This window comes from Echiichthys vipera (genome assembly GCF_963691815.1).
Source record: "Echiichthys vipera genome assembly, chromosome: 9".
Lineage (NCBI taxonomy): Eukaryota > Metazoa > Chordata > Actinopteri > Perciformes > Trachinidae > Echiichthys > Echiichthys vipera.
In genome coordinates, this window is record NC_139834.1 from 19,649,878 (window position 1) to 19,721,966 (window position 72,089).

General features: G+C 41.9%; 1 protein-coding gene across 2 annotated transcripts; it reads right to left on the minus strand.

Annotated features, from left to right (window-relative positions):
* Positions 1-38,175: 38,175 nt before the first annotated feature.
* Positions 38,176-40,074, minus strand: her9 (hairy-related 9). Of its 2 annotated transcripts, none has more exons than XM_083919487.1 (4): positions 39,758-40,074; positions 39,539-39,634; positions 39,345-39,432; positions 38,176-39,229 (listed from the first exon to the last, which is right to left on the minus strand). In XM_083919487.1, exons 1-4 carry the CDS (start codon positions 39,863-39,865, stop codon positions 38,649-38,651), a joined length of 873 nt encoding a protein of 290 aa, XP_083775613.1. In that variant the 5' UTR covers positions 39,866-40,074; the 3' UTR covers positions 38,176-38,648. The 2 variants fall into 2 exon arrangements, with proteins under 2 accessions (XP_083775613.1, XP_083775612.1); XM_083919486.1 differs by having other exon boundaries at positions 38,176-39,232.
* Positions 40,075-72,089: the final 32,015 nt, after the last annotated feature.

The following is a 72,089-nucleotide window of genomic DNA, read 5'->3' on the forward strand; positions in this document are numbered from 1 at the left end:
TGACCTATGAATGTAGTTGTACTGTATGTCTCATAGTCATATTTAATAATATCAAAGTGTCAAATAATGAAGTACTTGCAATAAGCCCTGCCGACTGTCTGGTTTGGCTGTGCTCAGCTCTGAACACTAGGCTCTCGACCGCTGTTAGAGATTTCTCCAAATTTCAGGGATTTGTCTACCTAGAAGAATCCTGACTTCCCTATTGATCATGCTGCTACACACAGGCTCAAACTGTAATCTGTGAGTTGGGCCACTTTATTTTGGAAGTTAACCTGTTAAAGCTAACGTTAGCATGTTGCGCAGCTAATGTGGCTAGCTTCCATATAGACAGTGTTTACTGCTGCTGATGTAACTGATTCTGTATATTGTAAGCGGCATTACATTTCCCGGTACGCAGCATAGAAAGTTGACCAATCACAGCAGAGCAGACCAGCCAACCAATCAGGGGGAGGATGGGGGGGCATACGCTCACACAGAGCCTGCCACACAGAGATGCTGTGTGGGTGCTGCAGCAATCGACAATATGAGAAATATAATGTGTTTTTTAAAGATCGAAGCATGTAGACCTATTGTTGTTGACCCGAAAAATACAAATATGACCCTGAAAACTAGCATAATAAGGCCTCTTTAATGAAGTGAGGGGATTTAACTGAAACTCGCTTCAAGCTATTTTAGAGTTTGGATTTGCTTTTATGGTTGAGATCAGATTTAGACGAGAGTAGGATTTATGAGATATCGGTGTATGTAAGGGAATGTCTGAAGGTCTTCATAATTATAGCATGTGCAGCTGATTTTGAAAGATTACCCATGTTGTGGATTTGGATTCACAAAAAAAACAAAGCCACTGCGGATTTTAGTTCAGGCAATAAAAAGATACAGAAAAGACGGGAAGGCATTAGTCACCTGGAAACTCGAGCCACGTTTCTCATCACACAAAAAAATGACATCATGAGAAAGCACCTGCTTGTAGGACACAAAACACACTCGTGCCCAGGAAACAGCTGTCCATCTATTGTTGTCTGGTGTTTTGGTTTATGGACAACATGAACCTCTCAACAAAGCCAAGTCCCCGTTGATGACAATGGTCTAAGTAGGAGAAAGAGTGAAGGGCATGCAGTGTTAAATGAAGTGCAATGTCAGCCTTTTACTTGTTTTTATTGGGCGGTCAAGTAGACGGTGCAGCTTTGTTGGGGGCTGCAGTAAACAAGGAGAGAGAATTCTTTCACACTTAGGTGTCTATCCTGCAATCAGACCCATTCATAATGATGGAAGTAACAGCTTCTGTGCACACACTTGTACACACACAGACACACGCACACACACACACACACACACACACACACGCACACGCACACGCACACACACACACACACACACACACACACACACACACACACACACACACACACACACACACACACACACACACACACACACACACACACACACACAAACTGGTATTCTCGGAGTGGGGGTTGAGCCGTGGGTGGGTTGGTGATAGAGGAGTCTGTTGGATATTCTGATAAAGGTCAAGTGCGGAAATCACCCCCCCCCCCTTTTAAGTGCTTATGCCAGCCATTTTTATATACCACTTACTTGTAAATGTTTTGAACAACACATAATGCCCACCATCCACTACCGCCCTATGAATTCCATGTAGTATTTAAATGTAATTTAAATAGTAGATTAGCATTACACAGTTGGCTGAAAAAAGAAAAGAAACCGAGCAGATACAAACATTTTCACACACATAAACTATATATTCAGAATTCAAACAGAGCTGTAAACATACATGACTTCAACCTTACAATGACATAATTTTAAACTGCATTAGAATTGACCGAAGTAAAGCATAAAGAGAAACTTCAACACACAAAGATGAGGTTGTGGTGGTCTCTGGATGCTCATGTCTTGGATGTTTCTGGTCAGCTGATAGTCAGTCTCAGAAACCATTAGCTATCGCTCTGGGGACGATTTAGCCTGTGGGTGTAACCACCAATATTTGGGGATTTCCGCAGTAGCCAACGGATACTGGCTGATCAGGTTGATCAGGCCATGCACAAATAAGCTACTGAAGCATGAATGAAACAGCTGATAGACGATCGGCTGATGCAAGATAGACTGCAGCTTCGTAGCCGCTCAGTGATAAGCACTTTTGCCTAATTTAGAATGAGATAGAATGCACTACCACTCACTTTAATCTGCTCAGAGCATATTGGTGAAATACATATTGTTTATTTAACATGTTTGATATGATGGGTGCAGCTGATGTCTTTCAGATGACTGTAAAACATAATGAATCTTTATTGTTGGGATAGACCAGTAAGGCTATGATCAGCCCGGTAATCCTTTATGTGTCCCAGCCTAACCTGTGCAAGCAGAGAAATAGCCTGTACTCGCCTCTACCTGCTATTTAACTACTTAACTTAATCCTACAGGAGGAACATTTATTTACATTCAGCTGACTCAAACTTGACAATAAAACAATGACTTCAGCTCTAGTGAATGATGTATGTTGTGTTTGATGCTAAATAAATCACATGGAATAACACATGTTCCTCTGAACCCCAGAGTTATAAATAAACAAAAGATGCACAGGCCAAAAGCAGATGTTATTTCATTAAGGCATTACTCGTGTCTGTACTGAGGGAGGCACTGTTGGATTTGTTGGCTCGTCAAGAGACAAAATGGTTATGTGGCTCAGAGAAAAATATCAGCCTTCTAAATACAGCTGTCAGCCATACATCATCTTGTAATTTTGTTTGACAATAAAAAACATAGGAAATAACAACTGTAGATGCAGTAGAAAGACTTGAATCAGCAGTTCTTTCCTTTATGACTTGATGTATTGAAGCAGTTTATTAAAATTGAAGACAAGGACACAGTTAGCATTTACAACTATTCAGCACAGGATTAAATGTGTTTTCAGTCAGAAACCTGGAATTAAAAATAACTCACAGTGCTTATTTTTGCCCACAAAGAAGAAGCTGATCCACTAATCCGGTGCCACAGGTGCACAAATACCTGTGTAAGCAGAGTTAATACTGATAAAAGCTCTTGGAAGAAGAAAAAAGGAACAAGGAAAAGTTCCCACACTTTGACTGTTTTGTTTCTCTCTCTCTGTCCTTTCTCTTTTTTTGGTCCTGCCAAAATATAAAGCAGTGTGCCGGCCATGAATGAAAATAAATGACAGGGGAGGGGGAAATAATAGACTACAGAAAAACCAACATTGACTCGTGTAACTCACCTGTTGGTGCGAGTTTTTGTTTGGTGTTCATTCAGTCAGCGGGGCGGCTGGGGGCCCCTCCCTGAGGCAGCGCTGGTTCCCAGGTAGAGAGAGGAGAGATGGGAGGAGAGTTCCCACCACGCTCACTAACCGTTCTCACCGCCGCTCATTGGTCGAACGTTGCCTCATCGCTGAAACGTGACACTCCTCCAGCAGCGCAGGCAGGTGTATGAGGCTGCAGGGCCTGAGCTGGTAAGTGTGTCTGCCAGACACGAGGACAAAGAGATGTGCGAGGAGGAGGGTGACGTGCAAGTTTCACTCACGCTTTGTCATGCCTTCAGACTCTCAAAGTATCATACATGTGAGAGTTGAGCACCTTGTGTTTGGGGGCATTCAGCTCACCTTTGTGTTCAGCAGCTGCTCCACTAAACCAAGGACAGGTGTACACAAACAGTGAATATTTTGCCAATACATAGGCAAATTAGCCTCTTCAATCAAATGAGAATGGTTCCCACGCGACTATCACAATCACTGTTGTCTTAGGAGGGAGTTTGTGAAGAAAATTGTGTCAGTTTTCTTTATTACTGCTGTCTTATTCTCACTAAGCTGGCATTGCGACTTGGGTTTGACTTAGGGCAAAGTCAACTCTCAGATCTGCTCACTGTCAGGAAATCCATTCTTGACTCTCCCATTGTCATTAATTCCTTTGTATTTGTTCTGTAAACATCATAAAACAAAACAGTTTAAAACAGTTTAAAAAAAACAGCCACATATATATGCCATTCCTGTACTCAGTTTTCCCCATTTTTCTTAATCTTCTCCCATTTTTCTTAAACATTTCAATGTAGACAGTCGATATGTACAAATCATTTGAAAATGCCTGCATGTTTGGAAACTTTTGTCACATAAATAGGTCTTTGTTTAAAAAAAAAAATTCATCCTCAAGAATATGGGATGGGGAAACTATTCAATTTATCAGTTTTAGTATTGAGCAGAATGTAAAGAGGCTGGCTCATAGAGCTGAGCCCTTTCACTCTGTGTATGGAACATGATTGTGGCCTTGATGAAAATTTAAGTCATATTTGTTTAGAAAACTGTGTGTGGCAAGGTGCAAGGTACAACAGATCAGCCATGATTATATCAGCTGAGGCTGGTGTTTCTTTCTGAATGAAGAACAGGTATATCAAGAAATGAGTGAACTGACTCTGCACCTGGGAACGTCACATACTGCTTCCTGAAGTCAGCTCTTATCACAGGATATCACTTCAGCAGCCCACGGTGACAACTGACTTCCTGGTGTGGTTTTTCGACAAGGCATGGTTCTCATGCTTGGCACCAACAGGTCCCCACCTGGAGACATGTTTACTGTTACCTCGTTCTGACTGACAGGGAGCAATAACAGATGGAATAACCATTCACTGTGTCTGCTTCGCTCATTCAAGTTAAATACAGGTTTAAAATAAAAGTTTTTGCAACTATTGTGTTTTGTTTATAGGTGCAACTAGGGCTCACCTGGTAACAGTAAAAATCTAATTTTCATGGTAATCCTTTCTGGTTGAAACCTGCCTGGAGTTTGTCTCAGATGTGCACAAAGAACAATCACTCTGCTGTACTGCTCTATGAGTCAGGTGTTACAGAAGTGCAATTAAATCAAATGTGTTGGGAGGCACAACTGCATATGTGAAAAGATTTGTATAAAGCCTTTTGTGGCTCCGGAGGCAGGCCGAAATCTGATAAATTGCCTTCACTGATGTCACTTGAGTCAGTTGGACTACAAATTTAAAAACGGTGTGTGTTTCAAGACTTCAGTAGCCCCCATCTCATCTCTGCTTGAGGCTAATGGCTCAATTAGCTGCTACTGGCATAACACACCCAAGTCTTTGACAGAACTGTTGGCAGTTGAGTTGCATTGTGGGTAATCTCTAACAGATATCTGCATGAATCCAGAATCTGATTTTGATTTTGCTCACAGCTTGATTTCTTCTTTCTCTTCCTATTTTTCTTTCAATTGTTTAGGCAAACCACAAAACTATGCATCACAGCCATCAGCAGCCCAGAACACCTGCTCTGTCACTACCGTACTTATTTTCGAGGATCAGTAAACATCTTGTTTAATTATAGCTGAACATAGTTGTTCTCCATGACATATGTTTCTCTAACTCATCCCTCAGACTCCCTTGATTAAGCGTATACAAACAAGAGGGGTTTGATGTCTAAAGTTGACACCATTTAGTTTATTTATAACATTACGTGAAAAGAAAGCTAAAGCTAAAGTGGTGTGGTGGTATAAAATACATTTTCTGAATACAAAAGCTACCTTGTTAAATGTTAAACTGTTTATTTGTCACAAGATTTAAAGAATCAAGTGAACGTACCTGTGTGTGGGTGTGTGAATGAACAAGTAAATGTATGCGTGGGAGGGCGGGTGCCTCTGGCTTCTGCCTCTGTCTGTTAGTGTGTGTCAGTCTGCAAGCGAGGCAATGAGCCCGGCTGTGTGCCTGCTAGAAGTGCATGCGCGTGTGTGTGTGTGAGACTGCTGACGGGACCTGTCACTATCAGGCCCACACATCTCTGGCACTGTCTGTGTTGACACTCTGCCCGAAGGGGAACGAGTCTGCAGAGGTTGAGGAGAGCAGCGGTTTCCCACGGCTGCTGCTCTCAGCCTCGGCCCTGCCTCCGCATTCCACGGCTGCCAGCACTCTGTAAATGTTTGGACAGCCTTGAACAAATAACACACCTTGAACGGCACAAGCACAGGCCCTCTCTCCCTCTCTGCACACCCCTTCTCTTCATCCGCCCCCTTAAGCCCACATCGCTAACACCCCCAACCCACCCAAACCACATATCTACCTCCCTCGCAGCCACCGGCCCGGCTACTGCCACTCTCAAGCTTTCCCAGCTTTACTTTCATGCACAAATAAACACCAACCTGTACTGTGTTACTGTTGTTCACTTGCATATACTGTATAAACATGCTGACACACACCTGTGTATATGTAAATACATTCATATGCCAATTTTTTTGCGACAGCAGGGCTGTAGCTGTTTTAACTTTGGAGGATTTTCTTCACGCACACAAACAAAGCTATAGGAGAACTACATTTTTGTAATGAAAACTACATTTTTTTGCAGATGCCACATCACATGCATATAATGGACCCCAGATGCATTTTGAGCTACCATAAACGTGTACAGTAGTTTTTGGTTTACAGCCCCAGCATTCATGCCATTATGGCATCTTTCAAATTATGGAAAATTAACTTCAGTCCCAGGAAGCAGCTTCCAGTCTGGCTGGACACATTTGGCAGAGTCCATGAGTGGGAAGCCAGTGAAGGATTCATTCTAGTTTCCTAGGAATTACGTCCTATTCCACACACACACACACACACACACACACACACACACACACACACACACACACACACACACACACACACACACACACACACACACACACACACACACACACACACACACACATACCACAATTTACATTAAATGCCAACATTCTCTGCCAATGCAGGACGTAGTGTGCCCTTTATGCAGCAAAGCAGACAGTAAGGGTGTGGAGCTTGGGGTGAAGGATTTGCAAGTAAAAAAGTCTGACTTTTATGCAGTAGACGAGGGTTTGTGTCCTGTCACAGACCTGCAATTAATGTTCGTCTTCAAATAAACAGTAACCATGACCTTTCCAAGTGGCCCGCCATTGTTCCAGTGGCCCATTATACTGATCCTAATAGTCCAGTTGGACTGAAAGCCCATTTGTCCGACCGCCTTTTATGTTGAAAACAAACGGTCATTGCTCCGACGGCCTGTTTCTCTCAAAATACACACCTATCCCCATAACCCTAACAAACAGGAGCACATGGCTAATTATTATACAAAATGACTATTTCAGACTTTGATTTTGATGGTGTGAAACATTAGGAGGCAGGAGAAACTCATTGCAGGCCATGAATCTTTATAACTGCAGGGGGAGGACTGTCGGACGAACAGGCTTTCAGCCAATGAGACGGAAGGTCTGTGACAGAAGGTTACAGAGGCCTTCCTAAATATTTCCAATTAGACACATTTTTTGAAACTTGGGATACATAATTGTACATTGGAAGGTATGACATGGATGCAAAACTTTGTAACATAAGCTGATATATATGGTCATTTTTTAGAAGATTTTGAGAGATTGTGCTCTACAAGTCACCTTATAAAACCTGGATAATTTTAACATTGAACTTGTCTGAAACAAATCTGTAGTATGTAGTAATGACAATTTGGGGAATGTTTAAACCTAAAACACTCAGTTATTGCAACCACCAATATTTTAAATAACATTGATGCTCCTATAGAGGACACAGGCAACTTTGAAAAAAAAAAACAACAACAGAGTTTTTGATCTTGATCTGATAATGGAGAAAAGTTTGAAATGCAGCAGATGTTTTGATACACAAATCCACCCTCAACAATCCCTCAGCACAACCACACACAGTGTTTACATGGCCTCCAAACCACACAAAAACGTCCTGCCATAGAGGGACTCTGAACACCATGACAGTTCTTAGACTCAGTTTAATTACCTCCCAATCATAAATCATAAATCTTTGATAATACAAGAAATAATTGATCATAGTACTGTATACACTGTTGATTAAGACATTCCAGCTATGAATCAAAACATTCATGTCATTAGGATAAATGTCTGCATATTGTAGCCACTTGTCAGCCAGACCCTACCTTATACATTATGTGAACAGCACATTCATTGGGCATCAGCTTGATGAGCAATAACATGGCACGATAAAAGCGAGGCTGACCCATTGTGAATTCCCACACAACCAACCACACGTGCACCCTGATGTCTGCCAGCAGCTGTGGAATCTGGAGTTTCTTCCTCATAGTAAATCTCACGAAACATAGCGCAGGACAACTTCCACTGCAATGCTCGGGCAGCAGCCACTCAAACGCGGCTCTGTTTTCATTGTCAGGAGGCCTCAGGGTACATATTTCTGTAATTTGGCTTTTATGCTCAGCAGTTTTGCAGCTGTGATGACATTTGGGTGTCGCCCCCCTGTTTCTCACGGTCTTGTTGCCAACGCTGCTCCGGCCGCTGGTCGTCAGCCAATACTGAGGTCCATGTGTCAGCCCCCACTTCTTGTGTACACATGAACACTGAAAGAAGGTGCTTTTGAAAAAAAAATATTCCTGGCAATTGAGTTCAACCGCAGTGGGCTTCTTTTTCCCCTCTGGGTCAGCTTTCCCAACTGTAGCTCAGTGGTTTCAGGCGGAGGAAGGGTGTCAGAATAACAACGCATTGAAGTGGCTCATAAAACTGACAATGATTATGTTTTTATCTTTGACATTTCAGCTACTGTCAGCTTTTAACTTGTTGAAATATGCAACCTGTTGTGGATCTTTACTTTCGCCTTTCATGTACACATTAAAAAACAAATACTTTTCTTTTATATGTTATTTCTGCAATATTCTGTTATCATCTTCTTAAAAAAAGAAAACAGTTTCATCATATTTAAGAGGGGACAAATTGTAGATCACTTCATGAACAAATTGAGTACAAAGCAATCGTGCTTCACAAGTTGAATACAACAGTTAGATGAATACTAGTTCATATCAAGATATAAAACATAATTGCATGTTGCAATGCAATTATTTATTAATGCTATATTTGAAGGATAGATAGATGGATAGATAGATAGATAACTTTATCTAGATAGATAAGATATGATAGTGCTTAATGATGAATGAAATGGATATCTGTCTTGGGCCAAATATAAACCAAATGAGACGGAAGAATTCTTAATGTATAATTTTGGCTTAATGCTGTAATGGCCATGATGGGCTGACTTATACTCGCCCCAAAAAAGAACGTATGTGCTCACCGTATGCTTGATGTGATGGGCTGAACACCGAGTGCAAGTCAGTAAAATTCAACCGCAGGAAGGCAGAGCTAAGATTTCTCCAAGAATACAGACTGTGAACTGAGTGCCAAATATAAGCTGTTTGACTCTAAATAATCACCTTTCTGTCTTGTCTTTCTCTATAAACCGGCAATCTGATATTATTTCCTGGTCAGGAGGGAGCAGTGAGCAGTTTTCAGTCTCAGGGAGGGATCATGACGGAGGGTGTTCCCCACGGCCGCCCTTGCTTGTTCTCAGCTGTCCTCCCGGAAACCTCGGTCCAGCTGCTGCCCATTACACGAGGAATGTATCCTTGGGTCAGATGCCAGGAGTGTGGTGGCACATTAATAACAGAGTGACCACTGGCCCGGGACACTTGTGAGTTATTAACATGGCACACTCAAATCCTTCCCATGCCCCCTTGGCTCCCCCTCCCTTAACTGCCCGCTCTGACAGCAGCTGCCGGATTCTCGGTTTCCCAGAGTCAGGAAGCAGGGAGTGTGTCAGCATTTGTGTGTGGGTGTGTGTCTCTCAGGGTGGGGACTTTATGGGGTCATGGTATCTGATTAATTGGTCAGATATGCATACCAACGGTTCCTGTTTTGTCAGACTGATTTGTCTAATCGCTTGACACAGCTGGGACATTATGTCTGAGCAAAATGCTGGAAACATTATCAGTTACCAACAGTCTGGGGCACAGAGTGTCTGCAAAAAGTAGATCAATTGATCAGTGAACTGATTATTTTAGACATGAAGTCTATATAGGATAAAGATAAAATAAAAAATGTATGAATTACTGAATTTTCATAAAGGACACACAATAGAAAAAATGTGGGCAGCTCAAAGCTGTGGTAGAGAAGAAAGAACTCTGTGATTGGCTGGATGGGGTTGTGAATGAAACTAGACATTTATAGCCAATGCATGTGATTCACTTCCTGGCTCTGCACTATCAAAGGTAACGGAAGCTCTGAAGTGCCTTTGAAATGTCCAAGGAACAAAAAAAATTACTCTCATTTTTCAAGGCCATCTTTTTGAGAATGCACTCTGGATGGAGCCTCGGGCTGAATGTACCTCACAGATGTTGGAAGTCCATTTCTTTTCTCTGATCACCCGCATGTGAAACATTTGTGTCATTGTTTCAACCGGCTTGATTGACAGAATTTAAGGACTCCACTCATGTTGCTGTGTATGAGTTGGAGAGTGTGTTACAAGGCCCAAAAGCTTGCGGTCAGCAGTTTTTCTTTACATTGTCTCTCAACATATTCAGCCAGTGAGCACCTGGGCGGATCATTTTGGCCCTAATGATATGGCCAGACAACAAAACAACCCAAAAGGTACTTGAGGAAGTTTTTTTTGGTTCCTGGGCCTAATTACAACACGGGACAAAAAAATCTAACCGCCCTGCACTTAATTGGCTCCTTTTCTTTCATGGTCCTATGGCCATTCAATCATGAGATGGAAGCAAACAAAACCCTTACTCTCTCCTTGACCCAAAACACTAATTGCCACTGCATGGTCAGCTACAGCTGTAGGTGGACTATCTTATAGTAGAGCACCCAGAGATACATCATGGGGGAGAATATAGTTATTTCTATACTTTAGAAGTACAGGCCAATTACCTGAATTTGCTACAACATTGTATCGAGGAACACCACCTAAATTAATAATTCCAATATGTAATTTCCATGGCTGAGGAAAGTTCAATCAAACATGAGCTGCTGTTTCTCAAAGCCAGAAACCAGAGCAGTACAGTAAGTCTCCAACTTGTGAAAAGTATAAAGTCTGAAGCTGCTTCATAAACAATAAATGGAAAACTGATTGTGTTTGTTTTCCCCTATATATATATATATATATATATATATATATATATATATATATCGAAATGAGCTTTATTGTATTTTAGTGTTGTCGGTTCTGAAACAGAAAATGCACCCATATATTCAGAACATTTCCTTTGGGGCTCTCTGTGTCATCTGTAACATCTTTCACAATTAATTTCCTACAGAACTGCTCCACACTTTTTACTTTTGAGTTTAGCCCTCTAGGTTTTGGAATTGGGAGAAAGTTGTTTATGTTAGTTTTTGGACAGCCTCAGACCATAGGAACAACATGTATGAATTTAGAAAATGGGTGTAGTTCCCCTTTAAGTGTCACATAAAGGTGCCAAGGTGCAACAAGAGTCAGATGACAGGAAGGTGGTTTGTATGCTTTCATTAAAGCTTTTCATTTCATACTGCCAGTAGGTAATTTTTCCATGTATTGTTTTGCGTGACCATGCCCTCTGAACTTCACAACAACAAATTCAACACAACGCTCTATTGAAGAAATTCACAAGTATCCCAGCCCACAGCATGTCATGGTCGCGTCCTTATCTGTCCTCCAGTTTCTCTCTGTTCTTGTAGTCAAAACGTGTGGTTTCTCTGCACTCCTTGGTTGACTGTTTCTCTGGCTTTATGCGTCTGCTGTTGAGGTCATGACCCAGCACATTCATACATGTGGCATCTGCACGGCGCCCACATGCCAGAGCACTGCTCCGCCAGCAAGACGACCGGCAGTAAATGTGCAGACAGACACAGGGCGATGAAACAGCATGATGTCCATGTATCAGGTGACCGACGTTTGGAGTCTCCCAGGGGAGACTGGTAGCTATTAGTAAATGAATCATGACAGTTTTCAGCAATTATGGTCATGAGGGAGCTGGATGGAAGATGTAAAAAAGAAGAAGACGAAAAATACAACAGTGTTGTGATACTTCTGTGAATCTCTATGAGAGGACATGCAGTACTCAATCACTCATTCAGCTATGAAGAACACCATTCACAGACAGACAAGTGGAAGAGCTGTTAGTGGTTCTGAATATGTGTCTGAGCCACACTGAGGCCACCATGGTGGGACCCTCTTTTCTCTCTCTTCCCCTCGCACGGCTGCTTCTAATCTCTGACCCCCATCAATAAGATGCATTCAGAGTCCATCAAACAGACGAGCTGCTGCACAAGCAGCCGAGCACCGCTGGGGGGAGAACCATGGGAAACACTCTTAATTGTCCCCCCAAACCTTTTTAAAGAATATTAAGCTGCATTAGCTGACCATGAGCCTTTCTTCTAGAGAGGGCTACAGCAACCCACTCAGCCAACAGGCCATTAAACGTGACAGGTCTTTGTGAAGAACAGAGAGACAAACTCCCAGGAAGGTACAGCTAGCAAACCCCTGCCTAAGTAAGGGGAGGCTAACAGGTTAGCTAGCCTTGTGTCTGGTTTGTATCAAGCTTTCTGGGCTGCCTGACTCACTCCAACATCCTCAGATCTATTAGGGGCTATTAAGCATTCCAGTGGAGTGGCTCTATACTGCTAGCCATAACTCTGGCAGCGCAGATCCAAACAGACACAATAGCAGGATCATTAAAGGTAAGATTTTCCAGCTTCAGTGATGTCATTGCTGCACTTCTATGCATCCTCCCATTGGCCGTGCAACATATCTTATTTGGTGGAAAAAGTTATATTCCAATAGTCTCCTTCTACATATAAAATGGCAATTACACCCAATCTATAGGAAAAAATAATATATAATAATTATTATTATCAATAATAATATTTTCTTACTTACCTTTGGTGTAAGCCATACAAACCCACTTGGTGGTGAATAGAATTATACTTGTGTGAAATTATCGAACATTAAAAGAAAACAACCTCTCAGAGCCAGATATCTCAAATAATGCACAATTTTAAATAAAATAATATGCATATCTAAATCCCAATGGTGGTATACTACTGTCTCCTAGACAATTATGTTACAACAAAACTGCATTGTCAATTACGCTTCCAGGGAAAGTATTTTCCAGCGATATGCACACTGTGAAACAGTTTGCTGTTTTAAACATGTGATTCATTTTGTGAATAGAAACCAAACTACTTGGTTGGGTTTAGAAAAAAGATGGTTAGGGTTAAAATAAGTATGTTTGTGACGTATGATATGTGAAAGACAAATGTAATTCGGGACAAAATACATTTCCCTCAAAATGTAATTGAGAATGCAATAACATTATATGGGATTGAAATTTTTAGGAGATATGGCTGAGTGGAGTGAGTGACTTGTATTTTTCCCTCATAATATGGTTGAACTGACCCTAAAAGTAAGAACACAATATTTTTGTATACAGTGTTGTAATGTTGAGTTTTGGTGACAGTTTTGAATACAGCTCGAGATTGACATTAATTGCATTTCAAGTATGTTTCCCATCACATGCCTACACATTAATATTGTCTCCTTACATGATATTTCCATTGGTTTATTAATTTAATTCATTACGACCACTGTAACACGTGGGTCATACTTCAATTCGGTAATTTTCAGTCTGCAGTTAAAATTATAGTCTGCAGATCTTTCCAAAACATATTTCTTTGTTTTGTTAGAAGTGGGTTGTATTATTCGAGGTCCCTGACCAAGTGATCCTCTAGGGCATGGCTAGATTGACCATCACATTAGCCACATTAAGGCTTTGTGAGCTTGGGTGGAGTGAGCCATGTGTTAAGGTTGATGTTAAGCTGCTGCGTCCTCGTTGTGCTCAGGGCCTGAACTCGCCTCATTGCTCTGAGTGACCCCAGAGGATTTAAAGGGAATAGCTGAGCATTCAGGAAGGCTTCACTCCTATTAAAGGGGCCAAGACATCTCTGAGGCAAAGGATTTATTTTTAGCAGGTGAGTACAATAACAGACCAAGGGCCATATACATAAAACTCTATGCAGATTCAAGACTTAAACTCTTGGAAAGCAAATGACTTAATGAGAATTTTGTCTTTTTTTAAATTTTGCCTGAGAGTAGAAGATAAAACTTGTCTGATCGAACTTGTTTGCCCAGTAAAATTGATTTATTTTAGCTTGTTCTCATCTTTTCACCTTAAACACATAACCAGTGACTTAAACACACTTTCTTCCCACCAGATGTTGGATTTACTGCTCTTTTACAAATGAAAAAGCTAATTTTCTTACTTCATTTCACTCATTCTGCATCTTAACAACTCACTGTGACCTTATGACATCATTACTCAGCCAATTTGGTCTCTCTTTTTGGGTCCTAAAAATGGCATATGTTACATAGAATAGGCCCTCCATTAATCAAAAGCAGTTAGGCACTAAATAGGCAGATCCTGGATGAGGAGCCAGGATGACAGAGCCCCTTGCCCCCCACAGTTGATATCAGCCCACTGAAAGAGGATTCATCACTTTGTCATCCCTAAATAATAAAACCTATGAGGCTGAATGTCAGTGTAGGCTGATGGGATTGGGATGAATGTATGTGTTTGTGTGTGTGTCTATGATGCAGAGGGAGTGTGAGCGCCGATGGTCAGGAATGGGCAGGCCTTCTTGTTGGCGACACAAAGCCGTTGCTGTGCAATCAGCTCGGTGTAAAATCGCTGCTCTGTGGCCCTCACAAAGGCTCACAAAGGCAGGGGGCTGGTGGCTGGGGCGGGAGTGCGGCGACACAGCTGTGAGCAGAGCCTACACATCCCTGCTCAATATGGGCCCTCCTCATATCTGTAGCAACTTGGCCCCTGCTTCCGCCAGGCCCCGGGACAATGGAGGCCATAGGCAGACCCCTTTGTTGCAAACTTTTTCAGAGTTCCTTTTTAGTCTAAATCTTAAATATTTCATTAGGCCTCCCTTTCTTTCACTACCATTTTGAAGAGCATCGCCAGGACCTCTACTCCTCCTTACCCCCTTTCACTTTAGTAACGCCCCAAAGACAACAAAGGGTTTCTTCCCAAACTGTTTTTGGAACCTGCTGTTGCTCAAAAACAATCTGTGTTTAAAATTAAACAGAGGAAAGACACGTGTTAAGTTATATGTTATACGTTAAGAAAAAATATTTTTTTAAATGACAATCTCAAAAATATAGAGCTTTCTAACTTTCTCCTTAAATATGACTTGACAGCCCCCCCAGCAATCAGCAAACTCTTTGGTAACGTGACAAAAACACACACTTTTTATTGCTAATTTGTATCTATGTGTATATGTTTATCTTTTCTTTATTGTCTATGTCTTTATTCTTTTCGCTCAGTGCGTAATTTATTCACATATTTTATTGCATTCATGCTTTATGGTTTTATCTGGATGCTTTTATGTTTAGTGTGACATTTTGTCAGTTTTACATACTGCGCCTGAAGAAACTAAACTGTATATATGCATGAAGGTTGATCATTTATTCTGATGGGCTATAGCTTATAGATGGTATTGTGATTTACATTGAAATACACGTCAATAAATTTATACTTTAATACTATAATATACAGGTATATTTGAATAAAATAATGAATGATGGTGGCAATCCCCTAAATTGGGATTTTATATGCAGTTTACTTGTTAAATCAGGTTTAAGTGCAGAAGAAAGTTGCCACTGAAGTGAATTAAAATTTTAAAAGAGTGTTTGAATACATTGAACCTGATAATAAAAGCTGAATAAGAGAACTTTATTCAAATTCAAATATATTCATGACATATGGTCACACGCAACATTGAGTGTCATTATTAAGTGTTAAAGTCAAAAGCTGCTGCTCGCTTAGGAGGGCCACACATAAATACCATGTATAGAAGAGGTGACCAAACACTCCCATCCAAATATTAAACACTAGTTAATAACTTTTCCGGCCCTGCAGCAGAACTTCTGTCACGATGGATAAAAAGGTCTGAAAGGGACTTGTCTTTATGCTAAGCCTTAAACTGGCGTGATTGGACAGAGTGACAAAGAGGAGCTTTTGTTAAAAAAAGTAGAGAGGGGGGGTTGATTTATCCAACACTTTAAGGGACCCCAATGAATAATTCAGTGTTATCATTCAACTTGATGCTTGATTATGTTTTTCTTCTCTCTTCACACGTGAGGGACCCCGGCAGATAGGGGGTATCATGCAGGGGCACATAGGGGGAAGTAATGCGCACACAAGGACAAAACAAGAAGGCTGCAGTGCAGTCACTCCGCTGTCAGTTTGATAAATATAATGTGTCACCAATTAAAAACTCATTGCCATTCTTTAATTCAGGCCGAGGCCTTGTTAACCGCTGCCTGGCAGGGAGGCTTCCACGGTAGCCACGGCCTCTGCAACCAGCACCACTATAATAGAGGTCCTTGCTTTACCATCCTTTTAAAACCATGGCCCTTTCCTTTGGCATGTAAATAAGACATTCATTCGGCAGCACTTTTCCGATAGAAAAAATGGCCATCGATGTCTTTGATTTTCATCTTTTTTTCCCTGGGAAAACAAAGAATTCTATAGTTTCAGATTTTTATTCAAAAAACCCTTTTTGGGCCTTTCTTTGGGAGCATTGTCATGGTAATCATGTTGACTCAACTTTGTGCAATGTGGCTATACAACGCATATGAACCCTAGCAGGAGTCCATTACAGAAATACCATTTAGCAAGCTGTTTCTGTGAGAAAGTCAAACGTTTAAGGGGCTTTTTTTGTGCCTGCCAGGGACAAGGGTCCCAGAGCAGCAGCAGGAGTCCTTTGGAAACTTCAGTGAAACTAAAGGCTTCTCAGGTCTGAGATACTTCCCAGCTGAAGTCAAAAGTGTTGAAAATGCAGAAAAGCAGGTTTTCTTAAACAATGTCTAACTCCCTGTCAACCATGACTGCTGCGCTATTTAGCAACTTTCTTCTCGGACTCTGGGTAAGTGGGTGTCAGTAACGCTTACAAACGTATGTCTAACCAGACATACAAAGGATTTTCATTTTTAAATGTATCCATAAAAGATGAGACAAATATTCTTCGTGTACAGTAAAATACAACTGCAGAAAACAGCCCACACTAGTCCTCCAAATGAAACAACAAAATACAGTCTGTTATTGCCCTCTAGAATGAAACTTTCTGAACTGACGTCCCTATCAAAGGACAATATCATTTGTCTCTACCTTTCACAAGCATTACAAACACTCTATGGCTGTCCTACAGCCGCTATGAAGCTTTGTTACTTGAACATAAACATTTGTTGTATTTAGGAATTGGCTCAAAGGACTAATGCTGTCATTCTTGGGAGGACAGTCTCGCAGCAAAACATAACTGAAGGTGAAAATTTACCGATTTTCTCTAAATGCACTTAATTAAGGTCACAACATTCACAGCAAAGTTCAGGGATGGCAAATCACACAAGTGTATTAGCTAGACTTCAGAGATCACAAAGACAGCGTCTGCTTCTCTCTCCAGGTGTTTGTTGAGTCACTCGAATCAGATTTTCTTCTCCCACACACCTTTTGTGTGACAAGCTGTCCCCAGCAGTGGGAAAGGATCCAGATTTGGAAACATTTCTAAGTGCTGAATTGTAGGAATTTAGAGGTCACGCTACTTATAATTCCCAAACTCTCAGTGTCCCTCATCAAGCCCATTTGGACTCGAACGTTGGAATGCAAAATATTCCATTCAACACCAAATGAGCCGGGTCATCCTGGACACATTAAAGCCCAGAGAAGAAAATAAAAAGAATGAAGTATGAACGTTTGAATGAGCGCAAGTCTCCCTTTTCAGCCCCCTACAACCCACCCTCCTCCTCCTCCTCCTCCTCTCTGCCCGCTCATTATCCCTGTCACACGGGACCAGGGCCCACTTGGCACAGCCTTGTGGACTTAATTGAATTAGACATACCCGCTTGTTTAGGCATTGTGTGGTGGCATGAGAATCTCTCGGCCATCTCCATGAAGGCAGAAGAAATGAGAGACATCGGCAACACTTCATCGGAAAGATCTGAGAGTTGGAGATTCTCAGGGATGGAAGGGTCACCGTGAAACGAAGGACCACCAGTTTCCCATTGTGCCATGGCTCAGTGCCAAGCACAGAGTAGGACTCATCGAGGGGATGTCACTTCATTTAAGCTTGAGGTGCGGCATCTAAAAAACTCTGAAACCCCCTTGGAAAAGGTACTGGTGATATACAGGTATCAATAACAATGGGCAATGCATAGTTTAGGGAGAATATTTATCCTGACATGGTGCACAGTTGCTAGTTTATATTTAGATATGTTTTCAACCTAAGGTTTTTTTTTCTTCTCTCCTTTAAGATTGGAAAAAATGTGAAGATAATATTTGGTCTCATATAAGTGACAGATGCTACTCCATAATGAGACCCAGCCTCAGGGTCTGGTTCACTTTTTGTGAACTGTGAAACTCATGCATAAAGGACTACACGATAAAAACAAATAGGGTAGATTAAAGAGGACTGGAATTAAGGGGTCTAAAGATATAAAATGTTTAGATTTATTGATTTGGAGTCCATATTCATGTTTGCCAAAAACGAATCCCTCACCCACATTTTCTGAAACTTTCAGGTCATTAAAACATTTGTCGTATGTTAAAGTTTCAGCCATCTGTTGTGGTGCTTGTAGGCTTCTTCTGAAAGCTCTTAACACCAGCAACAGCACTCACTGTGCCAGCTTAACCCTCTGACTCCCAGGCACAGTCTTGGAGCTGACTTTAAAGTCAAGAGTCAGTCACTTTGTGATTAGAGTTTTTTCTCTCTCTTTCTCTGTTTTTGCTTTAAAATGGAAAGAAACCTCTTCTAATGTGATTGCCCTTTTCCATTTATCCAGACGGGGTCTAAATGGAAGTGCTACAAGGGGATGCCTAAGCGCTGTCACTACATAACGTCACCTCCCTAACCCCGGGGGTCAGGGCCAGATTGACACCATAACCCATCGCCCTGATCCTCCTTCAGCCTCTTTAGAGGTCCACCCGGCCGGCAGTAATACGGCCCGCACTTTATTCATTTGGAGATCAGCCGAGCTGAAAAGATAAGCTCTGAATAATTGGAGCCCACAGACCACGGAGAATCTGATGGGATCTTGGAGTCTTTAACTTTTTCTCCCTCTCTCTATACCCTCTTATAACTGGAGGACACCCCTTGTTAGATCCAGGCAGCCAGATGGGCGAGAGAGGAGTGGGATGATCTGTGGTGCTTTAGAGAGAGGGATGACACTGGCTGTAGGGACCTGTCACTCACGTGCAGGGGGAGTGAATGTGGAGCTTAATGAATCCTCCACAGCCACCAGTGGACAAGACGCAGCTCTGTGTGGACACCAGACAGCCAGACAGCACACCATCCTGCCTCCTTGTCAGTCGCTCTCTTTGCCTCTCTCAGGGCCTCATGGCCTCTTCCATTCGGGCAAAGTGCGAGGAACAATATTTTTTGTAAGCAGTTCATTTGATTCCCATGTTATATGACTGTAATTCCTTCACTTGATAGCTTTTATTTTGAAAGGAATACATTTCAAACTAAATTTCAAGGAAAACATCTTGAATTTAAAAGATGTACATTTAACAAACAAACAAACAAATATTTTTACATAAGGTGGTCCTGGGTGGTCCAGGAGTCTATGATAAACTGTCAAACTGCTGTGCCACAGGAATACCCCCTCGAGATATGAGATAACTTGTTAATAGAGCAGTCAAATCTCTCTGGGAGGTGGTACACTGGAAACACTAACACATGAAAATTAGGCGGTTTGCTTCTGTGCCTGCTGTAATCATCCCTCTGTCAAATTAGCATTCCCCCTGCCCAGCATAGAAGACACCACAGCAGATAGACAGAGCATCGTTAGCCACACTGTGCAACAAAGAGCTAGCAACGGGGAGGCTGCAACTATACTGGTAATGTCAGGTCTCAGGTCATCTTTGTCCAGAGCCAGTGGAAGCCCATGCTGCGCTCTGCCTGTCCGGTGTTGTCATAACAGAGCAGTTTTACTGTATGAGGCCAGAGGGAAGACAAGACCGACTGCAGTCTCCTGGAGACAGACAGAACAACAGGACCACACACTCGTTTCTCATTAACGTCAGCAACAGTTGTGGTTTAGGTCGTTTTTCTTCCCTTTCACATGTTCTGACATAGACCTACTAGGTGAAGCAACAAGGAGATTATAGTGGAGTTTAAAAGACTACTAGAAGGGCTTGGGTAGATAGTTCCCAAAAGTACTCGGTTGTAGATTATGTATCACTGGCTTGTTTCAGTTTCATGAATTTTGATAATCAATCATCACATTAATTGTCATAACTTGATATAGGTAATCCAAGTAAATCAAAGTAATCCCATGTCATTAGTTTCTCTGTAACACTGAAACTCCTCAACTTGTTATTCTACAACACTGTGAAAAAATTGGCAGTTCAGTATTGCACATAATTACTGTTGTCTGCTGATATGATTCATAGTTCTCTTTTTGTTCTTGCCATATGTCTTGCGGCTATATGTGTTTAATGGATAATTACAGCATACAGGAATCTGCCCCTCCTAATGATCGTTAATATGACAATAAAAAGTAAGTAAGTGAAGTAGCCTGAATGTGTGTGTTGACAAGCTGTGCAGCAATCAGTAGCAGCGTTCATTCTGGACACTTATCCTGTAGCCTGTACTTTGACAGAAGCCAGGCATTGTGAAACATAATCATCCTGATTATTACAATAACATCAAACACCGCACAAGACCTCAAACCTAAATTCAATGGCATGACAGGCTTCGGACAAATCTCCAGCCATCAAGTCAAGCAAAATATTTTCTCTGCCCAATCACAAGGGCACATTGCTTCCTGTCCTGGAGACGGTGTCACCCAATGGCTCCTTGTTTTCCATAAACCATGTTTCCTGTGTTACATTTTTATGGAGGAAAAAAAAAGAATCCATTCTCACATGAAGCCCACTCACTCGTGCCATGTTTACAGTACTTAAAACAGCTGACCAAGCAGAGAACATTAGTGTAACTGTATGGACAGGAAATTGGATTATTGGAAATTTTAGGAACAGCTTTCTAACAATCTGATAGGTCATCTGTGGTGCGGGCAGAGACATATTGATAAAAAGAGGACCAGGATTTACTACATATTAATCAAGTACTATGTACACTAACTAGCATGTCATAAATATACTGTTGAGGTTGAACTGGGGTGTACTCCTAAATTTATAGAGTGCAGAGCAAAGACAACATTTAAATACAATTAATTAAACAATACTGTTACACAACAGTATTGTTTTACTTGATTATCTTGTGTTAACATTTTAATAATATAACTGTCATAGATCAAATTACTTTCTTATTTGCTCAACATTTCTTACGCTTTTAAAGTGTTCTTTATCTTCTTTAACCATCTGACTCAGAGTCAGTCATGAATAGACGTGCAGACAGCTGAAGTGGTCCTGTATTATAAATCAATGACGGTTTGTAATTCTCTTCATTTAAACAAAGGGCAAACGAATAAAAACCCATTAAGATGACATGTGAATTGGCAAACAAACTGTTTAATTTGTGTCTGCTCTGTGAAGGGGGCTTTCCGTCCGTGGGCCTGGGGGCAGCCCAAATTTACATCTGATTGGAGTTTAATGGCCCATGGCTGCTTTTACTGCACAGTCACTATGGCGACCAAGCTTTTCTCAAGATTTTCAACAGACTAAAATGTCCTTTTTTTGTCCATTTGAAATGTGTCATGCGAGCCAAATGGGGCTGGGGCTTGTATGTATCAATTTGTTTCTGTTGCAGGGCCCACACTAGCCCCGCAATGAATATATGGGCCATTGAATCCCGGCACACAATGGCCACAGCTGATGCGGTTGCCACAGAGACACGCCCACACAAAGGGTCGGAATGATGACATATGGTCCAAACCTGCCCAGTCGGTGGACCCCCAATAGGCGGACTGCATTGATGGACAAAACCCCACGTTAGCCATTTATCCGTGCTTACTCATTTCATGGTAAGATAAACTTTTTATAAAGTTTCCACAGCCCATGCACAAGAAGTAAACGGCTGGTGAAAAAGCCACCATGTAAAGTGGGGGGAATTCATCATTAAGTGATTAACAAAGGCTTCTTTACCACCTGCTTCTACATTAATACGGACATTAAAGGCCCCTCTTTTTGTTTAAGGTGAAAGAGAAGAGACGGAGGGAAAAAGCATTAACTTAAAGACATAAAAAAAAGAAACATATGTCAATACTTTCAACATCTTCTGAGCCAAACTCTTTATATGCATATGCATTTTTATTTCTGTTGCTGCTGTATTTATGTACTTTCACTTACTATTACTTCTGCTCAAGCATGTTTTTTCTTTTTTAAAGTTCATTGTTCAAAGTGTTTGTACTGTAGTTGTCAGAATTTAGAACACTTTCACAACTATAAATAAGTTGTTAATTTACTATTTCAACATATTCCTGTTTAAACCAGATTTCAAGAAGTTGGTGAACTGTCCACCTTGAAAACAAGTACTTTGTGTTGTAAACAGCATAGTTTATATTATTTGCATACAGTATGTTTAAACTGCACAGTGTTTGTGGTCTCTTTCTTGCAAGTGTATTACATGCTCTGGGAGTACTTCTGCAGTTGGCAGGGGGTATTTGTTAAAACTGTGGAGCTAATTTTGAAAAATAGAAATTAGGATTTGATTAGAAATATATATCCAGGAGGAATCACAGCTTAAAGGATCACAGCTTTGTTGTGGATGAGAATGTATCAAAACTAGTCATCAAGCTAAACGTAATGGATAAATGGTTGAAACAGCCAGCTCTTACCACTCCAAGGTGTACTGTGACTACATACTTGATCTAACCAATGAAAAAAAGAAAGACCATTCCCGAACATCAACAATTCCAAGAAGACTAACTCTGTGTAATTAATATTGTTGAGTAAAATTCAGTTTAAAATAATTTCAAATAGTGGTACCATGTACATGAAAGTGGCCAAAAGAAGGTGAGACAAAAGGCACAAACATGTTCTAAGTATACTATATGACATTTTACAACTTAGATCATTTATGTTTTTCTATATGGATTTCTGATTTTTGGCGAAGTAGTGAGATGTCAGTTATGATCTAATGGAAGAAGATTACCGCTGTGACATCAACACCGAGCTGCCAACTGTTTGAGGGGAAACCCCTCAGAGAACAGGCGTGTGGGTAGAAGAGGCCTGATTCCATTAGGAAAGATAAGCAGTGTGTGAACAAGACATTTAAGAGTTGACCTGTTTCATTAGTCACCACTGAAATATGTGATGATGTCATTACAGGCTTTGTATGGTGGGAGGGCTCTATAGGGGTCAACCATTCACTTAAGGCCGTGCAGATGCTCTACTTCCAACTGGCACTACATGGAAGTGACTCCTATCTTTTGAGACAATGAGGTAATTACATATGAGACGTTAAGGCAAAAAAAAAAAAAGATCTTATTAAAGACGTAACAAGCAAGCAACTGAGAGCGCAATGTTAACAGTATTAGTGTGAAATGATGAGTTGATTAGCCTACTTGGTTACATTATCAACAAAAATAATGTTTTTATAACTGTTTATCAATCATTTAAGAAATCCATAAAGCAATATCTGGGGCTGCCTCTCGAAAGTCATCAGTTGGAGAACCCGAGCAGTCGTTTTTGTTTTTCTTGTTTTCAGTGTACTTTTGGAGATATCTTGGTCCCCAGAAGTAGCTGCAGAATGAGCGCTCCTCACTTTCAGGAGCCATCCATACGAACGTGGTAAGAAAACCGCAATTTCTTGTCGACATTGTTTGACGTCACACTGTGCAGCGGGAAACAATAAGTTGTATCCATGGATACTTGTGTAGCCCTCTAGACGTGACCAGCTGACGGAGGCAGATTGTGCGGTTTCATGAGATATTGAGATATACACAAGATATTTTTCCTCACACACCGGTGGTGTTGGCGGGATTTTTTTTAACCAGGGACCATAAAGGTTCGGTTTCAAAAATACCAGTCTTTGTGTGGACTAGACCTCACACTGCTGGGTAGGGAGCGTTCAAAACAGGGTGAGTGAGACAGAGGAAGAGAGGCTTTACCCAGGCCCCCAGGAAGTGCACCAGGCTTTGAAGCCATTTTGACATAGCGGCCAAATGGTGAAATTGCAACTCACGTCCGTCACAAGATTCCATTCAGTCCAAAAATAAGTTTTCTCACTTATATGGCGAAAGAGTCGTCTGTAATTGGATACATTTTTTCCAGCATCACAATCCCTGCATAATGACTCATTTCGTTATTAGAATTTGATCCATTTGGAAAGTAGTCCATCCGTACCGTGCCCCGTGCTTTAGGGTACTTGTCCCCCCCCACGGGCCAGGCCCGTTTGTACTGACACGGCCTGGGCCTCTGTGGAATGCTTCTTGCATGCCTATACGTCATCACGTCGTAACACGTCACACGCATTGATTGACGTCATCGCAATGCGTCGCTTTGTTTACAAATCTTTCCACAGACCTCAGAGTTTTTGTGCGTCTTGTCCGACTGTTTTTGAATATTTTCATCCGACCAAATCTGCAGTAAACACTCCACCTCCGCATCACACCAATGTGAACCTTTCGCCGCCATTGTTTTAAATGTCCACGCATGGTCCGTCCTTTTTTCTATGTCCAAACAGGCGACCATAAAATGATGTCAGAACTGCCGTAGGCCTCGCGCTCGTGCGCGTACACACGCTCGTGCTTGTACATGTGCAAACGTGCTTTACAAAAGCCCACCTCTCCCATGTGGTCCATGGCCGGCAAGCGTACCGCGCCTAGTATTGCTCAAACAAACTAGACTTAAGCCATGTTTGGCATGGTACGGATGGACAGTGTGAATGCGCCCTGAAAGAGCCACACGATTAAATCATTAAATCCCCATTCAAGTCAAACATTCTTTGGCTTCAGCTTCTCAAAGCATGTTGAAATGCTGTGAGCATAAGCGTGTTGACTTTAGCAATTAGCTCAAAGCATCGCTGTGTGCGAGTACAGCCTCACAGAGCTTCTAGCCTATAACATGTAGACTCTTCGTCTTGTTATACTGGTTTCAGTCAGTTAGCAGGAAATGTATTTATAGATGGTCCTCCTGATGAAAAAAATAGAGCATGTGTGGTTTACTGTGGAGGATGACACAAAACTAACCACACACACACACACACACACACACACAAACACACACACATACGGTACATACATATACAAGATAGGTCAAGCCAAAGTGTCACTTGGTGTCAGCTAAGGTGATGAGTTGTGAGTGAAACCCGGAAGGAGATCTTCTTTGGTTTGAGTCGGAGGTGACGGGTCCTTCTGGATATGACCTGTCTATTCCCTGATTTCACCCCAGTCATCCGCCTGGCTGTCCCCTGCATGGACGCCTCCATTGACCGCTGTCAAAGAGAGGGACCTGGAGGAGAACATTACCCTGGGAGGTCAAAGACCCCCAGGTGACCTGTTGAAGCCCCTTGGAAACACTTCAGCGGACAAGAAGTGTCCAGGCCAGACCTGTTTTCAACTGACACTCTGCAGGCCAATCTGGAGCTGTCGAACCGGAGACAGAGGGTAAACACACCATGAAATTTCAAATGAAACACAGGCTGAGCATCCGTCTCAATCAGTGAGGCTTTGAGTACGATGCTCCAATCCTGATGATCCTGATCCTAGTTTTCCATGACATAGATATGATTCTGCACAATACACACGAACACACACATCCTCTCTGCAATCACATGAGCAGGCACACTGATTCCCACACATGTATGCGGGTGTACAGACCCCACCCTTAGACCCCACACTGATGCACAACATTATGCAGAGCTCCCTTGAATTCACACAGAGATCTAAAAATACCCATGAGGGAGGAAATCCCCACATTCCGCCGCAATGGCCCTACACTACAAAGACATCCAAACAATAAGCCTCTCCCGACTCGGAATCATCCCAGACAATATAGGAAGACTGAGGCATCAGAGAGTTGTTTTTCCCGGATAGACTGTTGTGTCTAGGAGTGGAAACCTCTGACCACCGCCACTGACTCATGGCAACTGGCCATATGTGAAAGAATGGGCTGCACAATGACATGAACGCATATGTTGAAGCCAACATGTGTCCACAATGGCACAGAAGCATCCATAGACAGGCAAAAGATGGTGAAGCATGAAAGTCAGAGGTTTCTTGGAGCTTCAGGTCACACCTGTTACCGAACTTTAGTTAAATAAACGGAAACCAGCTCATGATGAGTGAAAGCCAATGATGGTCAGGTGGTTCATGAGTCAGCTTCTTCGTCTTCATTTTGTGGCATCAAACAATGGCCATGGTCACAAGCTCATGAAGCTGAGTTTATGTTAACATAGGCCGATAACATGTTATTAAAGCGTTGTTTAGATGAGTTTGTGAATACATATCTTTTGCAGGAGGTTGATGTCACATGTGTTTGTCATCAAAACAAAAGTTTGCTTCTGCTTGAAATTACTGTAGGATTATTTGTATAGAAGAAAAACCTGCATCTGTTTAAATGACTGACTCCTCTGTGACTTTTTAAAAAGTTACCAATGGAGGCATATAAACAGGTTAATCAGACAAACTCATCTATGCACTGTGAGGCTGAGCAGATCAGATTTCTCTTTGTGGCCCACTTCATCAGGACTCAGGTCACATTCTCGGGAACAGAGATCCCTCATTTAGACAATGGGGTTTAATGACTCACAAGACTTTTATTTCCTGACAGCTTGACGGGTGTCTGGCATTGTCAGAACCAAAAGATGAGGGTAATAATATGAGCTATGAATTTGCAGTTAGCTTTGTTAAGGACATTTTGGTTCTTGTCGGCTAGTGCACGCAGGATATAGGCTTTTAAAAACATATGTAAAAACATTCATAAAAACAGTATCAGTTACAGCTGATTAATTAAATGCATGTAATTTGTATAATTTAAGACATGTGTACTGTAAATGGCATATATTTTCCAGCTTGTGCATGTGTGTATCAAGTTTTTATTCCTTTGAACTATTAACCGTTACTCATGTTCTTTAACAAAACAAGTCCAATTTTTCCACACATTTTATAAAATATACTATCAGTATTAATCAGGATTGCTATTTAGTATTGATTGTACTCCTGGCAATTGAAGTATTAAACTCTGGACTGAACGAGGATCAAATAAGGCAATACCTTCAGCGTGATTGACAGCTTAACAAAGGCAATGGTGCAGAGTGATTTGTCACTGGGTAAAAATCCACACAAAGAGCTATTGATTGGCAGGAGAGAAAGGGGAAGAGGACAATGAGTGTGGCTGTGGGATCTCAGTGAAGTGATCAATACTGGAGTTCTGCATGAGGGAGCCATCCCACTCTGTGTTTATACAGTCAGACATAGAGCAAAGATCAGCTATTGTACAGCCGCACTGGTGCTGTCAGTCAACTCAGGGCAACACTGCAGGGGGTGGCCGGGCATCTCACACACACACACACACACACACACACACACACACACACACACACACACACACACACACACACACACACACACACATACACACACACAAACACACACACACACACACACACATACACACACACACACACACACACATACACACACACAAACACACACACACACACACACACATACACACACACACACACACACACACACACACACACATACAGACGTTAACACTCATTAGGTTCAGACTGCTCCCAGACCATTCAGTGTGTTAGACCTAGAGTTAGAAACACACACCCACGTGTGTCTTTTTTATCACCCGAAAAATGATTCAACATATCTTCTGAGCAACTACATGGTTGAATCAATCTATTCAAGCATTAGTTTAGAGGGTCAGTTAAAAAATAAAACATATGTTTTTACTTGGATCCATGCAGAAAGTTTTATTTGCATTTGTCCAGATTCTTTGAGACTCGTGTCTCAGAAAAGGCTGTCCTCATTCATTGTCCGTACATATACCTACAAAAAGTAACAGACTGTAAATTATATGAAATGCATTTATTTATTACTGGAAAAAATGATGTCCGAAGCAAAGAAGGGAATCAGGTGACGTAGTATAAGAACTCCAAAATCCATAAGGGTCGCCAAACATGGGACTTTCACCCGGGGGACGGGTGTTGGTGTTCCGGAAGTACTAAACCAAACCATGACCTTTTTTCTAATCTTAAGGGCCCCCTCCACTCAAAAATGGGGTTTTCTTATGTTTTTATCCCCTAAAATGTCCGACATTGACTGTAGTGACTTGTAGGTGGAGATGTTTGTGCATTTCCCTGAAATCTGAGATTCAAATCAGATGCCAGGTACCAACTTAATGCCGGGTTTAGTCGGGACATCACAAAATTGTAAACTGATTGCTGTCTACAAAAGTCAGCAAAGAAACAGAGCAGACTGTCAACACAGAGAGTGAAAACATTGTTGCTGAGTTATCCCCTGGCAGTAATAAGCTTAAAAACAACATGACAAATAAAAGACGCTAACTACACTTAATTATTATTAATACGTCTGCTAGTTTCCTTATCTGAGTCTCCGGGTTTTACAGGACGCCAAATATCTAGGTTTTTTTTCAGTGTTGCTCTGCATGAACAGAAAATGCTATGAATAGAAATCAGGGATTATTTCCTTGGTAAAGCAAAGAGGTGAGCACAACTTGGCTTCTCTTAATAAGACGCTCCCCTGAAAACATGATTTGTGACAGTTTTGGGATACTTTTGCCATTCTATTTTCTGTATCTCAGTAAAATCAGACTATTATGAGAGTGTGATTCATGCACGAGGGTGATTCTTCACTAATTTACTTTACTGAAGATACCTGCATGCTTGCTATATTCTTGCCACCACCATCGAGGCGTGGCGTCACAATATCAAAAACTTCACTCACTCTGCAGAGTATACTGTTCCCTGCTTTAGTAGGCCATATTGTAGTCCTATAATACTGTGATGTCTGGTTTTGATTCCCAAGTAGAGGTTTGATGTGGTCATTACCTGATTGTGATATTTCAGATGTGCTGGCATAAAGCAAGTAGGCCTTTTTGCTCAAAGCTATAAATGTTTCTTTGCAACAAGAGTCTCTTCAGTCCTCTCTCTGAGGCATTTGTATTTGACACGTCGGCTCCTAAATATCCAAAATAAAGCATGAGACATGAAGAGTGATGGTTAGATACACACAGCAAGACACTCAGAGGGAGGGACTCCCTCATGAATGGGCTGGGACTGAGAATAACATGCCAGAGAGTGCCCTATGTGTGTGTTTGACCCTGTGCTAATCTTATCAAGTATCCATATATTCATCATGAGGCCCTCTTACTTCAGGTCTCGAGAGCAGAACATGGCTGAAATGGAGTGCTGGACTGGTGATCCATCCCGGAGCGATCACCACCAGCAGACAGAAAGACACATGTAGAGCCACAAGGCGGCTGCAGAGCCACTGTTTACCTTCTGTCAGTCCATCGCTAAGCACCACTAAAAAGCTGTTTGTTATATAGATAAGAGTAGTTACGGGTGTATGCAGGGGAGTTTAAAAGTGGGGATAGATTAGGTGTTTTAACATTTCCTGTTATGACAGTTGTAATATTCAAACTAACACATGATTTTGATCCAGTCATTTTCTTTTCTTTTAAAATGATAGTGAATAGTTACATAACTAGATCTGTCTACTGCTAATATCAAATTACTGGTAGGTCAATCAGAAATAAATCCCAAATTTACAATGAATAGTTGCGAGGAAGGTAGAGCTCCTTTGTTTTTGTCAAATTAGTCAAAGCGAATAACTCTATCCACTATAAATAACAAACATAAAAGTATGCTTAGACTTTATTAAAGGTTCTCTGTGTAACTTTCATAAAACCCTTGTTATTAGCCCCGCTGGTGGCCATTAGTGAACTGCAATCAGCACCTTGTTGCTTATACTCCATGTGCGCTGTAAAATTAATTACAATCATATTTACTTTACTTCACTTTATACCTGATGTCATCACAAATTTGAGTTTTAGTGATCTCCTTTTGGGATTTGGAAGAGAATTGTTCATGTGTACTAATATATTTGGACCGTCTTAGACCATAAGAATAACGTGTATATATTTTGAAAATGGGTGTAATTCCCCTTTAAATCAAAAGATAATGTGTATTGTTTGTAATGTTCTGTTTCCTGTCTGCAAGTCTAGTTTGTGAGAAATATAGTCTGTGAGGTATATGTGCAGCTTAAACAAACATGAATTCTGATGTTAGTTTCCAGTAGATGTAAATGCTTCATCTAGGTAGACATTTTACTAAAGCGTTATGTCCCAAAGGGATTAAAAAGATGGAAATAATAGCTTCTTGATTAGTTCAGTTACTATATCTTGTTTGAATGATGTTTGACTAATGCATTCAGGGAGCTGGGCATTATAAAACCATTTGTTTTTTTTGTGTGTGTGTGTGTGTGTGTGTGTGTGTGTGTGTGTGTGTGTGTGTGTGTGTGCGTGCGTGCGTGCGTGCGTGCGTGCGTGCGTGCGTGCGTGCGTGCGTGCGTGCGTGCGTGCGTGCGTGCGTGCGTGCGTGCGTGTGTGTGTGTGTGTGTGTGTGTGTGTGTGTGCGTGCGTGTGTGTGTGTGTGTGTGTGTGTGTGTGTGCTTGTGTGTACCCAGCTGCATTCTTGGCTCTCTTTGCCCATTCTCTGGGTGAATTTGTTTGGCGTGAGCCCATCCACTTATTGACACTTGTCTCCACTGCCTCTTGCATGACAATCCAGGCAATAAAATCACAAGTGGGGCACACACTGTTCAACAGTTACCATAAGAAAAACAAAAGCAAAGAAGATGAGTGTTTACCTTCCCAGGGCATGAAAAGAAGCGGAGTAAGAAGAAGAAAGAAAAAAAAGAAAGGGCTCATCTCATAACTCCCAACCAAACGCAGTGCAAAAACACAATGACATACATATTCTCATGCCTACGGTGTGATTTTCAGTGTCTGCTTGGCATTTTCCATCAAAGTCCATATGTAGGAAAGGTTCATGATAAAGAAAGGAAAAAAACAAGCTGATGTACTGACTGGTAAGGGAAGGAAGAGCCTGACTTTTTATAAGGGTGATGGCCCCTTTTTCAAATCCTGGTCACATCTGCTTTAAGGATTTGCCCCGATGTCCACAGACAGAGACAAACACAAAGGATAGCCCATATGAGATGGTACCAGACAACAGGACATCCTGTTTAGGGGACAATGCCCCCCTCTCTACTGTGCTAAAGTGATAATGCTTTTGCAACAGTGCGGCTGTCACCACCTTGCTTAGCCAAGGTCCAGCGAGGACCACAGGTCTCAACACTGTGGAATAGATGGTCAGGAAATACAGCTTTTCAACACTTCCCAGAGTAGAATATCCTTCTGCCAAATATGCTTGTATTTTTTTTTCTCTTTTGCTAAATATAAGACGGGGACTGAGAGTTTTCTTGATCTACCGATAATAATCGGAGAGGAAAATGTGAATGCTAACTGTGCATCTTTTTGTAACGGAAAGAGAGAGTGACTCAAAGGAATAAAGTGAACCTCTCAAAATGTCATTAAAAATCTATTTATATTTGTTATATTGCAAATGATTACAAATCCAGCCCTGGAACTAAACCTTGTAGACAGGGATGATTAAGCCAGACATACCTGTAACACGAGCAAGACAGGGAGGGCTGAGTGTTAGAAACATCTTTCAGAGATTATAACTAAGCAGTCTGGAAGATGACATTACAAGACGATACGGTAGGATATCACGGAACAGGAAGAAACCAACAGTTATTATAACGTATAATAAGCACTGGGGAAAAATCTTCCTGGGGGCCTTTAGCTTTTTGAAAGCTAACAAATGAATATCTGTTTTTCTTAGTGACGTACATATTCCAACATGTACTTACAGTTCTCTTATACAGAGCTTGTTTTACTGGGAGGCATCTTCTTATTTGCTCTATGGCAGTTGGATTCAGACATACAGCCAGGGCATGGCAAATATATATATATATATATTGAAATGTCTATGGAAACCACCTCCAACTCCTGCAGCATATTCATTCATTCATTGCTTAATTCATTCATTGCAGCTTCCCATTTATTTTGACCAGTTCCTGATATTGTGTATGATAGTTCACTTGCATGACTTACTGTGATGTGACAAATTTGTTAAATCAGTGAAATAGGTCAAAGGCTCTTTCTCACACTGTCACCCAACCACACAGTACAAATGTGTGCACTCAAATACACCCCCCCACACACACACACACGCACACACACATACACACACACTCATACAGACACACACATAGGGAGAGAAAGAGGATGTCAAAAACAACATGCGGTGGCATCTTGAGATGACACGAGTCAGTATCACTGTGCATGATGTTCTCAAGTGTCAAATTGGGGACAAGTCTTGGCATGTGGTGAGGCTGTAGGGTGAGTCACACACACACACACACACGCACATATTGAGTTATCTACTTTTTATTGATTTAAACTTTTAGAAACTCTGCCTTTCGTCGATTGTGACTGATTGTGACCGATTGTGACGATGAACATCTTGTGAGCTTTTATTCATATCAAATACTTTTACTCGTGGCACAATTGGACTGCGACAGATTACTTCTACGTTAATGACATAACATCCCTCATTGTATATTGTTTAATTTTATTAATAGAATCCATGTCAACTTAAAACATTAATATTTATATGTTTAAACAACAGTACCATTCTCATTAACCACCTTTAACAACAAGAACAATCATGTCTGTATCATGACAGTGAGCTGTGTTACGTGAAAGGTAAGTCAAGTCTGTAATATTTATACAAACCATAATCACATATCAAATGACCATCCTGTGTTAAGCATTGTTACTCTGTTATTCATGGGAAACTTGTATTAATGGTCTCTTAACTCAGTGTGTACAATATCATTACGTCTCTAAGCTTTTTCCTTTTCTCATCCCCAACATTAGGACACCATTGGTTAAGCATTCACCTCTGAGACTCGTGCTGCTGAACTCTGAACCAGAGCTAAAATAGAGTAACAGCTGCCAAAGGTGCAGGGACAGAGAGAGATGACCCCTCAATAAATGAACACATAAATACAACGTATCTTCAACGTGGCTCTTTCAAGGCCACCTAGGAGTCTGCAGGATGACCTCTCACCCTGTCAAGAGGACCTTTTACTTTCTCTTGTGGAATCTGCACCAGTTGCAAAGGCTGTAAGCCACAGGCCTCATGCCTTGAAACGGGAGAAGCCGCTAAAAAGTCAAACCTGGCCTCAGAAATACGTCCTGTAGACAAGCGGTGAGGATCAACGGAGCCCACTCGGCACCCAGACATGATATGTGATCAGGCTTGACACGTCCCGTTGCGCCTGAGCCACCCTGCCTCACCTCCTCCGTCTGCACACACCCAACACCTCACACCCAGTCCCACCAGGGATAAGTGGTCCCTGCTAAAAATACAGAGACAGGATGGAAGCTTGTAGGGAGCCAAAATCGAGCGGGTGGTGGGAGAAGGAGGAAGGCAGGCAGGCGTGTGGCTACAAACATAAAAAGTGAACACCTGTTAATAAGGTGTCAAAGAGTCAAATGTGAAGTGACACCTAAAAAAATAAGTTTGTTATCTGCTGAGTTAATCTCCAGTCTCCATTTCCCTCAAAACAAACACCTTCACACGTGTCACGGTTGAAACACACGCTTGAGTTTAAACACGTAATTCTTATTGTGTCCCCACCCCGATCAGTCTGTCTGTCTGTTTGTCTCCTTATCCGCCTCTCCCTATGACTCCCTCTGATTCTTAAGAAAACAGGTGCATGAAGGAGTGTCCAGTTCACACACAGACTGACACATACAGTGAAAAGACTCCAGCCCCGCCTTGCCCCTGAGCAGAACCTGTGGCCAAAGCATGCCAAACATTTCCTTCTGTCCTAGTAGCTGCAGCGTCTTCAAATCAAGGAGCAAATTTAGCCTGTCATCCTTGTGAAAGGGAGAGCAGTGGAGCTCTCACACAATCCGAGAGGCAGCGGGATAGCCTATTTCCTATTTTCCTGTGTCAAGAATAGAGGACAACTATTACCGTTCCAAAGCCGTTCTCTTTGGGCTAGAATGAGATTAATCCTAAATTAGTGTGGCATGTATCTCCTGACAATAGTAATCTGCGAATAGGGGAGATTTTAAAGTCCCATATAGTGAAAAGTAAGTGTCTTTTCTATTATAAAGCAGGTCGAGGGGCTATATAAATACTATGAAAGTATAAAAATGCTCAATACACAGAGAGATGCAAACAGCACGTATTCAGAAACTGTGCGTTTAAACAAGTGCGTGATGTCATAACTATATATAATATACTATATATATGTAGAAAGTGCCATTGCAGTCATTCCCTGGCTGCAATGACGCTACAGAGACACAGAGAGAGTGCAGATACAGAGGACCTGTAAATGCTGACCAATCAGAGCAGACTGGGCTTTAACTGGGAGGGGGGTCTTAAAGAGGCTGGCATAAAATAAAGCATTTCAGGGCGCGCTCACACTATCCTCCCGGACCGAGACCCGGACTTTAGGGTACTTGTCCCCCCTCCCTCTCCCCCCCGCGCCCCAGCCCCGTTTGTACTCACACTACCTGGGCCTCGGCCAATACTTCTTGCTGTCCATACGCCTTCAAGCCGTAACACGTCACACGCATTGATCGCGTGTGTGTGGCTTTGTTTACAAATCTTTCCGTAGACCTCGGAGTTTTTGTGCGTCTTGTCGACTGTTTTTGAATATTTTCATCCGACCAAATCTGCAGTAAACACTCCACCTCCGCATCACACCAACATGAACCTTTCACCACCATTGTTGTTGTTGTTAAATGTCCGCGCATGGTCCGTCCTTCTATTTACATGTCCGAACAGGCGGACATAACGCTACTGCCGTAGGGCTCGTGCTCGTGCGCGTACACGTGCGCACGCTCGTGCTCGTACATGTGCAAACGGCTCCGCTAAAGCCCACCTCTTTCAAGCGGGCCGTGGCGGCCCAGCTGGCCCCAGTTGAGCGCGGAGCGGGTGCGCTCACACTACTTAAAGGTACTAGACTTTAGCTGAAAAACCGGTTTTGGCCGCGGCCAAAAGGACAGTGTGAGCACGCTGTCAGACAGAGGGGGAATACAGGTATATTCAGACAGACAGCATGAGAAATATAATGTGTTTTCTGAACATTAAAGCATGTAAATACAACTATGAGCCTGAAAATTAGCATGATATAGGACCTTTAATGTGTTCTATTTGGTCATTAATATGTTATGCCTTCAGCCAGTGAGAAGGAAGTAACCAGGCACTTTATATGGCTTAACAGTGCAGGCTTTATTAAGGACAGCTCCCTTATCAGGCTCATGGAGAAATCACACTTCAAACGGTCCACTATAACATCCATTTTCTTTGCTTTTTTGATGAAGTGATTGTAAATATTGTTGTGTTTTATTGTCAGGGAAAAAATGAGAAGTGAAACAGATTAAAGATTAAATAAACCTAGACAAGTTAGACTCTTGCCTGACTTCCATATTTCAATTCAGTTTCAGTATAAGAGTCTACGAATATAGATGTATTGATCCGTGCACATTAATTATATGAACTTAGCTGATGTCCTCAATGGTAGGCCTCCTAGAATGAGTTGGGAGAGAGAGACCTCCCGTTATGTTCTTGGAGAGTCCTGCATGAAAGAAGCAGCACTACTGTAACTGGCTGTGGTATAAACTGCATACAAAAAGCATTAAGTGCTCTCTAAACAAGGCCTAATGCAACAATGGCAATTGTGATTTTGGAGGGAGAACTGATGTCAACAGTTTGGCGGCAACGTTGTGCGCGCGTTCCTCTCATTCAGTCGCTAATGAGAATGATAATGTGTGGCTCCTCTTGACGACCCCTACCCCCGTCAATAGCGACTTCTCCCTAGGGACGGGGTGGCGTAGATCCCCGAGGGACATTCAGCCCTCTATAGGAATCCTTTTCATCGCCAAAAAGTGATTCCCGCCTGTTTCGTTTTCCTGATGGTCGATAATCCAAATTTTCCAAATATTTTCTGATTGTTGGCCCTGCACCTCAGCAAGTGGAGCAGACTGTGCTGCTCTGAAGATCCAATCAGTCCACATCTGGATTTATGCCCACACTGCACACAGCTACAAACATCTGCAAAAAATCCACGTTCTTCCACGTTGTGTTCACTTTATTTCCAAATCTCTCTCTCTCTCTCTCTCTCTCTCTCTCTCTCTCTCTCTCTCTCTCCTCTCTCTCTCTCTTCCTACACTTGCCTAGTTTCTTTAGCACTTTTCTTAAATGTCTTTTCTATTTATAATGCTGTTGTTGCTTGGTTACCTGATTTATTCAGTGCGAACAGATGAATATGTGCTTTATCCGTCCTATATTTCCCAACACCAGAGCAGAAACCGCAGCTTTGTCCTGATTTGCTGACAGTCTGCAACATGTTGCCATATAAAAATAGTATGCACTCAGTCAACTTCTCTGGGGAGTGTATGCTGCTGGTTCCGAGTCCCACCTCCCCTAACAATCCCTCGTGTTTACACCGGACCAGGCTCGCTTCTTGGCGGCCACGCGCGCGTGTGTTCGCCTCCGCACCTCCGCAGAGCGGCTGCACGACCCGGCCCGCCAGCGGGGATTTACTGACTGGCGCTGTGCCCAGCCGCAGGCAGACTAGTTCGCTCGGTTCTCACGACCTCAGCTCCACAAAGGCATCTCTGAACTATTAACTCAGACACGAAGGCAGTAGGAACGAACCGCAGAACCCACACACTGCCAACTGGTGTTTCAGTATGCCTCCTCGCAGAAGGAAGCTGCTGAAGCATCACTGGCAGTGGGGTTTCAGTGTGTCATTTACCGACGGTGTCATCTGCAGGGCACTGGCACTCAGCAGGGGGAAAGTGAGAACGCAACTCCACGAAATAACAAGACAATCCGACTGTTAAAAGGAGATGAATATCAGTAGTTGTGCAACATTATCAGTAGAAAAAAAAACAAATCACAAGGCATCTGGGCCAAGCTACAGTAAAAAAACACATTTGCTTTTCCTTTGCCAACAACTTCTTCTTCTTCTTTTTAAATAGTACCTATGCGTTGGCATGTTTTCGTGTATTTATGTCCATATTTATTCCCAAATAAACACGTACCAAAACATGCTTTAATCATGTGATCAAAGCATGTTGCCTGGCTTATGTAGGCGTATTGACACTGCATAATTTAAAATTTGCACTCTAAATGTTTTTGAATTGAAGAAAGCTAAAGTAAGAATGTTTATATTGCGTGTGCAGCTGGCCAGGGCAAGGGAGCACTTTTAAACCTACTTACTTTTGGCCTGTGCCAGCCATGCGCACCCACGGCGCGCCGGTGGAGTATTAAATGTTGAGAGGTTTTGACCGGCGGTCACCAGGCTGTAACCTAACCCCGAGTAAAGGGGCCCGCTGACTGCGAGTGGCTGACACACGGCTAGCGCCATGCTGCCCGACACACAGAGACACAGGCCCTCAATTCCGGGCCCCACTTATACGGAGGAAGATAAGTTTACATCTAGAGAAAAACAGGAGACCTTTAATACACAGAAAAGTGTTTGAAGCTGAAAGGGGAAAACACCTGGCCAAATGTAGGACAAGGGCTGTATACAATTCCAGTTCAAATGATCCTGTCTGTGCATGTGTGTGGGAGACCGAGTCATAATCAAGCTTCAAATATTCTTTAACCTTCTTTATCCTACCTTCCCGCCATCAAACCAAAGTCTTACCCAGTTCCCTCGTTTTCCCCTTTATTGAGGTGTAGGCCCACTGGGAGTGGAATTGAACAATTGATACACAAAAGGAAGCGAGGATCCTTCCATATTCTCCTTTCACTGAGGCAATCTGTTAGTGACATTAACCCCTGAGAGCATTTCCCAGGCTCATGAATAGGGTTTAAGACTTCTTAAAGATCCCGCTGCATACAGGATGAGACCCTTTTCAAACTTTTAATTACCTTTATAGCAATAGAAAAATACACCCCCATTGTCCGCTGGACCATTCTCCAGCTGGCCAGATGTAAGGAGCTCCCGCCAAACTTATGCCAAGGTGCATTTAAAACGTAGATTCATTGATATAGGAGTTTGTAGGGTGCAGAATCGATAGGCTGCAGCTTCGATGTGGCCTTAACTATAACCGCTGTGAGTTTGTTTAAAAGTGATATTCCATAAATTCATCAATGTGACTTTTACGCATGAAATGTACATTTTACGCACGGCCTCAAAAACTGCCGAATGCATGACTCTCAAATAAATCTATATTGACATGACAGAAAAAGGCTGTAGACAAGAAAGTCACTTCTGAAAAGTAATTTATTAAAACAATGGGGTATAACCCAACTTCAGTTTTTTTTCTTTTCAACACAAGAAGACAACAAAGAATATAAAACACAGCTTTGGTATAACAATCAATAACAAATCTGTACAAAACTAAAAAACCTTTTCATAAAAAGTACTTCATAACAAAAAAATCCTATAAATCTTTCCACATGTACAGAATATTTATCGACGAAATCCAAATGTTGGAATCAGACAATAAATTATACATATATGTATAAAAAAACAAGTGCCATGTAAGGCAACCCTTGTTCCATAAAACGAAACAATGAGAACTACTGAGGGGGCATTAAGTGGTTAGCGTTACCGTCCCGTAGCGAAAAAAGTCACAGGTTCAACCCCCGCAACAGTTGTTTGTGCAGTCAGTTAAATGTCTAAACTGAAAAAGTAATGCAAACTGGTTTTGGCGTGAGTCTCATGTCCGTGTTACGCTACCAAGGCCTCCACACTGGCTCGTTTCCCTCCGAGCCGGTGCTCACTCCGACCGGACTGACCGCCTGGGACCCCCCTGAGAAGGATGTCATGCCGTGGACTGGAGAAGCTGCTGTCGGTGCCGAGCTGCCGTGCACCGGACTGGCGTTGACCGCGACGGGCACTCCCGCGTTCGCGTACAAGGGGATGACGGGGGCTGTGGTGGAGGCGAAGGCTGGGTTAGGTATCAAAAATGCGAACTGTCCATCGGTTGCGGGCACCAGCTGAAAGCCACCAAAGACCTTTGGGGAGACGGCCTCTGCGGGGCTGAGTTTGGAGCCCATGGCAGCGGCATTGATGGGCAGAGTGGATGGGAGCTGCACGTGGAGGGGTTGAGCCAGGTGCGCCTGCTGGGACGCGGCCTGCTGCGGGTAATTCATGGACATCATCTGGCCCATGCAGCTGGACAGGTGGTTGAGGAGCCTCGACCTCACCTCCGTGTTCACCCCCTCTGAGGTGGACAAGAAGCGGGTGACCTCGTTCATGCACTCGTTGAAGCCGGCTCTGTATTTGCTCAGGACGGTTGCATCTGCTGAGAGTGCTGCTGGGGGAAAAGAGAGAGAGAGAGCTGATATTAGAAACGCATTTATGACTCTTTCAGCAGCTTCACAGTGACTTCATAACGTTTTAAACTCTCTTATAGAATTCAAACTTACCGTTCATCTGTACACGCTGCAGGTTCCTCAAGTGCTTCACTGTCATCTCCAGGATATCTGCTTTCTCCAGCTTGGAGTGTCTGGAGCTCTGTGGGTCATAACATGAGAAAGTTGAGTCTGTATTCGAGGCACGTTAAAAACCTTCCATGAACACGAAATAGTAGTTTAAGGCATCACAAATGATCTCAACTTACATCTTTCTTAAGCGCGTCCAGGATGAGAGTCTTGAGCTGTCCGAGGCTTTCATTTATTCTTGCTCTCCGGCGTTTTTCCATGATCGGTTTGGATGACTGCAAAAGAAGAAACACTTCTACATAAATGTCTTGTTCACAATTGACATATATCAACTTGCATAGCCATTATAACAAGGTTGTTCATTACAAAAGTGAGAAAATGGGGGGAAAGATCCTTACTTTTCTATGTTCGCTGGCATTTTTCGGTTTGTCCGGTGTGTGTGTCCCGTTTGCAGGGGCACCGGCAATAGGGGATGCCGTCTGCTTTTCCATAGTGTCAGCTGGCATCGTTGATCAAACCAGGTAAAAGCGTAAAGAAATAAATCCTCTTTGGAAGCTCCGGAAGAAAAAACCCAAAACGGCGTTGAAAGTTCACGTTGAGACTCTGCAGAACATATAAGAAATGGCTGACAGTCTCTCCGATCAGTTCGCGTTATGTCGCTTGTTATCGCAGAGCTGTCATCTGAGTACAGGAGCGTGCGTTGCACCGTGCGGGGCGAGAATCCGCTTCTGCCGCCGACACACGCCGCGGCTGTACTTATAGACGGCTCGCGTGCTCCCAGTTCGTGTGAAACCCTCTCTGCATTCTTTCCCACACTCGCCTCAGCCAATAGCAGAGAGGACTCACCCATTGGGCGCGGGGCAGACCGCTGATTGGACAACACCCCCGCGGGCCGTCAGTCACGCGCTGCTCAATCAGCCCTGCAGGGACAAACAACAAAGCGGAGCGAGCAGCGGCCGGGCCTGGCCTGTGAAGTGATAAGGGAGGGGAATGCGCTGGATGTTTGCTTCCAACTTTGCTCCGTGCCCGTGAAAAAATGTTATACTGCTTTGGTGTGTGTGTGTGTGTGTGTGCGCGTGTGTGTGTGTGTGTGTGTGTGTGTGTGTGTGTGTGTGTGTGTGTGTGTGTGTGTGTGTGTGTGTGTGCGTGTGTGTGTGTGCGTGTGCGTGTGCGTGTGTGTGTACGGGAAGAATGTATTGACTGACTCTTGACAAAAAAAGCCGGTAGCTTTTAACAGTGTGTGCATTTTATTTGAACGAGTATAGATATCTGTGCATTTATTAAACTCGATTATTACATTGTTTTACGGCTGCAATCTGATTCATGCTTTTGGTAAGATACCAATGTCTAGAATAAATCCAGAACATTCATATATATATATATTTATTTTTTTTCTCAATTTGATATCTCAGGGCTAGAAATGCCTGCTGCGACTTATTTATTTCGAGCATGAGCATTTTAATGGCCTCACATGAAAACAAATACACATTATACTTCCTCTTGCGCCTCCAAGGAGAAGACATCTGTAATGGCACGCGAGGCGGTTTGCAGTAGCACGCACCCAGCCAATGGCATGAGGCCACTTTATGCAAATAAAGCAGAGCGCGCTCTCATTGGCTGTGTGAACAGCTCTGTGTCAATCAAACCGGCGCGGGAGCCGCTCAAAGGGGAAGAGGAGGAGGAGGAGGAGAAGAGGGGGCACATCTGTCCGCGTGCCATTCGCGCAGTCTTCTCCGGTCTATGCAGAGCACGTGCCAAAACGTGCAGATTACAGCCTGGAGACCGAGGAGCATATAATGTCAAGCATGAAAATCTGGAAAAATATATATTTAAAGAATGAAATAAAATGGAATAGAATAGAAAATAATAGAGTAGAATAAAATAAAATAGAATAGAAAATAATAGAAAATAATAGAATAGAATAGAATAGAATAGAATAGAATAGAATAGGCATGTTGGATGGCATTTAGGCTGCATCACAAATATATTTTTGGCTCTTAGGCTCTTAGGCTCTTATTCTCATTGCCTTATTACATATTTCATTGCTACGGTTTTATTTTTGGCCAAACCAGTGAAATATCTCTATAAACCTTGATGAAAGCAGGTTACAACAATATAATACAAGCCCATCAATGTTAATATTAATTACCCTGTAACGTTGTTTTGTCAGTTCATCTCACTGACGTGACGTATATTTAAGTATTTAATAATTGTTTAACCATCACAGCACACAAAGCTACCCCCCTGACTGTGTGTGTGTGTGTGTGTGTGTGTGTGTGTGTGTGTGTGTGTGTGTGTGTGAATGTTTGAAGGAGAAGAGCGCCATCTAGCGAGTGACCTGTAAAAAGATAACCAAGTTAACATGATGGATCTCAGGTCGACAAAGCAAATGAACACGTGCATTCAGAGTCTAAGCTTTTAAAATGTCATTTAAGCGAAACCTACATCAATGATAGCTTGATGGAATTGATGTACAGTAGATTGATGTCTTACATGGGATGTAAGGATTCGTTTATCTAGGCTCTGCAATAATAATAATAACTTCATTATTCATAGCAGTTCATGTCCTTACAATTTCAAAACATCCTCTGACTTGTTTTTGGTTGTTGTGGCATATAAACTAAAAAGAAAGGCATTTTGTTAGAAGAAATTCTTTTTCTGATTACTGTATGAGGATGACCACAAGGTGGCACATCTGTGTCCAAATGAAAGAGGAGAACTGGTAATAACAATGAGATTAAGCAAAATGCAACAGCTGCTGTAGTTTGTTTAAGTCAGACCCAAATCAAATATCTGTCACATTTATTTCATTTTCACATTCAATGTTAATATATAAGAAAACACTGAATGAATGATAATAATTAATGAAATAATTTGAAATACGTTGAGCAGGTGAAAATATAATATAATAGTGTTTGGAGGAAAAACTAAGAATGATACTACAGAAGGAAATATTCAGTATATAATGTACAGTATATTACAAACATGAATATGTGCTTTAGATGTTGCAAAAAAGAAAAGAAAGAGTTGTGCATTCAAACAATCTACCTATCTATCTATCTATCTATCTATCTATCTATCTATCTATCTATCTATCTATCTATATATATATATATATATATATATATATATATATATATATATATATCATGCATTTGTTGCATATCTGTGCCAATATGCCTACATACACACATACAAATACACCCTGTAAATAATATGAAAAGATATATATAAAAGTTATGCATATGCCTGCACAATTATATGAATGTATACACACACACACACACACACACACACACACACACACACACACACACACACACACACTCATACACACAAACACACACACACACACACACACTCATACACACAAACACACACACACACACACACATACACACAAACACACACACACACACACACAAACACCATATAAAGCTGTCATTTTAATCGTATGTTGCGTGTGATGTAATGTCTGCATGTATGTATATTTTTGTAAATATAATCTATAACACGGCAAATACTTTTCTGCTCTGATATCACCACACATAATAATGTAACTGTGACTTGATGTTTACTGTGAAGTATTGACTTAAGCTAGTTTTATAGTCTCTGTGTGTTGACTTTCATAAACTAATGAAACTACAGAAAACAAACACCTTTCTGTAAAACAGAAAAAACACGATACAACTTTGAAGAGCCTGCTTCAAAAACATCCAATGTGATGGGATTTGTGCTATTCTTAGGAAAAGGGCTCCAACATGCAAAAACACTGATATGGTTATTAAATAATAAATGATGAAAAGAAACACTTGATGTTGCTGGTACCAGTTTTGCTTCTATAAACACAGATAATGTGACAGCTTCCGGTCACCCTACATAAATCTGCAGCGGTGACACAAATGAAAACTTTATGTGAGTGAGCAGCAGACTTCCATGTTAAATCAGTGGGTGCTGTGCAACAATAGGAGCATTACAGAATCTAAGGAGGCGTAGATGTAATAGTAATCTTAAAACTGATGACAAAGTCTGTGATCCTCTTTTGGTCAGCAGTCTATTGAAACGGGTCAAATGTAATAAAATTTTGCTAAGCCCTGCTTCAGTCCAGTCTCTAGCAGTGTATCAGTCTTTGTTCACCCCCCATGGGTGAGCTGTGCTGAGGCATGCTGGACCCTTGTTTACCCAGGATCCCTGAGTCTCAAGGGCCAGCTGTGTGTGCTCGGGCTCACATCGCCCTTTATTTGCTTTCGGATCGGCCCAAATGATGCAGATCTAATTCTACAGAGCTCTGCAACAGATTACACAACCGCTCCCTGCAGCAGGGGAGTTAATGCGATTGTGGTTTGATAATTCTGTAGGTGAAGCGGCATCTGTTCGACCTGATCTGAAGTCAGAACAAGTCGGACAACTCTTGGTATTTCAAACCCTATCCATAATAATTCCCCCTCTTCATTCCTGCATTTCAAAGATCTCAGGCTCAGACAACAAAGAGAGCAGGAATTCCCCTTCAACTGAAAGAAACTTTTTGAGTGACTCCATCATTAGAGCATCATTAAAGCCGATGCCAACATCACTGGCTTGAGGAATGCAGGGAACAGAAATCGGTGCTGTTTTATAAGAGACGATCGGCATTCACCAGACAAGAGCCAAAAGTACTTGCTTTTTGACTTAGCTTTATGAGGTGGAGGTCTGCAGGAGGAGATGAAAGGGCCCCAAAGGAGGGAGAAGCTGTGTTTGCAGATTTAGCAAAGAGTTCAGTAGTCTGTTGTCAAGATCCGGTGAATGCTCCGCGGCTCCTTTTGACTGCCGCCTACTTAATTTGTTGTTGTACAATGAGCCTGTGCACTTCTCCAAATCCATGTGCAGGATGCAGAAGGAGAGTCAATTATATCTGTATTAGCTGGTGTCGACTGGACAATCTCTTTATACACACTTCCCAATCAAGTACTAGTAGGTATGTTTACCATGATGAATCCCCATCACTGAGCAGTCACAATGCCTGTTTGGGTGGCTTTTGCTTTGTTTTTGGATAGTGTGGCTATTTCAGAGAGGCAAAGCAGAAAAGTGACCAAACTGGATGCTGCTCAACCTGCGGAAACTTCACCCTTGATAATAGTATAACTCAGGAAGTATACTTTTACTTTTGATGAGTATATGTGTTGTAACTAATTCAGTAAAACATACACAAGATAAAAGATGTCACTGTACTCTGTACAATGAAATGTCGTTTGGATCAAGTCTGGAGATGCCAAAATAAAGATAACAACAAAATAGTATCACACTGAGTATCAGATATAAAAATAGGATGCCTATAACAAAGATGGATAATGTGCATAGACAGAATAAAAGAATAAACGTTAGTACTGAAAGCTAGTGGAGCCAGAGAGTTGCTTTACTGCACTTGAAAAGAGGTAAAAACTATAGTAACAGTCACAGTGATTGAGATATAATATGATACAGGCAGAGCTAGTGGAAACGGTTGCATATGAATTAACACGTGTAGATGTTTGTATGTGTGTAATGTGGCTGAGTTCAGGTCAGTTACAGTGGTGCCTCTGTACTTTGACTTAAAGAAACACTTTTATTCATCATGGAGTATTTTTGCAGTTATATGTTGACAGCGAGGACACCACATTATGATGTTGTTTTGTTCCGCATCAGAGATGACAGCAGGACTTCAAAGGTCCTGTTTGTACCAGTTAGTGCTGTGAAGTTTGTGAAACAAGTAAAGCCAGAAGCCCAGCACCAGCAGATCTTAAGCTTCCGAGTGAAAGGACACCTGTGGCTGTCGCATTCACCTCCCACTTTAAGTAGAGGGATTTGCAGAATACCACAAACACAGGTTTGACAATTCATTATGGAATCTAATTAAACTAAATATTAACAAATATTTGTGTAAAATTATGTGCTCTTTTCCTCATAGACATTGGCAAAAGATCTAAAGGGATTTTCTCCTGCCAGGAGGTGATATTTCATGTGCATTGTTGCTAGGGATATTTTTAATTTGGGAGTGGCCAGATGTATTAAACACTTTTTTTTTTTTACGGCCATCAATTGTGCTGGTATTAAAACAGCTTTCCTGTTCAGCTATTCCGTGTTTGATGTATTACCAGGACTACAGGGTGCTTTATAAGAGGTCAGAATTTAAATAAATTAATATAAATTTGGAAATATTTCTCATGGCATTACAGGGCTGGGTGCATTCAGTCAAAGGCTTCAAAGCTGCATGTTTGCACCACAAACGTGAGGGAAAGTGGTATTTTTCATGCACTTTCACTTTATTCTTCCTTAATCTCATTACTCCCTTGGCTGTTTTCATACCTGCAGAAAAAAAAGAAGATCAATTATATTTGCCTCACTTTTCAAGCGGCTTGTTGTCATTTTGCCATCTGCAGACCAGCATGTCCAGTACAATGTGGTGTATTCACAGAGCCTCTTTGGCTTTCTGAACAGAGAGGGACCCTTTTCTCTTGCTTCTCGCCCCAATTCAGGGCTTTCTTCTCCCTTTTAAGTGGGCTGTTGATGAGGTTAGTCTAATCAGATTAAGTCAACTCACATTGGTCTCTGCAGTTTGTTTTCCTTCCAAAGGCGTCCTGACATCTCCTATACTTTTTCTTTATCCTCCTCTTTGCACTTTTCATCCAGGCTTCCACCCCAAAAAAACCCTTTCAGCAGACGTCCCAATGGACTCCTTTATAAACCACAGTTCCCCAATGATATAGGTTATTTAGAATGGGTCACTAGACTGCTATGCATGGGAAAGGCCTTTAAAGTTGTGCAGTGACGCATTTGGACATTTCCACTGGTGTCTGTGTGAATGCCAGAGATTAGGTAAACACAAAGCACTAAATCAAATTTTGGAAATTGCTGGAACCTTTAATTTGATTCCTGAATAAATGTTTGAGGCAAGTTTTGTAAACTACAACCCTAATGCAATCTACACTTTTATCTAGACATTTGGATGAGAGGAGATTTTTCACGGCCAACTTGTTAAATAGTTTTTAAGTGAAATAAATGGACTTTTATTCTTTTGATTTCACACAGTTACACACAGTGGAATAAAAATCCCAGTTAAATCATCATGTCCATTTTGTTTTTTTCTTGACAAAAAATCCTAAAAATCTCTGTACAATGAACAGTTTCTATTTTCTATTTGCAACAAACTATGTTTTGGAAAGAGCATACAGGAACTGCAGCATTACAATACACAAACACACACACACACACACACACACACACACACACACACACATATATATATATATTACTACATGGCAAAGTACTAATATTCTAATATTTAGATGTGACTAGTTTGATTTTGTTATTTTAAACTATATTCATAAACAGTTCTGTAGCCAAGAAGATCATTTAGAGGAAAAACAATGTCACCGTAGTGACACAGATGTCTCATTTCATTTAATTATATATAAAGAACTCCAAATAGTTCACTTTGAAACAGATTTAGTAATTGGAGGGGGTCATTAAAAGAGGCAAAAGTTTGGAAAGATCCTGACCCCACGGTGAAATCAATTCTTTTTCTTCAAATTTGATTTGATTAATAGGCACAGATGCCGGTTAAGAATACACCCCCCACCTGTAACTGTAAAATCTCTGAAGTTCTCATCAGTGGTGTGCCGTAACTTGATTCCCCCACTAATAACAGGCTTACAAAGACAATGAGCACAATGAGTACAGAGGAGGTCTTTTCAGATGACTTCAGAGCCCCCCCTGAGAAAAGACATGGCAGCCCACTGACTGAATGGGGGCTGTAGAACCATTTCAAGCTAATGGATCTGAGAGACTGTCCACATAATTACATTACAGCATTTCAACAGTCCTTTGAGCTCCACACTTGCAGCTTGGGCACACCACAGCACTTCATTCATATCATAGCTCCACACTGGAATGTGCTATGACAGATATGGCCCTCTTGGGCACTCTTGAACAAGGTTGCACTCCATGGGACTGGCAACCCCCTCATCCCTCTGCATACAAGTTCCTGGATTTAAAACAGAGGGTGGGCACCGCAAAGACAAAGGATCAAACGCAGAGGGCAAAGAAAATCTAGAACTCGACTTAGTGTCAAAGAAATGATGTTTGAGTGCAAAAATATTCATATTTTCCTGTTAACCTTGATTTGTCCTGTTCATTTTTCTCACTGGCTTGCTTTGCACATGACATACAACCGATTTGTACAGTTTATTAAATAAGGTGAACGTGTTTATGTTTTGTAAAAGATATCATGGTGTCAACAAAATCGTTTTAATAAAGATAAATTCTAGCTCACTGACATGCAGGATACACAATGAATGTGTTACTCATGATTTAAAGGAGAACACCAACATGTTATTTCCATGAAAGTTCAATCAATATTTGTGAACATGAGCTGCTGTCTCTCAAAGCCGGTAAGTAAGTCTCAAACTTGTAAAAGTATAAAGTCTGGAGCTACTCCATAGACAATGAATGGGAAACTGATTTTGTTTTCTTTCTTTTTTTTTAAATAAATGACCTTTTTTTATTTCTATTGTAGTGCTGTCAGTTCTGAAACAGAAAATGTTCCCATATACTCAGAACATCCCACTGGGTGCTCTCTGTGTCATCTGTGACAATAACAATTCATCGTCTGTGGAGCAGTTCAACGCTTTAAACTTGATGACATCACAAATATAAGTTATATCTCTCGTTTTCTGGATTTTGGAGAGAGTTGTACATGTCCATATAAATAACATGTATGAATTTTGAAAATGGACATAGTTCCCCTTTAACTTTGCTGCAGTCAGGCTGTCATAGTCATCAGCACTGTTACCATCCTTTATGGTTTAAATTTTCATTTAGCTGAAACTATAATCATGTGTCTTTGCAGCCTATTTGCTTATCGAGTTAAAAAAAACAACTTGTAATTTTAAAAAACTACATGTTTTTTGTGCTTTATTAAAGTTTTTCCTTTCTATCTAACGTCATTGTGGTTGCAAATAATCAATATAAACACAGAAAGTCAGGCAGAAAATCACCTTTTTCTCTCTTTTGGTTTAAAGTGAGCTTGTGTCTAATCCATTCCAGCTAAACCAAACACATGTAAAAGGAGAACAAGACTTTTCACAGGCTGTGGTGAATGCTGCTGAATAAGTCAAATGGCCGAACACAGAGCAGAATAAGGCACATTTGTCACTGCATTAACATGCCAACTCCTCAATCAGTTTGGATTTATAAAGAACCTTTCCAAACCTTCACAGGCCAAATTATTCAAATTTAGACTGATGTTTTCTCAATTTGTGACCAAAAGCGTAAATTCCACACACGTCACGGACAGTCTACGCCTACAGACCAAGTGGAAAATCCCTCAAACTAATATAACACAAAGCGGCAATTTTGAGATTTCCCTCCATGATAGCCGTATGAAATCTTTTTGTTCGATTTGTTGGTTGAAGAAATGCGTTGCGCTTTAGTTCTTCTGCACACAAAAATGACTCCTTTTGTGGAGGAGCAAAATCAATGCAAATTAATCCTTTATTCATTTCCCTGTGAATAATTTGAGTCTTTGCACTTTTGTCTGGGGCCCGTGAGCTAAACAAAATCATAAGAAACGTTGAGAATGTGAATGTTTTTTGGCCAGCGGAGGAGAGAGATGACCCCACTCATCGGTGACAAAGACCCCTTTATGGCGTTGGTGTGAACCCATGACGCAAAGGGTATTCCACTTTGACTGACCAGCACCACAGGAGATCCAACACGTGCAAAAACTGTGCCCCAGCAAAACCAACTCTTTTTACACCCATTATGCAGCTTAGAGAACTGAAATAAAGCCATAATCTTTGCCTATTCTTGATGCTGAGGGACGAGGTGATATATTGCAGGCTGTGTGGCAGAACTCATTCTTTGATTTAGTAACATGATAATGTTTGTATGTGTATTTATATCTTTTTTGTCCAGATTATTGTAATGTATGGCATTAAAGGAGATCTCCACTGATTCTACACATCAAACATATATGTCTGTTTATAGGTTTTGGGGGGTTCTACTGCATATGTGAAACAAAAGTTGTGTGAAGATCCAAAGGTAGCTGTATGTAGTGTGATAAATATTTAAGGGTGAAGAATACAAGTTTGAAAATGAAAACAATCTGCTACTTCAGAAGTGATCTCCTGTGTTGACCTCTGTAGCTTGCTCTTCATCTCTGCTTGAGGTTACCAGCTAAGTTAACCGCTCCTAAAATAACACACCTGAATCTCTGACTCAACTGTAGTCATTCACTTTAATATATTGCTTTATTTCATTTTCTGTGATAACTAATTAAGATGTTAAACGGTTTTCACTGTTAAGAGAGCTTGAAAGCGAAGCGTTTCATTCTGAGCAGTGTTTGTTGGGGGTTTGAAAAACACTTTGAATTCTTGAACTTCAGAGATCTGTAACAGGAAAAACAAATGTTAATGGAGACTTTGACTGTATTGACTCCTGAGCACTGGTACAACCCTTTACTTCAGCCCTCAACCATCCATCAGGTTGATTTAAATCAGTTAAACAACTAATACGTTTTTTCTCATTAACATAAGAACAGATTTTACCATGAAAAAGACAGGACTCTGACTAATTACATACAAATCATTCTGCACCACTTTGAGACACTTTGAGAGATGTTGACTTTGTGAGACGCGGGTGGAGTGACGATCCCTAACCCGATTCCTTATGTCACAGTTTTTTCGCTGAGGCTGAGCTCAGCACATTCCTGCAAAAGCCTAGAGGTTAAAAAAAAACCCACACAGACTAGCAGGACAAGTTGCAGAGAGTCTTTCATGTCCAGAGTAAAACGGCAAAGAAAACTATTGTCATTGCTAGAATCGCCTGACTGATGCAATAACCAATATACACAATGGTTGAACTGAGGGCCAAGGGGTTTTTGCTATTTCCGTGTTTATGGTCACCTCTAACATCATCCCATCATCAAAGTCCCCTCGAAACCCCAAACACCGCCGCCCTTCCTTTTCCCTCTGATGTGGAGATTCACACACTTCACTGCGTACCCTCCCTTTAACTTTTATTTTGGGCCAAACATTGCGGAGGAGACGATTTGTGTCTCTGAAAACACTGTGTATCAATCACATCAAAAGCCCAGGAAACAAAAGCGGAGGCTGGCAGCATCAGACAAACAGTCCCATTAGTCACTGCAGTCCCTTTCACGTGTATCGCATCGCGGACGAAGGAGGAGTTGTTTACTCTGGAATATCTCACACTGTAAAGGCAAAGGGAACCTACCGCCTGGCCCATTCAAAGAGCAAGGAAACAAGTGGACTACTGTGCAGTCACCTACAATAAACACAGATCAAAGAGCACAAAAATGGACTTCTGTTTCATGATGCGCCATGTGGCACAACCTTTTTCAACGCCCTCACACTCTATCTTCCCACACTCATATACAATCTCCATCATTAATAAGGTCTGAAAAGTGTGATTTTCAGCTCTCCCTCTTGTGTTTCTCTTCCTTGTCCCATCCCCAGCCCCCTGCCTGGTGGTGACCCAGCCAGCAGACCCCCTCTGCCCCCTCTGTGGCCCCCTCCAATCCTGGGAAGAAGAGGCCCACGTCGGCACTACGACTGGGGCTCATTAGCAGCGCCCACCTGGAGGCTGGCTGGGGGCTAACAGGGGACCACGGGGGCCAAGGCCTTGATCTGTTGGCTGTGAGCAGCAGTGTGACATGTAGCGGGGACAGGGCTGCGGCAGCACAGAGCGCCATCAGATATACAGTATATGCTCTAACAGTCCTGAGTTGATCAAGCTTAATCTGTTTAATTGTTCCCATAAGGCACACCTCTCCCTCTGTTAGCCCACCAGGAGCCCCCTTTCACCAATTCCTGCTCATAAAAGTCAGACAGAAGGTTTATAACTGTTTGTGTTGATGCTATCAACACCACAGTCTGTAAAACAATTATGGAAACGAATACCTTTTGTATGTGCTTTCTTTGAAGTCTAGCCGCCTCATAAAAATTCAATATCTCATCAACCGCTCTTCATTTTGACTCACAAATCACACCCTTGTTTGGTTGGATTTGTTTGCTGTGAGTTGCTACTCATGGGGGTGAGGCTGAGGTATGCTGGTGCGTCTGTGTGTAGTATGATGGTCTGGAGCCCCTGTGGTCAGATGCCCTGGGTCTAGGGAGACACAAAGGGATTCCACTGAAGGAGTAGCAAGTCTCTTGAGTCATGTGGCTCCAGTCCCTCCATCCCTGTTTGACATCACAGTCATGGAATTTAGCTTTGGAGTAACATATGTACGTAAAGTGAATTCTTTAAATAGTTTCACATAATGCTGTTGGGGAAATAAATTCTGCTGCCCCAACTTTATTGACTGAATATGTCTGCTCCTTTTAAACAATATCATTGATGGTATCAATGACAATTGCAAATGTCTCACAAAAAACACATAAATACAGCTTTTTGCGAATACTTTCAGTATATCTTCCTCAACTGAACAATAACCTTTGTATTAATTCTAATTACAGTATATTATACTGTATTTGCTTCTGTATAATAAATATTTCTAAAAACACGGTGTTTGTGTTCACTCATTTATCATTCATTTGCTTTGCAAATTTTGTTTCCATTGAGGATCATGTGCCCTGACATTTGCATTGAATGAAACAGTAGGGAGACATCACGGTTTTATTAAGCTAGCAAAAACAGCAACTGTGGCCCTCAGGCGTGCTCCTCCTTCAGATCCTTGGTCCTGGGCATGCACTGTGTCAGGTAAAAGAAACCCCAGAGGGTCATCACTGGAACCTATACACAGGGCCACCCTCAGGAATGGCTGGCCCCCTGAAAAGGTGCAGTCCAGATCTGCTTTACTTATTTTAATGCATGTGCTTCTCTCCTAGAAACACATACTGGACATGTAAACTGAGAGAGACAAAGCTTAAAAGACATATCATATTACACAAGTTAAATGTACGTTAAGTGTAGACACATCTTGGTTCCCCTAGCACCAAGAGAAGGCACCACGTTGCAGCTCATGATCCCTTATTGTTGCTTCGTATTGTTCTGATAAAATGAGAGATCTGAGTACTTTTCCACCTGTGGAGTGGACACCCACTACTTAAACTTGATTTCTTACCTGAAGAGCGTAGCTCCACAGCTATGGCTTGCCAGGCAATATCTGTTTTGCCATTGTCTTTATAATGACGGAATTGTGGGTCGTATAGCTTGGGATATATCTCAACCTCAACAACTAGTCTTTACTCAGTGAAGACAACATGGGCACAGTTACACACTTTTCTGGCATCCAGATTTATGTGCAGGTCCTGGCATAGCAAGAAATGTCACTACATTAACTAAAAGTTTAGATCAGTAAATTCCTCAGCTTATGTGGCAGGCCGCCACATTGTTGGTTCAACCGTACACAAAAAAAAAAACAGTTTCGGGAGAGGTGTTGTTGCTTATTTTTAGGATGTACGTGTTTATTACTGGCCTAAATGGGCCCTAGAAAGCTTAACTCTTTTCTCCCCCTTATGGGCCCTGCTTATACATACCATTTTATATGTTTTATCCGGTACTAGAATAGGAATTATGGTTGCAGAGTTTGAATCTGGTTTTAGATCTGTTCGTTAGATCTTCCATGCAATCAGTTTCCTGATGAATGCATACCTTCTAAATAATAGTGCTGTTTTTTATTATAGTGAGCATTTGGGTTTTCAGATCAAAGAGGAAGAGTCTGGGTTGCTACTGGTGAATAATGGACAATGGATTGGTCATGATGACTGGTAAATCTCAGTCAGAGAACACCACATCAAGGGCAATTAGCATTAGCTTGACTCTCCAGGCTCACCCTTTAAGCAGGATGAAAAAAATGACCTGCTGACTAAGCACATTCCACCTGCAGACTGCAGTTCAAAGGACTCCCATGATGGTCACCCTCTCCACCTCACCGCTCCACTGCTATCCAGCCATCGCCTGCCCCGAGGCAAAGCTCACCCTCCTCCACACCACGGGTGACCCGGTGCTCCATCATCAACATTCAGCCCATTCACAACACATGGATCTGCTGAGAGACTACCTGCCAGCTAAGAGTCTCAGGTGATGTTTGAATGGGCTTCACTTGAGAATTAGCCACACCTCTCCCCCCTCAGAGAGGAGACACGCGGGAGGCAACATATGGCCAGCTCGGATGAATTCCCCCACTGTTTCAAAGGACTCTCAGAAGCCTTCAGGGTGATCGGAGCTTCACGCTCCTCTTTACTAGATTAAGTCTAATAATCTCCCAGTAACGAGACTTTAAACCCAGAGCGATAAAACACTGGGCCCCGGGGTTCACTTACACACAGTGCATGCTGTTTTCCCTTTAACACTTTATTTTATGACTGCAAGTAAGAGTTAATGCTCCTCATCAACTTTCCCCCTCATCTACGAGCGAAGAGGAGCATTTAGTTTATAGTAGACAGAGTTCCCAAATGTGGTAACCTGAATCCATTTTAGTGGACCAAACCACTGATGACAGAATAAGTAGAGTCTACATTTATGAGTTTGTGAACATTTTAGTAAGCTAGTTAGTCGTCGTGGTGAGGACAGAGAGAGGCGGCTGTTTGTTCAAAACAACAATAGCGGCTCCTAAAAAGGTTAGCGTAGACGCTGCAAAAAAACAAAGAATGACACTACTGGCTTTTCTTGATGGAAAAGATGCTTTCACTATTCTCCATCTGACTTCGGCAAGAGTTTGATAGACAAATGGTTCATCCAATCACCTGCCAAGTATGTTTTGAAACTGCCTGCCCCTTTCCAGTTTTCAATCATGGTTTCTCAGAGAAAGGTTCTGAGAAACAAACCATCTGATGAGTGAGGTTACTTATTTTAAGTCACTTTGAATAAAAGCATCAGCAAAATGAATGTAATGTAACTAGAGCGAGTATGGCGGCTAAGTCGAAGACCAAGTCAGCCTGTAAATAGACTTTTTCAAAATTGCGGACTGTTGAGTACAATGCTTTCAGCCATGCTAGCAGCATGGTTGGACAGGTTAAAATTTTTGGTTTTCATAGAAACAACTTAACTATTGGATGGATTGGCAAAAAGTTAGAGATATTCAATTCAAATGTTTAATGTGTACAACACAACTGATAACATTCTCATCAACCTCAGCTGTATTTTGTGTTTAGTGATAATTTTAGTATACTAAACAGACAGAAAACATAGTTAATATTATTATATATTATATTAGAACAGTAAATATTGTATCTGCTTATGTTTACGTTGTCAGTGTGAGCATGTTAGCATGCTAATATTAGCATTGCGCTCAAAGCATCGCTATGTCTACATACAGCCTCACAGAGCCGCTAGTATGGCTGTAGGCTTTTAGTTTTGTTATGAACAACAGTAATGATGGCCAATACTACAAAAATAAGACCCAAATTGTACAATACACAAATATCTTTGAAAGGTGTCTTTGCAATGTTTATGGCAAGGTTCTGTCTCTCCACAAACACATTGGCTGCCAACAAGGGATGACAGTTCCTCATCAGCTCTGACAAAGAAGATTTATGTTATCTTCATGTTGCAGGCAACTCCACCGCTAAGTTAGAAAGAGCTGCTGATGTTTAATCATTCATTAATATTTCAATACAAGAGGAGCAGGCAAACAATAAAAACAACAAGCTAAAGAAAACCGTTTATGCAATTATGTTTTGAATCACAATGTCTAAGTCTGAAACTGTTATATCTGATGGCAAACAGTGCTCTGAAGGACAAAAGCAACATTTTGACTTTTCCTAAAAATGATGAGAAAAACTGGCACCATTGTAAAAGTTATACATCCCCAACTCATACTGACACTAGGACAAAAAAGGTCCTGGTTACCTTTCTTGGGAATTACTGTTGAGTTCATAATGAAGCAAGGACTCCCACTGGAGTGTTGATTAGGCAGATGCCTTTGCTGGGCTACAAGACCGAGCATTAGACACGTCTCCTGCCCTCCAGGGACTCATTCATTCACTGTAATTCATGGCCGACCCGACACAGCCCATGATGCTGCACTCTCTCTCCTCTCCACTCATTTAATTTGGAGCTGAAGTAGCGGAGGCAGGAAGGAACCCCATCGATGAGAGATATTACACTGTGAGGGGCGACCTCGAACAGGAAATCCACATTGAAAACAGAACTCACGTTAGGAAGAAGTCAGTTGATGCTAGAGCCAGAGGAGGATTAGCTTAGCTTCAACACAATTTCACATAAGGACCGATTGTTAATCTAGCTCCGTCCAAAAGTAATAAAAAACACCTACCAACACCTCTAAATATAAAAGATACAACTTCTTAACTATTGACATTTGGAGGTGTTGGTAGGTGTATTTTTTAACTCTGGACCAAGCCAGATGAGCTCATTCCCTCTGCTCTCACTTTATGCTAAGCTAAGCTAACCATCTCCTGGCTCTACCTTTATATGTATATGTATATGTATAAACATGAGAGCAATATTTAATTTTTTTAATCTAGTGTCAAAATGTCAGTTTAATAAATGAATGTAATCATGCAATATAATATGTAGAATGATGACGGCTGCTGTTGTGGTATTTCCAACGCCATCTCCCTATTTGGAGGATTTGAAAGCACCAAAATTTAAGCCTTGTAATTTTGTTACTTGTTTTGAAAGAAATGATTCCCCACCTAATGTGATCTTAACACTGTGCGTGCAGTTAAGGTTGAAAATGCCTTTAAAGATAATGTTAAAAATGACAGATTACAATGCATCTTAACAATAAAAAGTGTCACAAATGTAAGCAGTACGTTATGCCAGACTTGTATTTGTGGTCATATTAATATTGCTATAGTGTAGCAGGCTACTTCAGATGCTGGATGTGTCATTGATTTGGTCTCTGCATCAGGTCAAAATGAGTATGTTTTGGTTTTGCACTGAAAAACATGCTGAAAACAATGACATTCCAGTCTGGAGACAACCAAACCATCTCGCCTGGAAAAAAGACCAAAACAAGGTGTCTCGGCTTGACGGTGTCTCTTCCGACCTTATGCCAGACAGCCGACTGGAAATGCCAGGAATGCTAGACTGCTGCTCGATAGGAGACCATGTTCCACTTATTGGCTACTGGTGGGCAGAGCCACAGGGACAATGTCCAAGATGAGTTCCCACACAATAGGAACAAGACATTTATGACTCTTCAGCCTTGGAAAAAATGAGAGGTTCACACTCAGGACACTCGCGGCTCTCGTACTCCCACTGACACACTGTGAGAGATGCTGCGATGGGCAGACACCCCTCGCATTTCTGGGCTGTGTCTGAAAGACTGAAGAAAAGGTCTCCCCTGAATCCAACCAGGCTGTCCCATTTGGGGTGATTTAAATGGCCTGTTATTACTTTTCTCAGTCTTTGTCCCTCTATTGGTATCCCCCTCTTATGATGCTTTTAATTATTTGTTTCACACACACTGATTTAGACAGGAGCCAGCAGAATCCTGGCTTAGAATTTCACTGACAATGTAAAAATTACGAGTGGTAACCTATAGGCAACCAAAGCGAGAAATTCAGACTCAACAAATCTAATAAGGAAAGGTATAATAAGAGAACCCATTTGTGTAAGTGGTCCCCATGATTTGCATTCATTTATAGTTTTACCCCAAAATAAATGACTATTAAGCATTAGGCAATGAACAATATTGTCGAAGGACCTCAAGCTACTTCCCCTAACATGCAATCATGTGAAAAGTTTTGCATTTAAGTTTGAAAATGTATCAAGACTCAAAGTTTGGTTGTAGTGAACAATGATGAATGTTTTTTTATAGTCTACTGTATGTAGTAATATGTAACTTTTATCTAATCCACAAACTAAAGCAAGTAATTAAATGGAGTGACATGTACAATATTGCCATCTGTAATCGAAAAAATACAATAGAAACAAGGAGATGTTGACCCTCTCGCGGACTGTTTGGGGTTCTACCGTATCTAAATATTCCATCATGTGTTCTGGGGCTCAACACATTTGCCTTTGTCTTGGGACAGATTAACATGTTGCCGGTTATACTTTCAAATTACCCAGTCTACCGTTGAATGCAAATGAAATGTAATCAAATATATTAAGAATTATGCATCAAGTATGCAAATGACTGGCACGTTTTACACATAAGAAATTAAAAACTGCATTTAGTAGAACACAAGCTGGAGACAATTTGAAACATATGTTTTAAATCTTTTTTGCATAATTTGATTGTGTTTGGGGGCTGTTCAGTCTGCAGCTCTGTGTTGAGACAAACTCACTCATGTCATCTTATAGCCTTCAGACTTAGAGTGCCACCTACTGGTGTCTTGGGAGAAAAGCAGGGAAAACTGAGTGCAGATTCCTAATTTAACATACATTTTAGGCTTTTAAAATTTAAGAGTCCAGGTTACCTTTGGGTTTAGTTATAGTCTCGGTTTATGAGAAATATATGCAATTCTACCGTATGCATTTATTTGTAATGCTGATGAAATAAGATCAGATAAGTTAAGATAAGATAAGATAAGATATTCCTTTATTAGTGCTGCAAGGGAAATGTCCTTTATACAGCAGCAAGTGGATAGCAAACATAGAAGAGGCATCACTAAAAAACAATAAATTGTAGAAAATATAGAAAAAATATGAACAGTATAAGTACATGGAAATATAGAAAATAAGAATAACAGGAACCTAATATATACAATATTTTTTAAATATTCACAACAAGGCACAGGGGAAAAATATTACCATTGCACATTGAGACGGGGGAAAATATTACTATTGCAAATATACTTTATGTACACTTTATGATTCTATAAATGTTGTTTTGCAGTTGAGAATTTCAGTACTGAATGCTCCTTTTTTGTCCAGTAGAAAGGTGTGTAATTAGTTGCACCTATTAGTAAAAGCCTCTTTTGACACTCATTACAAATTCATACTGCCAATTAGGAACATGGACATACCGAAACCTTTTCAGGAGGGTCCCATTTCCTCACTGATATCCATTGTACTCTTCAGCTGGTCCACTGCTATTTGAACCCTCATATCCAGACCTTTTCCCAATTAGACCCACCTTCCACTCTGAGGTTTACTTTCTCCAAGACAAGGGAGAAAACAGTCCTTTAACAAGTGGGCCCCACTCTCTTGTTCACATGGGGAAGTTTACCCACATCTGTCTCAGCACCTAACCTCTGGAAGAGAGAGGGTCAGTACCAAGGCCAAAGGTCAGCACTTGTCCCATTGTGAGCAAGAACCAACATGAACCCCAACTGAACACTGCGGTCAGCGGGAAACAGTGCCCAGTTGGTTTTTAGGGCCACGAATGTGTGAACTGAACAGGAGTTGTGCTTTGAGGCGGCTTGCTGCACGGAAGCGTTTGAAAGGGACTCTTACGGTTGCTTAATTAAGTACAGAACAAATAGTTGTCCTGCTTTGTCGCGTCTTTTCTGCATCATCAATGGCATGGACACAAATAGAAAACAAAGCTGTGGTTTGAGAATTTGCAGGTGTGCATGGATGTATGTGAAGCTACCGGAGGGAGTGCTACCAGGCAAAAAAAAAAAAAATCGAGTTTATGTGGCACTCAAGGGGGAGGTCTGTGTGAGAAGAGATCTAGTTAGGAGCGTCACAACAGATCTGACAAAACAGGCGGCCAGGTCAGGCCAGGCTTGCTGCTGTGACCCAGCAGTATTCAACCAAATGATTTTTTTTTAAAAACGTCAGTCTCATTCCCTCCTTCTTTCTCTCTTATCAGCAAGCCACTATCCATAATTAACCTGATTCCCAGATTTCTGTCCCTCTGACCACCCTTGCCGTAGCATAAAAGTGGGCAGCATAGGTGGCAGAGGACTGCCTGTCTGAAGGAAAAGGGGGACGTAAAAGAAAGTATTCTTCTAATGTCTTGAAAGAAAAAGGAAAATCAGCATAATGATCATGCTCCCCTACCACACATTCACTCTTTCACGCACACATACACACCCTCCTTCTCCAGTGCATGCAGGCCCTCCTCCCACTTCTGTCCGCATCCAAATCTTGATTAACCTCCTCTCTCACTCCCCCTTTCCCACCCACTCACATTCACACATACACATGGACACAAAGTGCCTCGGAGGCCCCCTGACAGATGGGAAGAGGGGTTTCGGGGGGTTCCTTCTGAACAAATGGCACCCTGGTTTAGTGTGGTGTTGTCAGGGTTTGAATTGATCCCCGGGACTACAGAGGCTTCTCTCTGCCAGTGTGTCACAATGGCAACAAGTGTGTAGAGCTGGGAGCAAGCTTGTACAGGCATGGGACCCATACCTCATGAATGATAGCTTAGCAAATGGCCCTCCTTTCACTAGCTTTCATTGTAGGGCCATCTCTCGTTTTCTTTCATAGCCTACTCAAAAAACTTGCCCAGCTTTGTTAGTTTTATTGGGTTTGATTGGTTTGAGATTCTGAAACTTGTTGGTTTTTGTGTGATTTTGTATGTGTGAACTTTGGGGGAGGACGGGGGAGTGTGTGTGTGTGTGTGTGTGTGTGTGTGTGTGTGTGTGTGTGTGTGTGTGTGTGTGTGTGTGTGTGTGTGTGTGTGAGTGAGTGTGTTGGCAGTGTAGGGGGGGGGGTATTTTTTCTACATTTTTGCTTGTTAAATTGATGGGCACTGTGGTCTCACGGTATGGTCTGTGGAATGATGTAAAGCTATCTGTCATTGGCCAAAGCCAGTGAATGTGATTCAGTTTTATATGAATGGCACGTCCTGGGAGGTCGTGGTGTTTTTCACTCAGTGAGATAAACACCATGTGTGCAAAATTTCACAGCTTTCCATAAATTCAACCAGATACACTGCAACGAGACATTTGCACAATTTTAACGGCTATATATCCTTTCTTGTCAACTAAGATGCTCCTAAGGACTCCCCTTAAACTGCGTCACTGCTGCATGTGACATCCTGTTTGTCCAGAAAAGGCATAAAATCACATGCATTTGCTTTTGTCTCCTTAGTTTGAAAGTCGTATATTTGTCCAATATGGTCTTGTATATCAGCATAATGAGCCCCTGTCTCATCCAGAAGATAAAACCTGGCTGAAAGTCCACTGTGACCCCTCAGCTGACCCCGAGCAGCACTTTACAGGCTCAGGAACAATCGTCCCATTGGTAGATAACAACGGCATCATCCCTTCAGGCTCATTTCATCATTGTCACTTCTCTTCTGTCTGGTTAATGTTTCACTAGTGTTCTATTTCTGCTCCATGGCTTGCAAGAGAGGGGGAGAAGGAAAAAGAGGCTTGGTTAATCACAAAAGGAAAACAGAGGGTGATCGATTGATTGGTAAACAAACAGGCTGGACAGGCAGCAGCAAAGCAGAAGGAACCCGGTGCTGAGCTTCCTTATCTTCCACATGTGACATCTCCATCCATCATACCTCATTATCAAAGCTGTATCAAGAGGTGATGATGGGGCTGATTACCTGCTGGCTATCAAATCTCAAGATGTTTCAAAACAAGGAGGAAGTTTTTTGCCTGGGTTCGGGGCCTCACAAGGGACAGATCAAAGAAAGAATGATCAAAATCTTAGCAGCAGAAGCTAATTTATCCTGACCATTAGTCTTTAACAAGGGCGTCTTCAACATTTTGAGTATAAAACACGTTTGTGCCTTTCTGCATAAATTTATGATGGGAATTTTATAGTACTTACTGCTTCAACAGTACATTTTTATGGCAGACAACTGTTGCTTTTAAGGCTGCATATTGAGGGGGGTGCCCAAGTTATGGATCAGGCACCTACATTTCACAGATTGCAACTGGATAGCATCTTTAACCAGACCATTGTTGCCTAGATGGTCACTTATTTCAGACCCCACACCTCTGGTTTGGAATGCAGGCTTTCTGTTCAAATTTTAAGTCTCAAACACAAACTAGTGGCATAATTATAGTTTCAAACTTTGGAGAGAGAGTAGCTTTCGTGATGAGTAAATTGAGCTTCATGCATCGCTCAAGGATACAGCTAATTATTTTTAGATCTTGGTTACATAATAGCAGGTTTTTCATGTCTTCTATGTAAACCTGGGACCACAACAGGCTCACGTGTGAAGCACAGCTCAACCTGTTTGAGAATCTTACTATTTCATTTGTTTTTGCTGCTTAATGCTGTATGTAACATATGTATGGCATCTGCAGATTTTTCATGTTGAAAGTTTCTTAAATTTGAATTTGCCAAATACACAAATATCAGTAAAAGTTGGTTTTGTTGGACAGATAGTTAACAGTCACCTGCCACTTTGTAATTTGGAGAAAATGAAATATTAAAAAAGAGCAACCTTCAGTTCAGTTTGATGAAATAGCTCTGAGATTGGTATCATTTAACAGTACATTGTTTATTTTGGCTGAGGGAATCAATTGAGTTCTATCCCTTTTCAGGTAAGCCAACAAAAAAAAAACCTCTGCCTTTTAACTGTTTAACAAGAAGGCCACACCCTAGGCTAAGGACTGGGTCAAAGAGCAAAGGTGCACACATCTCATACATACCTAGGTGTCAGGACGATGTGCTCCCTTGCTCCCTTTTGTGTCGTCCCCTCTGCATAGCAATGGCAAGCACATTGCAATGTGTTTGAATCGTTGAGGTGGAGAAGCAAGCGTGGATTGTTGAAGAGGCCAGGTCTGCATATTAAGAAAACACGGAGGGAGTACAGGCAACTGAAAAGGCCTTTGAATGAATATCAATTAATTTTCATTTACCTCCATTAGCACTGGGCAGGGATTTGCATCTGTGAACCGATTGCCAAACTGGCAGTGGCCTTTTTAGTTGAGGGAGAGGGCCACATTAAGCAAATGATGGGGGGCAGAGGGAGAGACAAAGGGCTGCATGTGTGGTAGGAGAGGCCTGGCCGTCCTCTTCTCTCATTAGCACCACAGTGCCCTGCACTGCTGTCACACAGCGAGCCCTCACAGGCTGATCATTAACCACTAGCTGGGATGTGAGAAATACTCTGACGATTAAAAAATAATAATGGATAGTCTCAGCTATCAAACAGCACAATTTTCCCTTTTTAGTTATTTTTGGTCTGAAATGTTGTATATAGAAGTAAAATACAAAGAATAAAAAGAGCTGATAGCTTAATCTTAAACATAATCAACTGATTAGCAAAATAAATATAACATCTACTTTACGTATCACCTCTGCCAAGTGCCCCCAGGGATTCACTCAATGGCTCATTTCAACTATACCTTGATAATAAACATTACTTTCTACAACATTGTATGGTGTGGACGATACTGTTATCTTAATATACATTAATATAATCTAGATCTTCAACTTCATTATATTTTGTTTGTAGTGATTGTGTAGGTTTTCTCAATTAAGTGAAATGTATGGCTTCATTTTGATTTCAACTACACATCTGTAGTTTCATGAGTGCATCTTGGCCGGCTGTGACACTGTGACACACAGAAACAAAATCTGTCCACAGACAGACAGACGTAAAAACACTTGGCAAAGTACTTGAATCTGATATAGTTCCCGCTATAGTATGTCTCCAGAACTACATTTTGTTATGATATCACACACACACACACACACACACACACACACACACACACACACACACACACACACACCAAACTCCAATGTAAAAACCAGCGTGTGGTAAAAATATGTCCCCTATTAACTCGTATCCAAAAGAACCTCCTTGCCCACCCAGATCATTCCTAAAGAAAATGTAAAACTGCTTACAGCCAACTCACTTTTGTTGAAATCCCCATCCATACAATCATGAATAAAAAAACAGCCCAAACAAAGATTGATAACAGAGCTTTATCACATAAATTCTGCCTGCTGCGGTGGAGCAACTACTGAAGTACCCATAATCCCAACACCAAATCCACTGAATCTTTCTACATCTACACTAAATCTTATGTTGGATACCATCAGAAGCTTCAAATATATATTTTGACCAAGGTTTTAAATTTACTTTGCATACAGTGGATCAAGTTAAACTCCCTGTTCTTCCACAAGAGTCCATGCCAAAAGTGCAGAGCTAAAATATGTGATTGCAGAATGTAAAATGTAAAAATGTGATCCAATAGTGTGCTCAAAACTCAACTTTATTTTGTGTATTTACAGTGTGATGTATTCAAGAAAAATTTGAATAAGATACCTGAGCTGCCAGAACAAACTATGTGCTCTTTGGCATAGACTCTTTAAGTCCCTGTGGCTCATTACTTAAGGCATGAACACCACTCTTCACAAAGATTTCCTGATTTTATGTTTTTATGGCGGTTAATGGAGAGCGCTGTCGAACTTGTCGCTCTAAAACCTTCCAGACTTTCAGTTAGGTTGAGATTTGGTGCACATAAAAGCCGTAGCATGATTCATACCATTGTGTACCCAACCGCACTATTCAGTAACCCCTCATGTCCTGTATGGAATCATCTGCATTCATATATTTTCCCTCATCAGTTATTAATGATTTTCCTTTCCTTATTTTCAGTGCTGCTCTGAAATCATGAAACAAAATTGCAGACCTGGTCATCAAATAACAATGTTCGACAGAAAGTGTTTTCTGTGGCTACTTCAGTTTGGGCACTAGTGCGGTGATGCATCACAAGATGAAATCTAATACTGTGATTATACAAACTACAGCTCTGAGTATGTTTGTAACTCAAACTGCAGGATCAGAACATGGTAAGAAAATGTCATCCAGACCGCAGTTATAATCCACAATCCTTGTTTTTCAATGTGGGAGACATGGCTGCAAGTCTGTGGAGGAGGATCAAATTAAAACAGGATTTGTCATGAGGGCCTGGTCGTCTTATTGCAGCGCTTCTATGCAGAGCATTGTCTCCATGTGTAGGGAGGAACCCAGACAGTATGAAATGGAGCGGAAGGTATGAGCAGAGAAGAGGATGAAAGACAAAACGGTAGAAGGGAGCAGACAGGGTCACAGATGTGACATTACACTAACAATAGGAGAGTCGGGGGTAAAAGTGTGCAGACATCTCATCTTGGGCAAAGCTGTCTCCCAGCTGTTTGGTTCACCTGTCTATTAAAGGGGAACATATTTCTTGGTGTCTACTGAAGGAGAGACAGATTTATTGGACCTACAAGGGGGAGGCCTTAAAGTGGACTGATTATTAAGGGCCAATTAATCACCTTTTCTCTTCTTTTGGGAGGTCTGAATCTCCACAAGCTTGTTGATAGGTCAGAACAGATATGAATACGGGTTTTGAGCTCATCGTTAGAGCAGAGCATTCATGTGCAAATTGTTGATATCAAGAGGAAATTAATGGGTTATGTTTCATATCTGCAATGGACCTCTATCTGGGAAGCTCTGTGTAATTGAGGACCACACGGTGGGGGCTTTACATTGAAGCCCAGACAGATATTGAAGTGACCTCAAGCCCTTCCTGTACGAGGCGGCCCCATTCTAAAACAAAGCGCACATGACAAGAGGAGAGGGGAGAAATCAGATGGCTTAATTGTTCCATGACAATTAGACCATCACTCAAGCGAACACTGAGCAACCCAGCAAAAGTAGCAAAGGGAGGAGGCAGCTGAAGAAAGGGATGAAAGAAGAGGGCACTAAAACACCCACTGAGTGAGAGGGAGTGAGAGGGAAAGAGGGAGAGGGCCCTGCTATTGAGGGCCCGACAGGGCAAAAGGAGCAGAGAGCAGCTTACAATACTGTACAGCGCTGTTCTGCACCATTAAGTGGCATGGAGGGCAGGGTCGGGACAATAGGCTTCTGTCCCCGAGGAGAAGGCCAGCAGCTCCAGAGGAGTCCTCCTTTTCAGCCCATATGGTTGCGGCTGCCGCACAGGATGCTCCTCTCGCCGCGGCCGCATGCTCAGCATCTGGACACACAAGGTCCACCGTCTCTTTCCACACAGTGACCACTGCAGCAACAGACTCAGGCCAACAGAGTCTCCCTGGCAACACTGCAATGATACACAAGGATTCAGGGCAGCACTCAAGAGATTAAGGAAAGGAAGTACTTCTGGCTGGGGTGAAATCCCAATTTTGTTGGATTTAGAGTCCCAACAGGATTGAAAAACTGGGACCAGAATTAACCCCATGCAGATGCAGCCAATAAACTTTGTAGAAGTTTCTTTATGTGTCGAAATGAAAATTGCTGCTAATCCCTTTTAAATGTCGTAAGTACAATCTGTGATATTTAAGCAATAAAGTTCTGACTTTAAATAACTAGTAATAGACTTTTCATGGACTTGTACAGTGGCAAACTTTTTACACACCTTTATAAGTATGAAAAATTGGACACTACCACACGCATACTTTTAGAAAAGCTTTTGTCCAAAAAGCTTTTCAAAAAATGTCCAAATGCTTCTAAACACAAGCAGATGTGTGTCTAAACCATTTACATTACTTTAGCTAGTGTATTTTTTTTCTCCACACTGATCAACTGTGGCTCCGATCTCCTTTGGACCCGTGACAAAGAGCTGTCAGAATGATGGATTATGAAGCTGCTGCCTGAATTTTGAACAAGGGACCTGCCTTAACTCCTGTCCATCCTTATACAGACCCACAAACACCCCTAAAAGAGAAAGAAATATAAGCCGGGCGACCGAGAGAGAAAAGAGGCTGGGGTTGAGCCTAGAGAAGAAGAATCTTAACAAGTGTTTACCCTCTTTCTGTTGCCAAGCTGTGGAGCAATAACCTACCGTAGCGAAAGGCAGCGCCTGATCCAGGAAGAAAGGCCTCAGCCTGCAGGGTCAGGGGTCACTAACTCTGCCATTGTCTCTGACAGGGCAAGCACACTCCAGCTTTTCTCCGGCTTTCAAAGGCCTATGATGGGGGTGGAAAGATAGGCCTGAAAACACTGGGTCAGGACCAGGGGCTTTATGGAAGTCGGGAAGAAAGATTTGGACCCCAAAGGTTAAATGAAGAGCGAAAGGGCCCTTCTGTCCAATTACCGAGGGACAAATGCTCTCTGTGACCCATCGGGGTCAAAGTTCAGCGGAGCCATTGGTAGCGGCACACTCTGGCTTTTTGTGACTCAGATGAGATGAACCTCCGCTGTGTTTATCTAAGTGACACCCCGACCAATAGTTAAAGTATAAATAATTCGGGGGCTTGTGTGCTGCCACTTAACAGAATTAATTTATAGACCAGGGCTGAGGCAGGTCAAGCTTTTTAACACTTGATGCAATTAATGCAAAGGCTGAGTATTCATTGTTCTGAGGCAATATGAATACAATCAGGAAAAGATATGTGGGGAAATAAGAAGTAAATAGTATTGCTTTGGTCATCAGTCATGGAAAATAGAAGTTTTGCAAGTAAGTGTAAAAGTGTAAATCCACTGCCAAATCCCCCTTCCCAGAGCTTTCAGCCAAGTCGGTCTGTAGTTTCTTCTAATCATGTGCCCATCTCAGTCTCCAGCGGCACTTGTGGCGTTAATACCTGCTGATACAAAGGCCCAGTGGAGCGGCATGGTGAAAGTGTCCCATATCCGGAGATGGCTGGATTAGAATGTTTCTGAACCCCTTCCTCCTGAGTCCATGAGCCGCCAGGGATTATGTCAGTAAATTTAATCATCTGCACTTGTTAGGTTAACAAGCAAAGTACAATCGTAAGATCAGTTAAAATCCTTTCTTTATCCAGGCTCTTGCATGGCAGCGAGTTTCAGACTTAGTGTATATCGTTCACCTGAAAACAATGTTTCAGCCTGTATTTAGAGGCCCAGCTGGCAGAAGACTTAAATTACAGCTGAACCTCTTATTCATAATTAAGCACAAGTGTATGTTTATTGTAGTATCAGCATTCAGTTTTTTCATTATTTTAATTAGAAAAAAAAGTACAGTAGAGTGCAAGTTTCTGGCCCAACTTTCCTTCTCCTTATTCCACCTGCTAGAAGTTTCAAGGAGAAACGAGAACAGCCTTAAATGGTTAAAACTCCACTTCCCTAACTGCACGTGTGGCTGGACTCTTTAAAGATTACAGAACATTCTCTGTTAAAAAAAAAAAGAATCCCATGTTCATACAAATCCCAGTAAACCCTGTCAGCACTGAGTCACAGCCAGGTCTCCACTACAAAATCTCCCAGAAAATCCAGAAATGAACCTGAGAACAATCCATCAAAGCCCTGAGATGCGGCCGCCCGGAACACACTGAGCACTATGAAAGCTTTAAATCTCTTCCTCTGCAGAATCCATTTAGCATGGCTCTGCCACACTCCACCAGGGGGGTGCTTGGGCTGGATACCAGGCATAGTACCACGGGGATAAATTATGCATCCAGTGTGTGTGTGTGTGTGTGTGTGTGTGTGTGTGTGTGTATCTTTGCTTGTGTTTTCTGTGTGTGTGATTGTGAGTCTGTGTTGTGCATGTAGGATTTTCCTCTCTCTGGGACTCCTCTCTGCCCTCTATGTGCTAGCATAAGCCTGTTGGACACACATTGGAGGAGTGAAGGGGAGTCACTGGGAGCGAGCCGGGCTCCCAGGGTCTTACAGGCCCTTAGAAGGAGCAGGATGACCTTTAATCAGGGATCAGGAGCCCTGGGCTGCAGCTGGAGGCCCACAGGAACCCCGATTATGCCGGAGCCCCCAGGTCGCACTCCCAGCTGGCCATCCACCTTGAGCCAGGACGCTGAGACAGCCTTAGGCCGGATGAAGCGCTCAGTGCAGGCATGAGGTGTACATTTACAACGTCTTAACATTAGCCTGCAAGATCTTCATCCACACACAGTCCACGGATACAAGTTTGATCTGCCAAAGATCTGATTCTCAAAAAAAAAAGATCAAAAGCAATAAATCAAATGTTCTGGCTATAATGTGATGAATAGCTTTTGGGTGAACTTGCTTTCATTGTTATCACGTCTGAAGGTGCTGCCAAGACGTTTGGATGCACCGGAGTGACGAGAAGTAAAAATGAAAAGAATGAGATGCAAAGAGCTCCAATACTCAGAAAGTCTAGATATTTGCCAGATAAATCAGTGCTGAATTCACAAACACTTTGGAGGAGCACTAACACATTTTTATTTGACCTTTTCAGAGATTTAGCATTACACTTCCATAAAAGTGAGGGGCACACAGGAGACAGTTTTTCTTAAGAAAATGGTCAAAATCGAAAAGCAGCAGAGGCCAAGACATCCTTTTTAGTCGCTACTAAACTCCAAAACTAACTGATCCTACATCACCCATAATAATCTAACAACAGCACATGCAAGCTGAAACTTTGCGTCCATCACCACAGACTATTGTTCCTGACCAGTTGTTCATTAGAAGGAGATTGTGTGTTGTGAGCCGACCCTGACGTTTCATTACTTTCTCTCTTGCTTACACCTTTTTCCCAATCTTTTAATTGAATGGTCAAAAATTACAAGATATTGACACCAACTTGCCCTTTCCGTGCCAGACGGCATTAACCAGTCCTTGCCCGCCACCACACACAACCATCCCCAACATTCACAGACATGCTACCGCACACACTCCTGCCATCTAGGGGAATGCACCCCCTCTCCTGTCTCCCTCTCTCCGTCACCCACCCCGAGGATTAGCCCCCTTACCCCCACCTGTTTGCGCACTACCATCCCCTCTTGCCCTATTATCATATTTGATCCACAACTACCCCCCTTTACTTATTTCACCCTCCCATGCACCACCAGCAAGGCATGCCCCCCATTTTCTTTGGTCACTCTCAGGGAGAAGAAGAGGAGGATGATGAGGCAGGGGCTTTCATGGGGAACAATCTGCCAGGGAGATGAAGAATGAGCGGGCACTCAATTAAGGGCTGCCCATTGAGCCTGCAGAGTGAGCCTGAATGTGGGCCCCTCCAAAGGAATGGAGTCCCATGAATAGATTGTGGGCCTTCATGAAATATTAAAGAGCGGACGGATTTCCCACAATATTTGTACACCTCCCTTTGTGGGGATTTCTCCCTCCATTGAGCCTGAAACTGTTAACACATCCGCTCTGAAGCACAGCCCCGCAGACTGTGCTAAAGAGCCCCACGGTCCAAGCATCAAACGCTCCCCACCCTCACCTCTCCCTCTCCCTTGTTGCCCTGTCTGTCTCTTTCTCTTTGTCTTTCTCTCCCTATCTCTCCCTCCTTCGCTTTCCTCTCTGTTTTCTTGCCATGAGCTATTCATGGAGGGGATTACAGCAGTTTTAATGACCACCTGTCCTTGCTCCAGCACTGTATTGTGCCATGCCAGGCCAAGCAGCAAGCATCCGCGTGGTATTAAGGGGTCATATTGCTAACTGGTGACCCTTGTCTCCACCAACACAAGTCTGACAGCCAAAGCCACCCAGACAGGTAACAAGCACAATCACCACAATCCTGTGTGTGACAAAAACAAAGCTTTAAGATGCAGAACGATGAGAAAAAGTGGCTTTGGCTTCCCTTAATCATCATGCTTTTTTGTATGAAACACTGCATTACTGTACTATAGTATTATCTCGAACAGAGACCCAGTTAAAGTGCTTCCTCTCACATAACCATCTTGTCACTTTTCCCTGCTCTTTACACTCTCTCTCTGTCTCTCTCTCTCTCTCTCTCTCTCTCTCTCACACACACACACACACACACACACACACACACACACACACACACACACACACACACACACACACACACACACACACACACTCTGGGATCAGGTCGAGTGGAGTTGTATAGAGAGAGAGGGCTATGTGGTTAAGTAGGTGGTTACAGCTGACATTAGCATCAGAATGGCCACATATTCCAGCCATGAGTCAACATTAGTTCATGTCAGAATTGAGGGGTCGAGGCCGGGCCAAAAATAAAAGCTCTCGATGCAAGCGACAAGTGTACTCGGTTCATGGTTTGACTCGTGGGGTCTAGATGATTTGTTAATGTGTAAAGTGTAAATAAGAGAATTACTGGAGCTCTAGTTAACGGGCTGTTCCTGTGGCCTCTCAGTGGTTAAATCAGTGATGTTGACATGAAGGTAATTTCAAGATTATTGTATGTTTGTGTCTTGTTGTTGTGTCTCTGTAAATCATGAATAAGTCATAGAGTGAGGTCTAGACTTACTCTATATGTAAAGTGTCTTGAGACTTTTGTTATGATTTGGCACTATAAATAACATTGACTTGAATTGAACTTAAAAATCAAATGTTAGCATGTGAAACCCTTGTAGGACTCACAAATGTGGCTGTGCAGACTTGACTCTCATGTCAGACTTATGTCAGGAAAAAATAAAATTAAAATTAAAAGTCTCAAGTTCTGACAGACGATTAATGCATAGTCACATAAGTTACATATTCAGTCACATAGAAATTACTTTGTTTCAGCCAAGTAAAAATACATATTGATACAGCTTTAATAGGAAGAATGCTCACATACATTGTTATTTTAATGGTCAGCATCTAGAGACCTGAAAACCTTGTTCCACAACCCTACCATACAGTTGTCCAGTTCTTGTCGTATATAACGTATGCTTAAGGTGAAGCTACCTTTAGCATACATATGTACCTTTTAATGTTTGTTTATCTGTATAGTTGTATGTATGGTGTTTGAACATATTGTAAGGCATTGATAACAGTGGTCATATTCCCTGTAAGTGGCAACTATTATTATTATATTCTGAATTTGCACATGAAGACTTGGAAAGAATTGTTTTTTTTAAATCTATAGATTTGACCACTTTTTGTAGCCTACGTACAACAAAAGTTTGTAGTGATGCACACGCTGCTGGCTTGGCGGGGTTGAAGAGGCTCAAACAATGAGGCCCACTGTAATATCAACAATATAGCTACTGAATAATTAATAATGCCATATTTCTATTCTATGATGGGGCTAATCTTTCAGTCAAAACAAACATCCTCTATAGGCTGTTGTTGACAGTAACAGAAAATGTAATTTTTCAATGTTTTGAGCACTGAAAAGCTATTCAATTCCCCTCCATAGGGCTTTCTCGCAGAAGTAATTTTGACACAACAGAAAAAACACATGTCAACAATTTAATTTACCGTCGTCAGTTTCAGGGTCCTGGTTTTGTGTATGCTGGCTCACTATCACACTTGAATGCAATCTTAAAATAGCCACTTTTGAGCTACCAGTGTTATCCATCAAGTGATCTGCTGTAATGAATAAATAAATGAGCTATTGTATTGGGGAGGAGGCAGAAATGTCAAAAACAAATATCTCAAAACCTGTTAAACAAACAGTGTCTGCATGGCCTGATATCACTAGAAGTAAATGAGAGAATATGTTTTTCTTTTCGGAATTTGGGTTTACTGACCTTGTAAGTCTGCCAATTTACGGCTTGTCTACACTAATCAAGAAGTTTAACATTGGGGTGAAGAGACCATGTGGTTGCATGAAGCTCTGCTGCCCACTCCAGCAGAGCCCCAGCTGTGGAGCACATTGGAGAGCAGGCCTTGTGGTCTGGCCTCCATATGCTGGGGTCTGGGGTCCAGGCTGTCAGCGTAGCTCCAGCACATGGAGGGCAGTTGGGGGGCACATGGGGTGGGGGTTTTGGGGGTGGTAGTGGGGGCAGTTGCTCCACCAGCATTGTACCAGGAGGACAAGAGCTGAGCTGGACCCAGCAGGAGAGTGGGGGGCCTTTTCTAAAGAGCGATCAACTGGAGCTCCTTTTCTCACACCCCGCTCACTTTACCCTGCTCTGTATCTCCTCCTCTCCCTCCCTCTTTCCTCTCCGCTCCCCTCCTTTACATGGCAGATTGATACACTGACTGAAATGTGATTTTCTTGTGTCTCCCTTATGAATCTGCATTCCCGTCCCACCCACTCATTTCACTAACCTATTCTCTACTGGAATTAAATCGAGCCACGCCGCTTTGTTTTTCAATCATCA

Coding starts and splice junctions, on each gene's coding strand:
- her9 (XM_083919486.1), bottom strand. CDS start 39,865: ATGCCAGCTGACACTATGGAAAAGCAGACGGCATCCCCTATTGCCGGT. Junction 39,635..39,757: donor ATGCCAGCGAACATAGAAAA/GTAAGGATCTTT, acceptor CTTCTTTTGCAG/TCATCCAAACCGATCATGGA. Junction 39,233..39,344: donor GCAGCGTGTACAGATGAACG/GTAAGTTTGAAT, acceptor CTTTTCCCCCAG/CAGCACTCTCAGCAGATGCA.